Here is a 71619-nt window from a genome sequence, read left to right as displayed (position 1 = left end):
TGCAGCTATAAAGAAGGCAAGACAGTGGCCATATTTCATTAGGAGTTTGAAGAGATTTGGTTTGTCAACTAAAACACTCGAAAACTTCTACAAATGTACTGTGAAGAGCGTTCTTACTGGCTGCATCACTGTCTGGTATGGGGGGGGGGGATTGGCTACTGCACAAGGTTGAGATAAGTTACAGAAACTTGTAAAACTAGTCAGCTCTATCATGGGTACCAGCCCCTGTAGAATCCAAGACATCTTCAAGGAGTGGTGCCTTAAGAAGGCGGTGTCTATCATTAAGGACCCCCACCACCCAGGACATGCCCTCTTCACACTCTGTATCTCATCGGGAAGGAGGTACAGAAACCTCACTACTTTTTTATTTTGCACTACTGATTTTAACTTAGCTACTTAATATATACATACTTAATATAACAAATTTTTCTCTATATTTATTTATCATGTATTTCATGGTACTGCCGCCGTAAAGTTTCATGACATATGCCAGTGATCTTAAATGGGATTCTAACTCAATCAAGAACCTCCCATCCCCTTCACTTCAAAGAGAAAAGCCTGCTCGCTCAACCTTTTCTCATAAGATACGTTCTCTAATCCAATCAGCATCCTGATAAATCTCCTCTGCACCCTCTCTAAAGTTTTCACATCCTTCCTATAATGAGGTGACAAGAACTGAAGTCAAGTCAAGTCACTCTTTATTGTTATTTTGACCATAACTGCCGGTACAGTACACAGTAAAAACAAGACAATGTTTTTCAGGACCATGGTGCTACATGAAGCAATACAAAAACTACACTGAACTACGTAAAACAACACAAAACTACACTAGACTACAGACCTACCCAGGGCTGCATAAAGTGCACAAAACAGTGCAGGCATTACAATAAATAATAAACAGGACAGTAGGCACAGTGGAGGGCAGTAGGTTGGTGTCAGTCCAGGCTCTGGGTATTGAGGAGTCTGATGACTTGGGGGAGGAAACTGTTACATAGTCTGGACGTGAGAGCCCGAATACTTCGGTGCCTTTTGCCAGATGGCAGGAGGGAGAAGAGTTTGTATGAGGGGTGAGTGGGGTCCTTCATAATGCTGTTTGCTTTACAGATGCAGGGTGTGGTGTAAATGTCTCTAATGGCAGGGAGAGAGACCCCGATGATCTTCTCAGCTGACCTCACTATCCGCTGCAGGGTCTTGTGACCTTCCAAGTGTGGTCTAACCAGGGTTTTATAGAACTGCAACATTATCTTGCAGCTTTTGATCTCAGTTCCCTGACTAATGAAGGCCAGCACCCTAGATGTATTTTTCACCACCCTATCAACTTGTGCAGCAACTCTGAGGGATCTATGGATGTGCAGCCTAAGATCTCTCTGTTCCTCCACACTGCTGAGAACCCTGCCATTTACCCGGCACTTTTCCTTCAAGTTCAACCTTCCAAAGTGAATCACTTCACACATTTTCAGTTTAAACTTCATCTGCTTCTTCTCAGCCCAGCTCTGCATCCTACCAATGCACCATTATAACCTACGGCAATCTTCTACACTATCCACAACACCAACAACCTTCATGTCCTCTGCATACTTACTAAACCACACTTCCACTTCTCATTCAAGTCATGTATAAAAATCACAGAGAGTAGGGGTCCAAAACAGGTCCCTGCAGAATCCTTTGGTATAATTCCTGTGGCTAGTGAGGATTCACAGATCTTTGCTAATGTTGCAGCAATCTCACAGAATATTCCACCGGCCCAGCGGACTCATCTATCTTAAAGTTTTTCAGAAGTTCCAGCACCTCCTATTTCTTAATGCCAACATGTTCCGGCCTATCAGCCTGTTCCGTGCTGATCACACATTCATCAAGGTCTCTCTCAGTGGGAAAACTGAATCAAAGTGTTCATTATGGACCTCCCTTACCTCCTCTGACCCCAGGCTCACTCTCCTATCACAGCTCGGTCCTCCCCTCACACTCACCGACCTCCTGTTCTTCACGTACATGTAGAATGCTTTGGGATTTTCCTTAATCCCACTCATGTCCCTTCCTAGCTCTCCTAAATCCCTTCTTAAGCTCCTTCCCGACTACGTCATAACTCTCAAAACCTCTCTGGTCAACCATGGTCCCTTCACTTTACAATCTTCTCCCTGCCTCAGTGGGACCAATTTATCCAGAACTCCATGGAAGAATTCCCGAAACAACCTCCACATTTCCATTTAAAAACTCAAACACGAGGAATTCTGCAGGTGCTGGAAATTCAAGCAACACACATCAAAGTTGCTGGTGAACGCAGCAGGCCAGGCAGCATCTCTAGGAAGGGGTACAGTCGACGTTTCAGGCCGAGACCCTTCGTCAGGACTAACTGAAGGAAGAGTGAGTAAGAGATTTAAAAGTGGGAGGGGGAGGGGGAGATCCAAAATGATAGGAGAAGACAGGAGGGGGAGGGATGGAGCCAAGAGCTGGACAGGTGATTGGCAGAAGGAATATGAGAGGATCATGGGACAGGAGGCCCAGGGAGAAGGAAAGGGGGGGGGACCCAGAGGATGGGCAAGGGGTATAGTCAGAGGGACAGAGGGAGAAAAAGGAGAGAAATAGAAAGAATGTGAGTATATAATGAATAAATAACGGATGGGGTACAAGGGGGAGGTGGGGCACTAGCGGAAGTTAGAGAAGTCAATGTTCATGCCATCAGGTTGGCAGCTACCCAGACGGAATATAAGGTGTTGTTCCTCCATCCTGAGTGTGGCTTCATCTTTACAGTAGAGGAGGTCGTGGATAGACGTCAGAATGGGAATGGGATGTGGAATTAAAATGTGAACACCTACGCTCTGTCCACCAGAGAAAGCAGGATCTCCCAGTGGCCACACATTTTAATTCCACATCCCATTCCCATTCTGACATGTCTATCCACTGCCTCCTCTACTGTAGAGATGAAGCCACACTCAGGTTGGAGGAACAACACCTTATATTCCGTCTGGGTACCCTCCAACCTGATGGCATGAACATCGACTTCTCTAACTTCTGCTAATGCCCCACCTCCCCCTCGTACCCCATCTGTTATTTATTTTTATACACACATTCTTTCTCTCACTCTCCTTTTTCTCCCTCTGTCCCTCTGACTATACCCCTTGCCCATCCTCTGGGCTTCCCCCCCCTCCGCCTTTCCTTCTCCCTGGGCCTCCTGTCCCATGATCCTCTCATATCCCTTTTGCCAATCACCTGTCCAGCTCTTGGCTCCATCCCTCCCCCTCCTGTCTTCTCCTATCATTTTGGATCTCCCCCTCCCCCTCCCACTTTTAAATCCCTTACTAGCTCTTTCTTCAGTTAGTCCTGACGAAGGGTCTCGGCCTGAAACATCGACTGTACCTCTTCCTAGAGATGCTGCCTGGCCTGCTGCATTCACCAGCAACTTTGATGTGTGTTGCCCACATTTCCATTATGTATTTTCCTAAGAACATGGGTTCCCAGTTTACCTACCTAGTACCATCAAAGGTTCAATTTAATGTCAGAGAACTGTATACAATATACATCCTGAAATGCTTTTTCTTCACAAAATGCATCATGATTTCTTCAGATCATGATCTTTCCTGATTAAATACTTCCCCATACTGTCTGCTCCTATCCCTGTCCAATGGCTGCACTAAAGCTCAGGGACTGTAGTCACTGTCTCCAAAATGCTCACCCACTGAGAGATCTGATATCTGACCTGGTTCATTGTCTAGTAGCACATCCAGTACCAGACCCTCTACAGTTTGCCTACCAACCTCAGGTGGGAGAGGATGATGCCATCATCTACCTGTTGCAGGGAGCTCACTCTCATTTGGATGACGCTGGTGGCATTGTGAGAATCACGTTTTTTTGATTTCTCTAGTGCCTTCAATACAACCAGCCATTTCTTCTGAGAGTGAAGCTGCAAAGGATGGACGTAGATAAACCCACTAGTTCCTGGATTGCTGACTACCTGACAGATAGACCCCAATTTGTACGGCTGGGTAGTTGTCTGTCTGAGATGGAGGTGAGTGGCACTGGAGCCCCACAAGGGATTGTCCTGTCTCTGTTTCTGTTCATATGTACACCTCAGGCTTTCAGCACTAACCTGAGTCTAGTCACTTGCAGAAGTTCTCAGATGACTCTGCGGTGGTTGGGTATGTCAGAGATGGGCAAGAGTCGGAGTACAGAGGACTGGTGGACAAGTTGGTGGAGTGGTGCAGCCAAAACCTGAATGTGGCCAAAACCAGGGAGATGGTGATTGATAGAGGATCTCTATACGTTCTTGGAGAAGAAGTTACAGTGGTGGGAGAGTACAAATAATTGGATGTTTACCTCAACAACAGATTTATTATTATTAGTGGTAGTAGTAGTAATAGTAGAAGTAGCATTAATAGTAGTTGTAGTGGTAGTAGTAATAGTAGCAATAGTAGTGGTAATAATAGTAGTAGTAATAGTAGCAATAGTAGTAGTAGTAGTAATAATAGTAGTAGTAGTATGGTCTCATCTCTAGTCAGTCTGTCAGAAATCCTTCCTGGACACATCTTACAAGTTCTGCCCCATCTAAACCTCTTACACTATGAGGTGCCAATCAATAATGGGGAAGTTGAAATCACCTGTGACAACAATTCTGTTATTTTTGCCCCTTTCTGAAATGCGTCTCCCAATGTGTACCTTAGTGGTAAAAAACGAACTTTAGATTTCCCGGCCTATCTTGTGTGACCCCTTGCACTTCATTTGTCTATCTTCTCTGCAATTCCTCTGTTACTGTATCCACCACATTCTGCATTCTGTTTTCTTTTTACTGCTTCGATGTACGTACTGAAGTCTGGAATGATCTGACCGGCTAGCATGCAAGCAAACTACTTCACTGAATCGGTATCCAATATCCACGCAGGGACTTGAATGAGGATTTGCTTCTAGTCGGCCCATGGCAGTGCCTATACTTCATTAGGAGTCTGAGAAGACTAGGTTCCTCAGACTCCACAGCCTCTAGCAGAAGTCTACAGGTGTACCATGGAGAGCTTTCAGACTGGCTGCACCACTGTCTGGTAGCTGAGGTACCAGTGCACAGGTTCGGTAAAAGCTGCAAAGGGTCGTAATCTCATCCAGCTCCATCATGGGCACCAGCCTCCCCTGCATCAACACCATCTTCAGGAGGCAGTGCCACAAGAAACTGGCATCAGTCATGAAGGACTCCCACTACCCAGGACACACCCTCTTCTCATTGTTGCCTTCAAGGATGAGGTCCAGGAGCCTGAAGACGCACACTGAGCACTTTAGGAACATCCTCCCCTCCGCTCTCAGATTTATGAATGGTCCATGAACCCATGAACACTACCTCCTTATCTTGCCCCATTTTTGTCCTACCTATTTACCTATTGTTTATTTCTTATTGTAAATTATAGTGATTTTTACATTTTGCACTGTACTGCTGCTGCAAAACAACAGATTTCAGGTCACATCAGCGATAATAAACCTGATTCTGATTCTGATCCGATTTAAACGGATTTAACTCGGGCACCCCATGTCATAGTTTTCAAATCCTAACCACGTTCTGCCTTCTCCATTCTTATTACTGTCTCAGTGCTCTTACGTACAGCACTATGCAAAAGTCTTGGGAACGTATATATAGCTGGGGTGGCTGAGACTCTTGCACAGTGCTGTAGTGATTTTATGTATTGCTCTGTTCTGTTGCCACAAGAAAAAAACAAATTTCATGACACATGTAAGTGATGATAAACCTGATTCTGATGTGGGTCCGTATTGTGGACTGAGAGTGGGAAGGGGGCAGGGAGAGGGGAATCATGGTTGGGAAAAGGGGAAGGGAGAGGAGAGGGAGCGAGAAGCACCAGAGAGACATTCTGTAATGATCAATAAACCAATTGTTTGCAATCAGATAGCCTTGCCTGGTGTCTGCACCTGCACCACCACCCCCCTGGCCCTGGCACTCCATCTCTGCCAGCTACCCCTTAGTGCCCCACCCTCCCCATTCCCAACATCCTTTACTCCCGCCAGATTTACAAACTTGCTCTCCACTCCACAATGACAAATACAGTACTGTGCAAAAGTCTTAGGCACCATATTCATGTCCCTAAGAGTTTTGTCGCATGGCCAAGTGGTTAAGGCGTCGGTCTAGTGATCTGAAGGTCACTGTCCTTGAGCAAGGCACTTAACCACACATTGCTCTGTGACGACACCTGTGCCAAGCTGTATGGGTTCTAATGCCCTTCCCTTGGACAACATCGGTGGCGTGGAGAGGGGAGACTTGCAGCATGGGCAACTGCCAGTCTTCCATACAACCTTGCCCAGGCCTGCAAGCCTTCCAAGGCGCAAATCCATGGTCTCACGAGAGTAACGGATGCCCAAAAAGAGTTTTGCACAGTACTGTATGGCACAATCAGTCTGGATAGCACATAAACAAAGGCTGTTCATTGTGGTGTTGTACACTAATACTTAATACCCCTGTCTGTCACTAATCTATACTCAGTGGTCACTTTACTAGCTAGTCCTGTACACCTGCTCGTTAATGTAAATATCTAATCAGCCAATCAAGTGGCAGCAACTCAATGCATAAAAGCATGCTGACATGGTCAAGAAGTTCAAGTTAAGAGCCCAAGGTATTACAGGAAAGATACTAGCATGATAGAGCACTGGCTGATTGGCGGGAAGCAGGGTGGGAATAAAGGGTTGGCTGCTGGTAACTTGAGGTGTTCCAAAGGGGTCTGTGTTGGGACCAATACTATTTACATTATATTTCAATGATTTTGATGATGGAATTGATGGCTTTGTGGCCAAGTTTATGGTTGATATGAAGATAGGTGGGAGGGCATTTAGTTTAGAGGAAGCAGAGAGACTACAGGAGACAGATTAGGAGATTGGGCAAAGAAGTGGCAGATGGAATACAGTGTCGAGAAGTGTATGGTCATGTACTTTGGTAGAAGAAATGAAAGAGTTAGCTATTTCCTAAATGGAGTGAAAATTCAAAACCTGAGGCGCAAAGGGACCTTGGCGTCCTTGTGCAAGATTCACTAAAGGTAAATTTGTAGGTTTGTTGGGTGGAGAGGAAAGCAAATGCAATGCTAGCAGTCATTTCAGGAGGACTAGAATATAACAGCAAGGATGTAAGTCTTGAAGCACTGATGAGACCTCACTTGGACTATTGTTAGCAGTTTTTGGGCCTCTTATCTAAGAAAGGATGTGTTGACATTGGAGAAGGTTCAAAGGAGGTTCGTGAAAATGATTCCAGGATTGAGAAGCTTAACATATGAGGAGTGTTTGATGGCTCTGGGCCTGTATTCACTAGAATTCAGAAGAATGAGGGGTGACCTTATTGAAACCCATTGAATGTTGAAAGGGCTCAGTAGAGTGGAGGTAGAGAGCATGCTTCCTATGTTTCATGTGGTCTAAGACCAGAGGATACAGCCTCAGAATAGAGGGGTGTCCTTTTAGAATGGAGAGGAAGAGGAATTTGTTCAGCCAGAGAATGGCGAATCTGTGGAATTCGTTGCCACAGGCGGCTTTGGTGGACAAGTCATTGGGTATATTTAATGCAGAGGCTGATAGATTCTTGATTGGTCAGGGCATAAAGGGATATGGGGAGAAGGCAGGAGTTTGGGGCTGAGAGGGCAAATGGATCAACCACGATGAAATGGCGGAGCAGATTTGATGGGCCAAATGGCCTAATTCTGCTCCTATATCTTATGGTCTTATAGGTTCATTTGTTGTTCGGACCAAACCTTAGAATGGGGAAGAAATGTGATCAAAGTGCAGAATGATTGTTGATGGACTATCTCAGAAACTGCTGATTCCTGGAATTTTCACACACAACAGTCCGTAAAGTTTGCAGCAAATGGTGCAAAAAAACCAAAAAAAAACACCCAGTGAGTGGTAGTTCTGTGGGTGAAAACAGCTTGTTAATGAGAGAGGTCAGAGGAGAATACCTAATAAAGTGGCCTCTGAGTGTACGGCAGGCTCAGTTAGAAACCTCAGGAAGGAACACTCGTTCCTTGAGGAGATTTTTGATTCCCGAAAAATATTTCATGGAACTAAGTTTTATAAATTTGGGTGAAAGGTGTTCTGGCATTTATGTGAAGAGTTGGGAGCTTTGGTGAAAAAGTGTACATCAGAGACACATTACAGATAGTATTATAGTGAAAACTGATGAACAGAACGTTCTTAAATCAAGTATTTACTGTGTTGGTCACAGAATGGGCATGTGGTCATCAGATTGACTTCAGAGCTAGAAGCATTAAATTATGAGGACAGATTTCATATAATAAGCCAGTGTCCCCAGGGCATAGGAGGTTAAGAGATTATCTTGTTATGGTCTGATTAAAATGATTTAAATGGATGGATATAGAGAAATGATATTCTTAATTATGGAGAATTTTAAACAGGGTATTCTGGCATAATGCCAAAAGATTGAGTTACAAGAGATTGCAAATCTACCCCAGGGGGATGAAGTGTTGGAATCCGCTGCAAATATCAACAGTCTGTTTTGCACTTGGTGGCTTTATTAGGTTCAAGAGAGGAACCCGGTCATGGTCTTCTACTGCCGTAGCCCGTCCACTTCAAGGTTCAATGTGCGGTTCAGAGTGAATGTGTGGTTGTTTGAGATGTTGTCATTCTCCTGCCAGCTTGAACCTGTCTGGCCATTCTCCTCTGACCTCTCTCATTAACAAGGCCACAGGACTGCCAAGCGGCAGGTGATTTTTTTTTTGTTTGTTTTTCACACCACTTTCTGTAGACTCTAGAGACTGCTGTGCGTGAAAATCCCAGCAGATCAGCAGTTTCTGAGATACTCAAACCACCCCGTCTGGCACCAACAATCAATTCACGGTCAAAGTCACATTCCCTCCCCGTTCCATGTCTGCTCTGAACAACAACTGAACCTCTTGACCCTGTCCACATGTTTTTATGCTGCCAGATGATTGGCTGATTAACGAGCCGGTGTATTGAGGTACCTGATAAAGTGGCCATTGAGCGTAGCTCACTTTAACATCACTGTGATGGACAGCCGGGGTACATTGATCTGAAATCTGCCTTTCCAGGTACAGCCCCGAAGAACACAATTCCTGCTTAACATAACCTTTCCCCGCAGCTGCTTTTGTTTAAATTGTTTCCGACAGTGAAGCATGCTTTGGCAGTGCAGAGTGCCTGCTGGGAACACGTGTTGAGAATTTGTATGTGCGGTTCAGGCTGTGCTGAGAGGAGAGTCTTCCTTCAACATCGTACAGCTGCCAGGCCGCTGATCCCGGCAGAGCAGGAGAGACGGTCTCCATTGTGCACGGAGAGGGACAGCGCCACCCCATGGCCTGATGAGTAAATGGCCACAGCAGCAAGTGCTCATTCCCATCCTGTGCTGCGGTACATTGGTAAATCGGCTTATTATTGTCACAAGTTTTAATTTGATTTAGAGGTACAGGTTGGTAACAGGCCCTTCGAGTCCACCCATGTGACCTACTCGCCCGTACGTCTTTGGAATGTGGGAGGAAACCGGAGCACCCGGAGGAAATCCACCACAGGGAGGAACGCACAACCACCTTACTGACAGCAGCGGGAATTGAAACCAGGCTCCTGGCACTAAAACAGCTAACCGTGCCGATACCAAGGCTCGGTGAATAACTTCGTTTTGCTCATACAGATCGTTTCGTCACATCCGTGCATTGATGTAGCGCAGGGGGAAAACAAAACCAGAAAGCAGATCGAAGTGCTACAGCTACAGAGAAAGTCGAGCACAGGCAGCCAACAAGGTGCAAGGCCATAAAGACGTAGATTATGCAATCAAGGGAACATCTTATTGTTCAATTGTCTTTTCAAAGCTGAATGATTGCGTTATTTGTTTTTTTGCTCGTGGGAGGTTGATGTTCTTGATACCGCTTGCCCAATTTGTTTTTAGCACGTGGTGGGCATGGTTTGATGGTTTTTTTTCTGTGAGGGGGTTCCATGGTTTTCTTCATCTCATGGCTGTCTGTGGAGAAGGCTTGTATACTGCAAGCAAACTTTGATAATAAATGTACTTTGGCCTTTGATTGCATGTGTCTTCAGGTTTGTGTGAAGAGGGGAGAAGAGAGAATGTTGGGGATGGGTGTTGGCTGCTTTACTGAGGTAGAGAGAAGTGTAGACAGAGTCTGTGGAAGGGAGGTTGGTTTCTGCGATATGCTGAGCTGTGTCCACAACTCTGTGGTCTCTTACTATACCATGCCGTGATGCATCTAGATAGGACGCTTTCTGAGGTGTGTTGATAAAAATTGGTGATAGTCAGTGGGAACATGCCAAATTTCTGTAGCCTCCTGTGGTATGCTCTCAATGGTACCGCTGTACCAGGATACTGACGGACTTTTACCACTGTACCATTGAGAGCATACTCGCCAACTGCATCTCAGTGTGGTATGGCATTTGTCCCGTATCGGACCGCAAAGCACTCCAGCGTGTGGTGAAAACTGTCCAGTAGATTAACGGCACCCAATTGCCCACCATTGAGAATATCTACCGTAAACGCTGGTCCAGAAAACTGTCCAGTAGATTAACGGCACCCAATTGCCCACCATTGAGAATATCTACCGTAAACGCCCGGGCAGGGCGAAAAGCATTATCAGGGATGCATCTCACCCTAACGATGGACTTTTTACAGTCCTCCCATCCGGTAGGCGCTGCAGGAGCCTCCGTTCCCACACCAGCAGGCACAGGAAGAGCTTATTCCCTGAGGCTGTGACCCTGCTGAACCTCACATCACAGCGCTAAGCAGTTTTGCATCCATATTGTACTGTCTCAGTACTTTTATATTTGTGTGCTGTAGCACTTACTTTTTATTTGTTGTTATTTTGTAAATAACAGTATTCTTTGCATTTCTGGTCAGATGCTAACTGCATTTCATTGGCTTTGTTTCTGTACTCAGCACAATGACAATAAAGTTGAATCTAATCTAATCTAATCTAATTAGAGGCACTGGTGAGCTTTCTTGGCCGTTCTGTCTATGTGGTTGGATCAGGACACATCGAAACTTGAAGTTCTCAACAGCAGCCTTGATGTAAACAGGATTGTGCGCCCACAGTTAACAGAAGGGGTGGAGATGAGGAATAGTTTCAGTAGTTCAGGAGGAAAGAGAGGGAGGAAAATTACCCAGCATTCTCACTCTCATTACGTAAGTGTGATTGTGTGTGCGTGTGTAAGAAAGAGAGAGAGAGACTGTATGTGTATGTATGCATGTGACATGTGTATGTGCATGTATCCATGTCTGTTTATGTGTTCAAGGGCATTGAGGGCCTCCGTCATCAGCATTGACCACGGATATTGTGTTTTAGCTGTCTAGATACACAAGCCTGGGCAGTAGGATATGGAGATGAAGCTCCCCCTCTCCACACATCTGATAAGCCCAAAGGAACGTCAGAAACCGATACAGTTAGGTATCAGCAGCATTGCAGGAGCTGCCAGTCAACATCGAGCTGCTTTAGGGACTCCAGCTCTGGATTTTTCCCTCATGGTTTACTCCCAAAGCCTTTCCCATAAGTGGGTATAGCTGCAAGGCAGCAGAGGTTTGAGATCAGAGTTTTCCTTCTTCTAGATGAGCTACATGGCTGACGAGCCCCATCTGCCTGAAGTGACTGGTTTTAAGGTGCCAGTAACCCGCCTTTGTCCCCTCTCCTGTCAGTAGAAATGGTTCAACCAGGCTTAGTAGCTAAGCCACACGTGAAGGCCAGGAGCTGGACTTGGTTGTCAGAGGCTGTTTGAGGTGCACGCCATTAGGAACATTTAATAGGTCGTGGGAGCTTGTCCCCATTACCACCCCCGGCTATAACAACTTTAAGAACCTTTATGTGTGGGGTATGTGATATCAAGTCGAGTTTATTGTTATCTGTACAAGTACACGTATGCACAAGTGCAAAGAAAAACATACTTGACGTAGCATCACCAATACAGAGCATCAGATATGCAGCATTCACAAAAACATAATCTATAAATACATTTTGCAAGAAGGAAAATGATTAGAACAAAAGAAAGAAGTCTATTTTAATGCAAAGAGGTCATAGTGTTGCTAAACTGTGATCATTTACCACGGCCTGGCAGCACGGTAGTGTAGTGCCAGCACAGCAGTATGACAGCTCAGGGCACCAGAGTTTAGAATTCAATTCCAACGTCGTCTGTGCGCCCTCCCTGTGGAATACAGGAGTTTTCTCCAGACGCCTCGGTTTCCTCCCATAGCCCAAAGATGTACCGGTTAGTAGGTTAATTGATCATTGTAAATTGTCCTGTGATTAGGCTAGGGTTAAATCGGGAGTACCTGGACATTGCAGCTCGAGGGGCCAAAGGGCCTTGTGCACACTATGCCCCAATAAAGAAATAAATAGGGTTGTGCTTGTTGATTCAAAAACTGGATGGTTGAAGGGAAGGAGCTAGTCACATCACAGACACATCCTTCTCTACAGGAGGTGCTGCTTCGTGAAGGCAACATCCATCATCAAGATCCCCACCATCTGGGCCTTGCCATCTTTTCACAGCTCCCATCGGGCAGGAGTTACAGAAACCTGAAGTCCCACACCACCAGGTTCAAGAACAGACACAGCCCTTGAACGATCTGACACTTGTGTTCTTTCTTGTAGAAAGTGGGTATGGTTTAAGTTTAATTTGTTTCCCTTGTGAACTCTGCTTATCTGGCACTCTGTGACTACGATGCTGCTGCAAGTCAGTCTTTCACTGCACATTACGTGGACTTGTGCAGATGGTGATAAACTTCACTTTGATGGCTTCAGGCAGTGTCTCGTGTAGATATTTCTGAAGGGGAGGGATGTGCCTTTGATGTGCTGGGCAGAATCCACTATTCTTTGCAGCTTCTTACATTCTTGCGCATTCAAATTGCCGTACTAGGCCGCGACGCAACCCATCAGGACACTCTCAACAGTACTCTATAGAAGTCTGCTCGAGTGTCTGGTAACAAGTTGAACCTCCTTAATCGCCGAAGAAATTAGAGATACTGGTACGCCTTTGTTGTCGATGCATTCTGTGCGTCACTGTACATGTGATGTCTGTGTGTGACATATGAATAGTGTAGCATGTGATTTTGAGTCACGAAGCCTACTTGTTTTTGGGGGTATGTGTCATAGGACTGCCATAGGAGCAGACTAGGCCATTCGTCCCATCGAACCTGCTCTCCCATTGCATCATGGCTGATTAGTTTTTTTATTTATTGCGGAATAGGCTCTTCCGGCCCTTTGAACCGCGCCACCCAACAATCTCGATTTAACCCTAGCCTGATCATGGGACAATTCACAATGACCATTAACCTAGCAACCGGTATGGTTGGTAGGTTAATTGTGGGACTGTGGGAGGAAACTGAAGCACCTGGAGGAAACCCAAGCTGTCATGGGGGTATGTACAAACTCCTATTTATGATTCCTCTCAACCCTGTTTTCCTGCCTTCTCCCCTTAACAGTTGTGTATTTAATATTTCAATAATATTTGAGTAATCTTGTGTGTATATATAGTTTAAGCATTCTTGTTTGTTTAAATAATTAATTGCAGTTTATTTGTAAAAAATGCTTTAATTGCATGCGCCACCATGCCTTGCTTAAAGTAAACTAAAAGTTAGGTCCACATTTCGGACTCCTGTGTCATCCTTTGAATTAGTTTAATGTTCTGAAGTTACAAAACAGATCTTTGGCAATAAGGCATTTTTAAAATGACCCCGAGATATCTACCAAGCTGTTAGAATGCAGCAATATTTTCAGAATTTTAAAAAATGCAGCAAGGAAAGGTCAAGTTAAAAGCAGTGCAGTACATATTCTTTGGAAGGGAAGACAATAGAGTTTTTAAACAAGTCAATTAACAGAAGAATTCACGGGTTCATAAAGAATAAGTGTCGGGTGATAGTAATCATAAAAAAAGCAGAAATGGCTGGATACATCAGAAGGATTGACACATTTGATTACACAATAGGTAATTGGATTTTATATACTGAGCAAATTCAACATTATTTTGAAGCAAATGGAATAGCGAATGTGAAGTGAGTGCTAATTTTGCTGAGTGCATTGGTTGGTGCAACTGCAACGAACCCAATTTCCCTCGGGATCAATAAAGTATGACTATAACTATGACTAAAGGTATACAGTTTGTTTCAAGGTTTGGCTCCAACCAAACCAGCTGAAATGAGCTTTGCTGCTATTGTAAGAGTGGTGCAGGAACACTTAGAACTGAAACCATTGTTGATTGCAGAATGCTTTAATTTTCATGAGCAGAATAAAAAAAAATAGGGAAGTCCATTTCAGTGTACATGACTGAATTGAAGAGATTATCTGAGCATTGTCAGTTCAATAATGGTCATAATATTACTCTAAGAGGTTGTGCACGCCATGTGTGTTCTGTATGTCATTCCTGTGGTTATGTCTGCACACAGGCCGATTGGGCATACGTGTAAATGCCTGCGTGTACAGGCTCCATGTGTGTGGAAGTGCAGGCCTCCAAACTTTCACATGTATCTGTGTAAGTCTGTGTATGAGCCTGTGTTAATGGCATTGGGATTGAGTGCTGCTACGACGTCTTCCTCAGCCAAATAGTCTCGAATGGACGAATGGAATGCCTTCCAATGGGAATGACTCATGAGGCGGGAGCAAAGGATGCTGAGAGGGAGAGGGAGTGTCTGTGGTGGGAAATGGACAGTTAACATTTCAAGTCAATACCCTCTATCTAAATTGAAAAATAGAGGGGAGGTACCGTGAAGGGTGTCGTCTATCTCCTAACTTGATCCCTGATCTCTAAATTGAAAAGGATTAGCTTTACTTGTCCCATGTGCATTGGGAGACATAGAAACATAGAAACATAGAAAATAGGTGCAGGAGTAGGCCATTCGGCCCTTCGAGCCTGCACCGCCATTTATTATGATCATGGTTGATCATCCAACTCAGAACCCCACCCCAGCCTTCCCTCCATACCCCCTGATCCCCATAGCCACAAGGGCCATATCTAACTCCCTCTTAAATATAGCCAATGTACTGGCCTCAACTGCTTCCTGTGGCAGAGAATTCCACAGATTCACCACTCTCTGAGTGAAGAAGTTTTTCCTAATCTCGGTCCTAAAAGGCTTCCCCTTTATCCTCAAACTGTGACCCCTTGTTCTGGACTTCCCCAACATCGGGAACAATCTTCCTGCAACTAGCCTGTCCAGTCCCTTTAGGATTTTATACGTTTCAATCAGATCCCCCCTCAATCTTCTAAATTCCAACGAGTACAAGCCCAGTTCATCCAGTCTTTCTTCATATGAAAGTCCTGCCATCCCAGGAATCAATCTGGTGAACCTTCTTTGTACTCCCTCTACGGCAAGGATGTCTTTCCTCAGATTAGGGGACCAAAACTGCACACAATACTCCAGGTGTGGTCTCACCAAGGCCTTGTACAACTGCAGTAGTACCTCCCTGCTCCTGTACTCAAATCCTCTCGCTATAAATGCCAGCATACCATTCGCCTTTTTCACCGCCTGCTGTACCTGCATGCCCACTTTCAATGACTGGTGTATAATGACACCCAGGTCTCGTTGCATCTCCCCTTTTCCTAATCGGCCGCCATTCAGATAATAATCTGTTTTCCTATTTTTGCTACCAAAGTGGATAACTTCACATTTATCCACATTAAATTGCATCTGCCATGAATTTGCTCACTCACCCAACCTATCCAAGTCACTCTGCATCCTCTTAGCATCCTCCTCACAGCTAACACTGCCACCCAGCTTCGTGTCATCCGCAAACTTGGAGATGCTGCATTTAATTCCCTCATCTAAGTCATTAATATATATTGTAAACAACTGGGGTCCCAGCACTGAGCCTTGCGGTACCCCACTAGTCACCGCCTGCCATTCTGAAAAGGTCCCGTTTATTCCCACTCTTTGCTTCCTGTCTGCTAACCAATTCTCCATCCACATCAATACCTTACCCCCAGTACTGTGTGTTTTAAGTTTGCACACTAATCTCCTGTGTGGGATCTTGTCAAAAGCCTTTTGAAAATCCAAATATACCACATCCACTGGTTCTCCCCTATCCACTCTACTAGTTACATCCTCAAAAAATTCTGAGATTCGCCAGACATGATTTTCCTTTCACAAATCCATGTTGACTTTGTCCGATGATTTCACCGCTTTCCAAGTGTGCTGTTATCACATCTTTGATAACTGACTCCAGCAGTTTCCCCACCACCGACGTTAAGCTAACCGGTCTATAATTCCCCGGTTTCTCTCTCCCTCCTTTTTTAAAAAGTGGGGTTACATTAGCCACCCTCCAATCCTCAGGAGCTAGTCCAGAATCAGGAACTAGTCCTTTGCAGGATTCCCTAAAGGTTAACTTGCAGGCTGACTCAGTGGTAAGGGAGGCAAGTGCAATGTTAGCATTCATTTCAGGAGGACTAGAATATAAAAGCAAGGACGTAATGCTGAGGCTTTATAAGGCACTGCTGAGGTCTCACTTGGAGTGTCGTGAGCAGTTTTCAGCTCCTTGTTTAAGAACGGATGTGCTGACATTGGAGAGGGTTCAGAGGACGTTCACGAAAATGATTCCAGGAATGAAGGCATATCGTATGAGGAGTGATTGATGACTGTGGGCCTTTACTCATTAGGAGAATGAGGTAGGATCTCATTGGAACCTATTGAATCATGAAAAGCCTAGATAGAGTGGGTGTGGAGAGGATGTCTCCTGTAGATGGGGAGTCCAGGACAAGAGGGCACAGCCTCAGAATAGAGGGACATCACTTTAGAACAGAGATGAGGAGAAATTTCAGGGGGTGATTAACCTGTGGAATTTGTTGCCACAGGTGGCTGTGGAGGCCAGGTCACTGGGTGTATTTAAGGTGGAGGTTGATAGGTTCTTGGTTAGTCAGGGTGTGAGTGGTTACAGGGAAAAGGTGGGAGAATGAGGTTGAGAGGTCTTATGGAAACATACAGTTCTTTGTGTCAACACCCAACACAGTCTGAGGGTGTGCTGCCGGCAGTCTGGAAGTGTCACCGTGCTTCTGGCACCAACATAGCACGCCCACAACTCACTAACCCTAACCTGTAGCTCTTTGGAATGTGGGAGGAAATCAAAGCACTCTGAGGAAACCCATGTGGTCACAAGGAGAACGTATAAACTCCTTACAGACAGTGGTGGGAATTGAACCCTGATCAGTGATCGTTGTCACTGTAAAGCATTGCACTAACCACTACACTATTAGATTAGATTCAACTTTATTGTCATTGTGCCGAGTACAGATACAAAGCCAATGAAATGCATGTAGCATCTGACCAGAAATGCAAAGAATAGTATTATTTACAAAATAACTGCGAATAAAAAAAGTGCTACAGCACACAAATATAAAAGTACTGAGACAGTACAATATGGGTGCAATACTGGTTAGTGCTGTGATGAGAGGTTCAGCAGGGTCACAGCCTCACAGCCTCAGGGAAGGAGCTCTTCCTGTGCCTGCTGCTGTGGGAGCGGAGGCTCCTGTAGCGTCTACCGGATGGGAGGAGAGTAAAAAGTCCATGGTTAGGATGAGATGCATCCCTGATAATGCTTTTCGCCCTGCCCAGATGGTAGATGTTCACAATGGTGGGCAATTGGGTGCATATAATCCGCTGGGCAGTTCTCACCACACACTGGAGTGCTTTGCAGTCCGATACAGGACAATTGCCATACCACACTGAGATGCAGTTGGTGAGTATGCTCTCAATGGTACAGCGGTAAAAGTCCGTCAGTATCCTGGGACAGAGGTGAGCTTTCTTGATGCTCCGCAGGAAATAAAGGCTCTTGTGCTGCCCTTGTGAAAGATTACTAGTCAGTGCCCAGTACCAAACCCTGTGCAATATCTCCCTCTGCTAAACTCAACTGAAACAGACCTGCCTCACCGTAAGGGGAAAAAATTAGGGTTCAAAGGTCAATGTATATGCCACTATATAGAAACATAGAAACATAGAAAATAGGTGCAGGAGTAGGCCATTCGGCCCTTCGAGCCTGCACCACCATTTATTATGATCATGGCTGATCATCCAACTCAGAACCCCGCCCCAGCCTTCCCTCCATACCCCCTGACCCCCGTAGCCACAAGGGCCATATCCAACTCCCTCTTAAATATACCCAATGAACTGGCCTCAACTGTTTCCTGTGGCAGAGAATTCCACAGATTCACCACTCTCTGTGTGAAGAAGTTTTTCCTAATCTCGGTCCTAAAAGGCTTCCCCTCTATCCTCAAACTGTGGCCCCTCGTTCTGGACTTCCCCAACATCGGGAACAATCTTCCTGCATCTAGCCTGTCCAATCCCTTTAGGATCTTATACGTTTCAATCAGATCCCCCCTCAATCTTCTAAATTCCAACGAGTACAAGCCCAGTTCATCCAGTCTTTCTTCATATGAAAGTCCTGCCATCCCAGGAATCAATCTGGTGAACCTTCTTTGTACTCCCTCTACGGCAAGGATGTCTTTCCTCAGATTAGGGGACCAAAACTGCACACAATACTCCAGGTGTGGTCTCACCAAGGCCTTGTACAACTGCAGTAGTACCTCCCTGCTCCTGTACTCGAATCCTCTCGCTATAAGTGCCAGCATACCATTTGCCTTTTTCACCGCCTGCTGTACCTGCATGCCCACTTTCAATGACTGGTGTATGATGACACCCAGGTCTCGTTGCACCTCCCCTTTTCCTAAACGGCCACCATTCAGATAATAATCTGTTTTCCTATTTTTGCCACCAAAGTGGATAACTTCACATTTATCCACATTAAATTGCATCTGCCATGAATTTGCCCACTCACCTAACCTATCCAAGTCACCTTGCATCCTCTTAGCATCCTCCTCACAGCTAACACTGCCACCCAGCTTCGTGTCATCCGCAAACTTGGAGATGCTGCATTTAATTCCCTCATCCAAGTCATTAATATATATTGTAAACAACTGGGGTCCCAGCACTGAGCCTTGCGGTACCCCACTAGTCACCGCCTGCCATTCTGAAAAGGTCCCGTTTATTCCCACTCTTTGCTTCCTGTCTGCTAACCAATTCTCCATCCACATCAATACCTTACACCCAATACCGTGTGCTTTAAGTTTGCACACTAATCTCCTGTGTGGGACCTTGAGATACTAACTTGAGATTTATTTTCTTGCAGGCATTTACAAGAATTTTTTTTTAAAAATATACGAATAGCTATAAATGACAAAGACTGACCAACAACCAATCTGCAAAATAAGACACATCATGAAAATAATAAAAAAAGCTAAATAAATAATACTGAGACCATGAGTGTAATGTCCTGGTTAAGATCTGTACTGCTGTGCTGTGAGGTATTTATATTTTAGCAGTTTTTTGCAAACGCAGTGTGCCCTGCTAGTAGGCTTAATAGACTAGTGTTTTGGCTTTGGCTGAAGATAAGAAACCATTCGTCCAACCTGGAATGTTGTGTGTTTGCCTAGTGGGATGTCATGAAACATCCGAGAGAGCTGGGCAGGATCAGAATTCTGAAGGACAGTAGTCTGGTTTGGTGCCTTTTGCCACAGGATGCCACTCGAAGGAGAGACCCCATTGCAAGAAGCACTTCGTGCAGGTGAATGGCTCCAAGCAAGAAGAGCCAACACTCCTGAGAGAGCCAGTTCATTCAAGATGGTCCTTGAGGGAAGTTTAAACTGTGGCTAGTTTCTTTTGCGCAACGCGTGAGTAAAGCAATACAGCTAACTACTCCAGAAACGAGCTCCAACATTTATGTGCACATTGGACTGGTTTAAGTGTTTTGGGGTCAGAATCCATAGGACACTCAAAGCTGCTGTGCAGGTTGACTCTGTGGTTAAGAAGGCATGTGGTGCTTTTACCTTCATCGACCGTGGGATTGAGTTTAAGAGCCAAGAGGTAATGTTACAGCTATATAGGACCCTGGTGTCACATGTCCAGCAACAATGGATATGAAATTGAGTCAGGTTATATAAACAAACAACGATATTTATTAACCTCTGCTCAAAAGATCGAAAGGTAAACAAACGACTAACTTAACCAGAAGTTAACAGGCGACTATATCAAGCAAACAGTCAAACTTAAACTGTTCTTAAAGAGTTCTCATCCAGGCACAGACTTAAAGTGGTAAATTCAAAAGTTCATGTGATTTGTACAGTCATTAAGGAGTGACTTCCCCGAAACAACGATTTCTTCAAAGTAATGACAAATCTGTCGATCTCAGCCAAGAGATGCCTTGCCCAAAGGAATCACGAAGAAATAAAAGAACCGACCTTCTGACTGGAGGGTGGTCACTGCAGAAACCTTCCCGACCTTGCAGGGGTTTTACTCAAACGTGCATGCCACAATTCCCTAACGAAGATGAAAAACGCCAATCATTCCCAAGAAGCTGAACGACATTAACTCTACCCAATCCTTTGCTCGGATAACTGTGATAATGTCTTCACTCTCCGATTCTGGACTGTAAAGATAAACAAAAGTGCAAAAACAAAAACTGGCAGCAATTTTCAAAACTGCCGGCACAACGTTACACTAAAAATAAAAATGAGAACTGCAACACTGTGGCGGGCTTTCTCTTTTATACCATGCCATCATGTGACATCACTTGACCCCATTATCATAAGACCATTACATCAAGCTCACAAGATAATTACATCAAGCTCACAAGTTATGTAACACTGGTCAGACCCCAGTTGGAGTACTGTGCTCAGTTCTGGTCACCTCACTACAGGAAGGGTGTGGAAACCATAGAAAGGGTGCAGAGGAGATTTACAAGGATGTTGCCTGGATTGGGGAGCATGCCTGATGAGAATAATTGAGTGAACTCGGCCTTTTCTCCTTGGAGCAGCGGAGTATGAGAGGTGACCTGATAGAGGTGTATAAGATAATGAGAGGCATTGATCATGTGCATAGTCAGAGGCTTTTTCCCAGGGCTGAAATGGCTAGCATGAGAGGGCACAGGTTTAAGGTGCTTGGAAGCAGGCACAGAGGAGATGTCAGGGGTAAGTTTTTTACACACAGTGGTGAGTGTGTGGAATGGGCTGCCAGCAAACGGTGGTGGAGGCATATACAATAGGGTCTTTTAAGAGACTCCTGGATAGGTACATGGAGCTTATAAAACTAGAGGGCTATGGGTAACCCTAGATGATTTCTAAGTAAGTACATGTTTGGCACAGCATTGTGGGCCGAAGGGCCTGAATTGTGCTGTAGGTTTTCTATGTTTCTATGTTCTATTGGACTGGTTTAACTGTGATGGGCCCTTTTATTTTTCTTTTCTTTTTCTGTTAACTGTTTATTGAAGTTGAAATATTGGTAAATATATTTCCTTTGTAATTTTATGCTGGTGTACGATCTTTTAATTTTCTGGCCAATGATATCTTTGCATGGACAGTATCTACACAGCATTCATTACAATTCACGTCCCTCCCCAAAACATCCCAACTTCCTTGTTTGGTTGAACCCAAATCATACCAACCCTAGATGTGTGTTGCTTATGAAAGGTGGCTGAGTCACGTGGTTTTTTAGCAGAGTTAGTTAATGAGCTAAGTTTGTGGACGAGCCCCAGTAAGAGGGTTACATGAGTTGTGGAGCCCTTGAAAGTGAATTTATAGGTTGGGGAGACAGTTCAGCATTAATGTGAGTGCAGTTATCCGCACTGTATCAGGAGCCTGCTAATTGCAAGGTAATAACCATTCCTGAACCCAGTGGTGTGAAACCTAAGGCTCCTGTACCTCCTTCCTAATGTTAGCAGTGAGAAGGGAGCATGGCCTTGATGGTGGTTGTCTTTGATAACGGATGCCGCTTTCTTGTGGCAGCGCTCCTTGTAAATGTGGTATGGATTGTGAGCTTCTGAAGCTCACTTATTTACAGAAGAGTATTCCAAGCGCGTATGACTTCCAAGAGAAAAAAAGCACGTCATTTGTGTCTTAAATGCCAGGGCCTTATTTCGAACAGCAATCCCCGGACTGTGATTCTCCCACCTTCAGAATCAGCAGCAGTACATTGCAATACATAAAACATTACAGTAAGTTGCAATGAGAAATATACATAAACAAGCAGTGCGAAGGGAGAGCAAATGGTGAGATAGGGTTCATTGCCAGTTTAGAAACCTAATGGCAGAGGGGAAGAAGTTGTTCCTAAAGTGTTGAGTGTGGGTCTTCACCCTCCTGTACCTCCATCCTGAAAGTAGTAATGAGAAGGGAGGGCATGTCCTGGACTGGGAGGGTCCTTATTGATGGGTGCCACCTTTAGAAGGCATCACCTTTTGAAGATGCCCTTGATGGTGTGGAGGGTTGTGTCCATGATGGAGCTGGTTGAGTTAACAACACCCTGCATCTTTTGCCAATCCTTTTGGAAAGATTGTCCAAATTCGCCCCATCAAATCCCTCAGGATCTTATATGCTTCACACAAGCTTTCTTTCACTTTCTAAACTCCAATGCATATGGGTCCTTCCTTGTAAGATAATCCAACCCTTAAAGATATTCACCTAGTAAGCCTTCTCTGAATTGCCTTCAGTTCATTTACATCCTCCCTTGAATAAGGAGACCACTTGTGTACAGAGTTCACCCGTTGTGGGCTCACTACTGCCCCATATAACTGAACCATAACCTCTCACCTTCTGCATCCAGTCCAATAATACTCTTACCGCCACCAAGGCCTGACTAAACCTACCGTACTCACCCTCCACCAAATTCACCGTGTTCCCACCATCCCTGCATCTCACACACCAATCCCACCCATTCACTCCGCAGTCCCTCCAGGTTTATAATTTTAGACCATAAGATAGAGAAGCTGAATTAGGCCATTTGGCCCATCAAGTCTGCTCCACCAATTCATCATGGCTGTTATATTATTCTCTCTTAACCCTATCCTCCTGCCTTCACCCTGTAACCTTTGATACCTTTCGAATCAAGAACCTATCAATCTCTGCTTTAAATGTACCCAATGACCTGGCCTCCTTAGCCATCTGTGGCAAAGAATTCCACAGGTTAACCACCTTCTGGCTAAAGAAAGTCCTCCTTGTCTCAGTTCTAAATGAACACCCCTCTATTCTGAACTGTGCCCTCTGGTCTGTACGCAGTGTCTTCTTCAAGTTCAGGTTTGCTGCCATTCAATTGTACACATGTACACAGCTAAACAAAACACCTTTCTTCTGGGGCCAAGGTACACAACACAGTGTATATATCACATACAGCACATAAAGTAATATTAACAGATAAAAAACTATTCTGTAGTTATTCAAGTTGATTTAAAGTGCACATATGACATATGGCTAAATATACACCATTATTACTCTTACTGGCACTGTCATAAATAAAGTTTACTGAGTAACAAGGTGTTCGGAAGTCTCACAGCCCAGGGGAAGAAGCTGTTACCCAGCCCCACCGTCCTTGTCCTTATACTGTGGTATCTCCTGCCTGATGGTAGGAGGTCAAAGAGATTGAGGGACAGGTTAGAGGGTTCCCTGACCACACTGAGGTCTCTGCTCCTGCGGAGCTTTGGTGTATGTCCTGGGTGGAGGGCAAAAGAGACCCCAGTGATTCTCTCAGCACTCCTCACAGGGTCTTGTGGTCAGATGTCTTGAAATTTCCATACCAGGTGCTGGTCAGCACATTCTCAATGGCGCTCTGGTAGGATGTGGTTAGAATTGAGGTGGGGAGCCTCATTCACCTCAATCTCCTCAGGAGGTGGAGGTGCTGCTCTGCTTTCTTGACTATGGAAGTGGTGTAGAGGAACCAGGTGAGATCATCCATGATGTGCACTCTAAGATACTTGATGCTTCTGACTCTCACCGTGGAGGAACCATTGATCTGCAATAGGGAGAGGTCAACCTGCACCTTCCTGAAGTCCACAATCATCTCTTTAGTCTTGTCCATATTGAGACATATATTCTGACTTTGACACAAAATATTGGTTTGATTTCTCTGCAACTTCTTTACTTCCTGATATGATATCTCCTTCAACTGTAAGGGACAATCACTAACTTTTGCTAATCCATCAAACATTCCTCATATATTAACCCTTTCATCTGCAGAATCATTCTCATTAGCATCCTCCTCTGGAAACAATCCCACTGATTCCATTACAGGCGGTTCCTAATCACCCATACAGTGGGAAGCTCTCATTGACTTCCTTTATCATTTCTAAATTTATATCTCCATGAAAATAATTCCTGATGTCTTCACTGTTTCCCATGGCTTCTTCCCCTTCTGTACCTCACTTGCCTGTTTTCCAGCATTCTGAAAGCAGGAATCTAAGGGAAGGAGGGAAATAAAGGAGTGAATTGAGAGGAAGAGGAGGAGAGAGGAAGAGGGTGTAGGGTTAAGTGATGGGGGTAATGTAAGGAAGGGTAGGGCAGAGGGGAAGGTGAATAGACAGAGGGTAGTAGAGATGGTGGAGGTTGGAGGGAAAGGAGAAACAACAAGAGCTTAGAGGGCAAAACAGCAGTGGGAGACGTGGAAGGGTCACTCTGTCTGCCGCAAAAGGTGCCACCCATATCAATTCAACTTCCCTTTCTGACACACACATGCCCATCATGGCCTCCTCCACTGCCATGACGATGAAGCCAAACTCAATTTGGAGGAGCAACACCTCCTATTCCTTTTGGGTAGCCTCCAACCTGATGGCGTGAACATCAATTTCTCTAACTTCCAATAATTTCTCCCCTTTCCTCCTTCTCTCTTTTTCCATTCACCTTTCTGGTTCCTCCTTCACCCCTTTCCTTCTCCCTACCTGTCCATTACTTCCCTCTGGTGCCCCTCCTCCTTCCCTTTATTCCCTGGTCAACTCCTATCAGATTGCTCCTTCTTCTTCAGTCCTTTACCTTTTCCACTTATCACCTCCCTGCTTCCTACACCCACCTACCTTCCCCCTCACCTGTTCTCACCTATCTCAGGCCAGTTTGTACTCTTCCCCCTCTCACCACCTTCTTATTCTAGTTTCCTATCCAGTCCTGATGAAGGGTCTCAGCCTGAAACATCAACTGTTTATTCCTTGATTAGTTAAGAAAGTTCTCTCTCCTGCACAAAGATTGTGGACTTCAGGAAGGAGAAGTCAGAAGACACACACTAGCTCTCAGCAGTGGAAAGGATGAGAGCTTCAAGTCCCTGGGTGTCAAGATATCTGAAGATCTATCCTGGGCCCAACAATGATGCAATTACGAAGAAGACATGCCAGTGATTATATTTCATTAAGGGTTTAGGGAGATTTGGCATATCAACAAGGACACTAGCAAGTTTCTACAAATGTTCTATGGAGAGCATTCTGGCTGTTTGTATCATAGTCTGGTATGGAGGCTCCAATGCACGGGATTTGAAAAAGCTACAGAGGGTTGTAGACTCAGCTAGCTTCACTATGGGCATTAGCCTCCCAATTATTAAGGACATCTTCAAAAGGCAGTCCTTCAAGAGGTCAGCATCTATTATTAAGGACCCTCACCATCTGGGACATTGGCCGGCTGGTGGTGTAGTGGCATCAGCGCTGGACTTCAGAGCGAAGGCTCCCGAGTTCGAACCCAGCCAGCTCCCCAGGCACGCCTTCCATCCATGCTGGGTTGAGCGTCGAGCTAGCAACCCGGCCTCGTAAAAAAGAAATTGCCTGCTACAGCAGCATCAACAGCAATAAGTTGACGGCCTATGCTCTCTCATGAGGTTAAAAGGCAATTTCCTTCCTTTTTTTTTCCCATCTGGGACGTGCTCTCTTCTCATTAGGAGGTACCTGAAGACACCTACTCAATGTTTGAGGAACAGAATCTTCTCCGCTGCTATGGCGCAGTAGTGTAGTGGTTAGCACCACACTTTACAGTACCAGTGACTCGGGTTCAATTCCCACCGCTGCCTATAAGAAGTTTGTATGTTCTCCCCGTAAACACTTGGTTTGTTCCACTTTCCACCCATAGTCCAAAGATGTACCAGTTGGTAGGTTAATTGGTCATTGTAAATTGTCCTGTGATTAGGCTCGGGTTAACTTAGGGGTTGCTGGGTGCTGCACTGTATCTCAATACATAAATAAATAAGAGATTTCTGAATGACCCATGAATTCTACCTCACTATTTGTTATCTTTTTGCAGTACTTATACTTTATTTTATATATTTCCCATTTTAATTTATAGTAATTTTCCTACATCTTGCTCTGTACTGCTAAACAAATTTCACAATATATGTCGGTGATAATAGACCTGATTCTAAGCCGGAGTTTCAAGCCCACTGCATGCCCACTGCTCTTGAGGAGACAGCTGCTAGTCTAATCCTTGCTGGAGAGGATTAAACCAGCCTCTAACTCCCTGAGAACTGCGTGCTTCCTGAAGATCTGCACCAGGAAACTGTGATCCTCACCAAGTTTAGTCTAGGCAGCTCTGTAACTCTCTCTCTGGGATGTTCCATTTATGGGAATAATCCTGAGAATGAAAGGGTTCATGTATGAGCAACATTTGATGGTTCTGGTCCTGTACCTGCTGGAGTTTAGAAGAATCGGGCCAAATGTCGAAAAGCCCAGGCAGAGGAGACATGGAGCGGATGTTTCCAGTAGTGAGAGAGTCTAGAAACAGAGGGCAGAGCCTCAGAATAGAAGGAACAGAGATGAGGAGAAATTTCTCTAGCCCAAGGGTGGTGAATCTGTGGAATTCATTGCCTCAGATGGCTGTGGAAGCCAAGTCATTGGGTATAGTTAAAGCGAAGGTGATAGGTTCTTGATTAGTTAGGACATCAAATGTTATGGTGAGATGGTATGAGAAGGGTTTGAGAGGAAAATAAGTCAGCTATGATTGAGTATCAGAGCAGATTCAATGGGGCAATGGCCTAATTCTGCTCCTATGTCTTATAGTCTAAAGGTCTTCCCCAGGACACGTGCCGAGGCAGGTATTAAGAGTTGCTGGAGATTACCAACTCAGTGAAATGTGAGCTCTGGTCTGCCCGAAACCTGTTGGTCGTGCAGTGTAAGGAGACATCCGTAGGCGAACCAGCGAGCACACTCCAGGGTCCATTCAGAGAAATGCACTAAAACTCAGTGCAGCCAGTGTAAAGGCTCCTCGGGGAAGGACCACAGGCCCTGTCTAGGTCAACTTGCAGGTTCAGTTGGTGGTAAGGAGGGCAAATGCAATGTTAGCATTCATCATTCATTCCAAGAGGACTAGAACATAAAAGCAAGGATGTAATGCTGAGGCTTTATTAGACATTGTTCAGACCACACTTGGGAGTATTGTGTACAATTCTGGGCACCTTATCTAAGAAAGGATGTGCTGGCATTGGAGAGGTTCCAGACGAGGTTCATGAGAATGATTCCAGGAATGAAAGGGTTAACATATGAGGAGCATTTGATGGCTCCGAGCCTGTACTCACTTGACTTTAGAAAAATGGGGTTGGGGGCGGAATCTCGTTGCAACCTATCAAATATTGATAGGCCTAGATAGAATGGATGTGGAGAGGATGTTTCCTGTAGTGGGGAAGTCTCGGACCAGAGGGATCAGAAAAGAGGGACATCCATTTGGTACAGAGATGAGGAGGAATGTCTTTAGCCAAAGAGTGATGAATCTGTGGAATTAATTGCTGCAGGTGGCTGTGGATGATAAGTCATTGAGTATACTTAAAGCAGAGGTTGATAGGTTCTTGATTAGTCAGGGCATCAAAGTTTATGGGGAGAAGGCAGGAGAATGGGGTTGAGGGATAATGAATCAGCCATGATGGAATAGCAGAGCAGACTCGATGGACTGAATATCCTCATTCTGCCCCTATGCCGTATGTCTTATGGTCTAAGAGTACATCTTAATTCAAGGAAGAACAAGGAATGGTGTGGACATGTTGTAAGTATAGATTTGAAGTTACGATAAACATAGGACAAGGCATGTCACATTGTCCACTGAGTTCCTCCAGCTTTTTGCGTGTTGTTAACGATTACAATTACTGTGTATTTTAGGAATAAATATAATTTGATGAAAATTTATTAAAGTACAAGTTATAAACTTTGATTTCATGCAGTTTGTGTAAAGAAAATTCAAGTCACTGTGGTATTTAGGATACAGTTGGAAGTGATATGTGAATGCCATAGAGTCACAGAGCACAGAAACAGGCCCTTCAACCCATCTCATCCGTGCTGGCCAAGATGTTTATCCAAGATAATCCCATTTGCCTGTGTTTAGCCCATAACCCTCGAAACCGTTCCCATCCAGATGTCTTTTAATTGAAATACCCACCTCTGGCAGCGCATTCCATACACCCACCACCCTCTGTGTGAAAAAATTCCCTTTTAAATCTTTCCCTTCCCACCTTAAACCCGTGCACTCTGGTTTGACCCTCCACTACCCCGGGGGCGGTCAAAGAATGTGACCGTTCACCCTATCTCTGCCCCTCGCGGTTTTATAAAGTCGCCTGTCAGTCTTCTTCGCGCCAGTCCCAGCCTATCCAGCCTCTCATGATAACTCAAGCCCTCCAGTCCTGGTAGCATCCTCCTGAACTTCTACTGCACCCTTTGCCTGCTATCCTGAATGACACCCATTAAAATTTATTGAACCTCCATTAAAATTTATTTTGGGGAAAAAATAGAGAAGTGTCAATAAATTCCCATTGCTTTCCCAGCGTTAAGTGTGTAAATTGGTTGATACAGTAGAACTGCCGATTCGCAGCTACAGGTACCCTTGTTAGATCGCGACCGCTCTCGCTGTCCGTGTAGAGTTCGCATGTTCTCCCTTTGTGACCGCCTGGGGTTTCCCTCACAGCCCAAAGGCGCGCAGGTTGGTGGGTTAATGTTTGGTGGTTGGTCGAATAGGGAATGGGGAATGGGAAATGGGAAAGTGGAGATTAGTATGAATGATGTGTCTCGGCCCGAAACGTCGACTGTTTATTCCTCTCCATAGAGGCTGCCTGACCTGTTGAGTTCCTCCAGCATTGTGCGTGTGTTACGGTTAATGGTCAGGGCAGACTCTGAGCGAGAGAGACAGTTTCTGTGCCGAGCACCGTAACTAATGACAAAGATCGCTGTTAAACTTCGATTCTCTGTTTAATCTTGTTAAACATACAAACATATCAAACTCCTGACGTGACTGAACAGTTAGTACGAAGAGAATAAAACTTGTGGTATTTACATTTATTTACAACACGGGACGGACGGGACGGTGCCTAAAGCTGAGGTAAAGAAGGCTACCTTGGCTTAACTCCCGTATATTTCCGACCCCCTACACTCCCTCAAGGCAGTATGTGAGGACAATGCTCCTAGACACTGGAAGCAGGGACCCTCAGAACCCCGCGAACGGGCATCCCTGTGGGAGTGCGTGGTGTTCGATAGCCAGACGCACTGGTTTGGTAGTTCGAAGCAGGGCACTTTCTGTACAATACACTAAGAGATAATTAAGACTCATAAAACAAAACCAGAAGCTGACCCCACCCCCCACCCCCCACCCCCGCTTGGATTCTTAATGATACAAAACTCGTTTCCAAAACCCACCCACACCTCCCCTCAAGTTCCATGAATATACACAGCTACATCAAACATCCTGGTAGAGATATTTTTATGGATTTGATCCTTCGCTTCCACCCCCGGTCCCTCTGGATCCTTTCGCGTGTTTAATGCTTCTACTGCGGGTGTCTCCAGGAAGGAGACCCGCTGGCTCACCCCTCCCTCCGCGGCTCCAGAATGGACCGACCCTTTTGAGCAACTTAATGCCAACTTTGAATGTGTACACTGAACACTGTGAGACTCTTGCTCATTTTAAATCGACTCCCTACTGAGAGCTGGGGGCTAGGTGCTCGCTGCCCCTCCGAGATGTCACTTGCCCTCTAAATCTGCCCTGTGTTGACCAGGGAGGCCCCCATCGACCATGGACCCATATGATTAGGGCCGCCCTCAAATGGCTCCGCCCCTTTAACGATTCAAGATGTCCAATTGGACAGATGGAAGGCCGATTGATGGGGCGTTGACCAAAGGGAGTTTGGGGATCAGTTTTGCGTGATGGATGGGCAGGGCATGAGACCAATCGAATCAATCCGAGGCGGTGCTCAAATACTCTGTGACCGGCTTTAAGAAATCCAAATTTTAAAATTAAAATTTGGATTAAAATTAAAATTAAAAATTTTAAAACTGGCTTTTAAAATTAAAATCTGCTGACTTACTCAAAGTAGTCGCCCCGCACTTTGATGGATTACAAGGATTTTTTTTGCCTTCTGTGCGGACAGCAGTGGTATGGTGGGCATCAAAGATTACGGGGAGAAGGTAGAGGGAAATATCAGCCAATATGGAATGGCGGAACAGACTTGATGGGCCGAATGGCACAATTCTACTCCTATGTCTTCCAAGTCGTACCTGGTGGGTGCTGATAAATCTCTGGATTTCCAGCATATGCAGAATTTATGATAACCCTCTAGTCCTGGAGCGATCCGGATTCAGGTCGGGCCAGGATCAGAGAGAGAGGACGTCAGGAGAGGAAGGGGTTAGAGTATGGCGAGCCGCGGCTGATCGGAGCCCCAGCTCCAACACCTGCGCCCCCCACCCCACCGGTCTACCTCTGACAAAGCCCTGGCGAGTGGGGATTCAGACTCTAATGACTGGAAATCGCCAAACTGAGTTAACAACTTCTACTTTTGTTTTCCTGGGGGTTTGGGGCAGAAGCGTCACAATTTCACCTTCCTTCGCTGAAGGAAGTGCTTCCAAACTTCGCTCATTGCTTCAAGAGTACGCCCAGTTTCTCCCCCCTCGCTGAACTTCCAATCACTATTCCCCCTCCCTCCCCCACCCACTTAAACCCCCTACCCTATACAAATATGAAAAAAAACAGAAAATGCTGCAAATAGCAGGCGAGGCAGCCTCTGGAGAGAAAGAGCTAACAATTTTAAATTGATCACTTCTCATTGTATCTCGCATCTCAAGCACCCCAAAAGTTATTTCTATCTACCCCTGGGGGGGGGGTGGAGCTTCCCAATTTATTAAACAACCGCCTTTAACCTTCTGAGCAACGTGGCAGAACAAGGTCACTATAGCTTTACTCGGAGCGCTGCCCATGAACGCGGCCCATGAGCCTGGGAAAACAAGATGCCAATAATTTCAACAGCGCTCTCTTAAGACAAACTAACACATCGCAAAAGGGAACAAGGAAGTAAATGCTTTGTTAAAACCGGCGTTCTTGTCTCAATGAAATTTAGACTCTGTTCCAGCTCTCTCCGGGGACTCTAGGGCATGTAGCTGGCTTTACAGTCCACCTTTTTCTGGCCGAGCAACGTGCCGTCGAACTGGTAGGTTAACTTCTTCTTGATCTTGCGAATCTCGCCCGTCTTGCCGTAGTTCCTCAGTGCTCGGGCCATCTTCTGGTAGGTCATCTTCTTGCGATTGCCCTTCTGCATGCCCCAGCGGTGGGCCAGCATCTCCTTGTGCTTGGAGGAGAACTGGAAGGTGCCCTTTTCTCTGTCCACCCACCACACGCAGTCCCGCATGTCTCCGCTCTTCAGTAGCTCCAGCAGGAACTGGTAGAGACGGACTTTCTTCCGGGCACCTGAAAAGGGTAAGGCACAAGACCATAAGGCACAGAAGCGGTATTAGGCCATTCAGCCCATTGTATTCTGGCTGTCTCATCCCCCTCAAACCCCATTCTCACACCTTCTCCCCACAATCTCTGACGCCCTTTCTAATCAAGAACCTATCAACTTTAAATATACCAAATGACTTGGCCTCCACGTCTGTGGCAATGAATGCCACAGATTCATCACACGCTGGCTAAATAAATTCCCCCTCATCTCTGTTCTAAAGGGACATCCTTCTATTCTGAGGCTGGGCCCTGTTTGGACTTTCCCACTATTGGAAACATCGTCTCCACAGCCACTCTGTGAAGGCCTTTCAATAATCGATAGGTTTCAATGAGATCCCTCCTCACTCTAAACTTCAGGGCGTACAAGCCCAGAGCTATCGAGCGCTCTTCATACATTAACCCTTTCATATCTGGGATCGTTCTCGTGAACTTCTCCAAGGACAGCACGTCCTTTCTTAGAAAATAGTTGGAGGGAGAGATAGAGGGCAGAGGCTGAAGGTCAATTAGACTCAAAGAGACAAAGAGGTGGAATAGACACAAGAGAAAGCCCTTGGTGGAACCTGGAGCAACATGCAAAATGCTGGAGGACTCAGAGTCCCTCCCCACCATCAGTAGTATCAACAGGAGACACTGCTCCAAGCAGGCAACGTCCATCATCAAAAATGCCCACCACCCAGGCCATGCCATCTACAGAAGTCTGAATGAAGTCCCACACCTCAATTACCCCTCAACCACCAGACCCTTGAACCAAAGGGCATAACTTCACCCAACTTCACTCACCCCATCACTGAACTGTTCTCACAACCTATGGACTCACTTTCAAGGACCCTTTGTCTCATGTTCGCAATAATTTTTGCTTATTTATTTATTATTATTTCTTTATTTTTGTATTTGCGCAGGTTTTTGTCTTGTGCACAACGGTTGAAAGCCCAAGTTGGCACGTTCCTTCATGGATTCTATTATGGTTATTCTCTACTATGAATTTATTGAGTATACAAACAAGGAAATGAATCTCAAGGTTGAATATGCTGACTTAGATGTACTTTGATAATAAATTTACTTTGAACTTTGAATCTCCAGGTGCAGGAACAGTGACTTCCCTTCAATCATTCATTTCTTGAAGCAACAGACAAAAGCCTATCCACTACTTCAGAATATCAACATTATGACCAATTTAGCTTTTTTTGTTCTAATTGTGTTTTTTTGTGTAAATTTTGTATATTCTTCTTGTCAAATTTGTGCATGATGTGATGCTACTTATGTGCCTGTAATACTGCTCCAGGTAGGCTTCTCGTTGTCCCCGTGTGTGCGTGTACTAAGGGAAATGAAGAGTTGACATTTCAGGCCAAGACCCTTGATACAGACTGAAAGGTAGATGGGAGACAGTCAGTGTAAAGAGGTGATGGTGATAGGGAAGGGAGGAGCAAGAGTGAGCAGGTGATGGGTAGATCCAGCTGAGGAGGGGTAATGGGCAGACAGAGGAGAGGATGGTGGGAATAGCGACAGAGGCTCGAAGGTGAGAGGAGAGGTGACAAAGGGCTGAAGGTGATGGTACTTGAAAGGGGAGGGAGGTAGGGAGGGCAGATGGTAACTGTGGGGGGGGCGAAGGAGAAGGTGGAGGGGGGAAAGAAACAGTGATGAGGGCTGAGGTGGGTGCAGGACAGGGGCTCCCAACGTGGGGTCCATGGACAACTTGCATAATAAAAAAAGTTTGGGAACCCCTGGTGCAGGGGGAACTGGATAGGTGGGGGATAAGTGCTCTAGTGAGGAACAGCAAACGAGAACTTTACAACAAAGGGATGAGCTGGCAGGAGACTGGGCCAAGATCAGTCTACAGGTGAACAGACCCGTGGGAGTGAAACAGCAGTTAGTACTGCTAAGCAATAACCTCTAGCCTGAGTTCAATCCCGACCTCAGCCGCTCTCTGTGGGCAGAGTTTGCACGTTCCTCGTGAGTTTCATAGAACACAAAACTAAACAAGATGCAAGGCCAGAACAAGGTAGATTGTGAGGTCAGGAGTTCACCTTATCATCTGAGGGAGCCAGTCTTATAACAGGAGGGTAGAAGCTGCCCTTAAGTCTGGTGGCATATGCTTTTTTGTACCTTCTATCTGATGGAAGAGTGGAGAAGGGAGAATGCCCAGGGCAATTCTATACCTAAGAGGGCTGTGGAGGCCCGATGGCTGCATATAGTCAAGCCAGAGATTGAAAAACCTAGAACATAGAACACTACTGCCCAGCACAGGCCATTTGTCCCATGATGTTATGCTTACCTTTTAGCCTACTCCAAGATCAATCTAACCTTTCCCTCCCACATAGCCCTCCATTCCCCTTTCATCAATAGTTCCCCCGAGACCAACCAGTTTCCAATCACCTCCCAATGACGTGCAGGAGGAGGGGAGGAGAACAAGCTGGCAGGGGATAGGTGAGACCAGGTGAGGAAGGCAGGTGGGGGGATAGGGGAGAGGGTGATGATGGGAGAAGCTGGCAGGGGATAGGTGAGACCAGGTGAGGAAGGCAGGTGGGGGGATAGGGGAGAGGGTGATGATGGGAGAAGCTGGCAGGGGATAGGTGGAAGAGGTAAAGACCTGAAGAAAAAGGAATGTAATAGGAGAAGAGAGTGGACCATTGGAAAATGGGAAGGAAGGAGGGCACCAGAGGGAGGTGATAAGCAGATGAGGAGAAGAGAAGGGGTGAGAAGGGAGCCAGAATGGGGAATAGAAAGAGAAGGAGGTGAGGGGAAAAATTATTGTAGGTTGGAGAACTCGAAGTTTATGCCATCAGTTTGGAGGCTACCCGGATATGATATGACATGTTGCTCCTCCAACCTTGGGGTGGCCTCATTGCAGCAGTAGAGGAGGCCTTGGATTGACATGATGGGATGGGAAAGGGAAGTAGAATTAAGATGGTCAGGCACTGGGAAACCATGGTAGAGGGAGCAAAGGTAGTTTGAGATTGCAGAGAAGGTAATTGGTTTTGTTATCATCACATGAGATCCAGCGAAAAGCTTTGCTTGCATGCCATCAAGACAAACTATAAGTAGGATGGGATAGTCGAAGGGAAAAATAGAGTTACAGAGAGCGTGCAGTGCAGGCAATCAAGTAAAGTATAAGGGTCATAACAAGGTAGACTGAGACATCAAGTCGTTATCTTTATCGTACAAGAGGTTTATTCAGGAACAGCAGATTGAGCGGTGGAGCAGTAAATCAAGGGAGCAATCTTCAAAAGGGTGAGACCAAATGAATTTAGAAACATAGAAAACATAGAAAATAGGTGCAGGAGTAGGCCATTCGGCCCTTCGAGCCTGCACCGCCATTCAGTATGATCATGGCTGATCATCCAACTCAGAACCCTGTACCAGCCTTCCCTCCATACCCCCTGATCCCTTTACCACAAGGGCCATATCTAACTCCCTGTTAAATATAGCCAATGAACTGGCCTCAACTGTTTCCTGTGGCAGAGAATTCCACAGATTCACCACTCTCTGTGTGAAGAAGTTTTTCCTCATCTCGGTCCTAAAAGGCTTCCCCTTTATCCTCAAACTGTGACCCCTCGTTCTGTACTTCCCCAACATCGGGAACAATCTTCCTGCATCTAGCCTGTCCAATCCCTTTAGGATTTTATACGTTTCAATCAGATCCCCCCTCCATCTTCTAAATTCCAATGAGTATAAGCCTAGTTCATCCAGTCTTTCATCATATGAAAGTCCTGCCATCCCAGGAATCAATCTGGTGAACCTTCTTTGTACTCCCTCTATGGCAAGGATGTCTTTCCTCAGATTAGGGGACCAAAACTGCACACAATACTCCAGGTGTGGTCTCACCAAGGCCTTGTACAACTGCAGTAGTACCTCCCTGCTCCTGTACTCGAATCATCTCGCTATAAATGCCAGCATACCATTCGCCTTTTTCACCGCCTGCTGTACCTGCATGCCCACTTTCAATGACTGGTGTATAATGACACCCAGGTCTCGTTGCACCTCCCCTTTTCCTAATCGGCCACCATTCAGATAATAATCTGTTTTCCTGTTTTATTACGAGCCGATGGAGGGGGGGGTTCGTGAGACATACTTATTAAGTAAAAGAATATTAAAAATGTGTTGGTAGGGGGGGAATGAGTCAAAAATATGGCGGACAGAAATGTCTGGCTCTGTTGCAGATAAAAAAGAGTGAGTTGCCCAAAATCAGAAAATTTGATATTTTGTTAGATGAAGCAGCCATGTGTGACTAAACTACACACATGTGGTGAACAAGTGCAAGGTTTGGGTTCTTTTAATAACAACCCCCCCCCCCAGAGTCTGACATACTCACACCCGAAGCCCTAGGGAGCTTCTATGTATGCGGTGGAAACTTGTGCCTGTTTGAGTCACCCGCAAAGGAAAGGAGCAAAAAAAAACATCAAATCATGTTTACGATTAGCAAAGTTGTGAAGCCAAATAAGGAGACTGATCAGATGTGTGACACCGTCCGGTAGCATGATCTGTAATGGGTCTGACATCAGCCTCACATCTTTAACCAAAGAAAAATTTCTCACCAGTTCCTTTTTCTTGCCTATGTCCTTTGGGAACTAACTCAGCGGGCAGTCAAACACTAGGGTCCAGAATAAACCTTCACACCAAGCTGCAGTCAACAGAACGCACAGCACAGCATCAGCTTAGAACCAGGCCTTCCAGCCCAGCTAGCCCATGCCACCTATGCCAGTTCCATTTGCCCACGTTTGGACCACATCCCTCTAAACCAGGGGTTCCCAACCTTTTTTTATACCAATGCCATTAAACAAAGGGTCCATGGGCCCTAAGTTGAGAATACCTACTCTAAACCTTTCCTATCCATGTACCTATCCAAGTGACTTTTAAATGTTGTTATTTGCACCTGTCTCAACCAATTCCCATGGCAGCTCATTCCATATACGGACCACCCCCTAGGAGAAGAGGTTTCTCCTCAGCTCTCTCTTCTCACCTTAATCCTATGCCCTCTAGTTCTTGATTCACTAATCCTGGGGAAAAGACTGAGTGCATTCACCTTACTGATGCCCCCTCGTGATTTTATATACCTCTATATGGCCACTCCTCATTCTCCTATGTTCCAATGGGAAAAAAATCCTAACCTACTCAACCTTTCTCCATACCTCAGTCCCTCGAGTCCCAGCAAGATCCTTGTCAATCTTTTCTGTGTTGATGCTTTTCTTCCTATAGCAGGGTGACCAGAACTAAACAATATTCCAAATGCAGCCTTGCACATCTGCAACATAACATCCCAACTTCTATATTCAGTAATGAAGGCCAACAGGCCAAATGGCTTCTTCGCCACTGTCTACCTGTAACTCCACTTTAAAGGAGGCAAATAAATGGACTCCCAGGTCCCTCCGTTCTAACACACTCCCTCTGGCTAACTCCTGGCTCTACCACTCACGATGGAAATTCCTACGCTGATTTATCTTCCCGAAATGCAACCGCTCATGCTTATCCAAGTTAAACTCCATTTGGCATCCCTTGACCCATTTACCCAGCCGATTGAGATCATTCTGTAATTTCTGATAGCCATCTTCACAGTCTACGACACCACTTTTATGTGTGGCGAACACTTCCCTCCACCTCCCTCCCCACAGTAGCACTATCTATCCACCAGTAGCGCAGGAAAGGACATGGTGAGTGTTCCAAGTTAGTGGGTGTTGGCGTGTGGTATGGAAGGAACAGTTAGAGACAGAGAGATAATTATAGAGAGATAGCGATAGATAGAGACATAGGGAGACAGATAGGTAGAGATGGAGATAGATATGGGGGTGAATAATCTTAACGTTCCTCCACAAACATGTTTCCTCTCACGATTCTCTCATTCAAGGAGAAGCTGCCCAGCTTTTCCACTTTCCCTGCACAACAACTCCCCCATCTCGCACATGATCCGAGGAAATCCCATCCACAGCCACTCTCGGATCTGGTGCCCTCCCCAGATGTAGACCCGAAATGCCAGCCCCATCACCACATGCTCCAGCAGCCACTGGGAGGCTGGAATTGGTGTGGCTTCCACTGGTTGACACTGACCTCCATCGTGTGTTGAGGATTCCCTGGGAGGGATGTTCTCGTCAAATTCGCTGTCGGAAACCTCCAGCACGGGGCTGCCCACGTTGTAGTCATCATCTTCCGATACAGAGGGGCTGGAGGTGTCGGCGGACGTCTGGTATGAAGGGTACAGCATCGGGAACACCTGCAGGGTACAGGAAAGGACATGGTGACATGGTGAGGTTGAGATAGAGAAAGACAGGTAGCTAGATAGGGGCAGAGATAAAGAAACAGATAGGTGGAGATATAGATAAAGATACACAGCTCCATTGCCACGTTCAAGTTTGCTGATGACATCACTGCCATTGGCCAAATCAAATCAGCATACAGGAGGGCGACTGAAAATCTGGCCGAGTGGTGCCACAACAACAACCTCTCACTCAGTGTCAGCAAGACCAAGCAGCTGATTATTGATCTCAGGAGGAGGAATCCAGAGGTCCAAGAGCCAGTCCTCATCGGATGATCAGAGGCGGAAAGGGTCAGCAACTTCAAATTCCTCACTGTTACAATTTCAGAGGACCTGTCCTGGGCTCAATATGTAAATGCAATTATGAAGAAAGCACGACAGTGCCTCTGCTTCTTTAGAAGTTGGCAAAGATTCAGCATGACATCTAAAACTTCGACAAACTTCTATAGATGTGTGGTAGAGAGTATATTGACTGGCTGCATCACAGCCTGGTATGGAAACACCAAAGCCCTTGAACAGGAAATCCTACAGAAAGTAGTGGATATAGCCCAGTCCATTATGGGTAAAGCCCTCCCCTCCTTTGAGCATCTCTACACGAAGCATTGTCACAGGAAAGTAGCACCCATCACCAAGGTCATGCTCTCTTCTCGCTGCTGCCATCAGGAAGGTGGTACAGGAGCCTCAGCATTCACACCATCAGGTTCAGGAACATCCCTTCCATCCCAATGAGCCTGTGCAGCCTGATTACACCCATATGACCAGTTAATCTACCAACCCACACACCTTTGCGATGTAGGAGGAAACCAGAGCACCCAGAGAATCAGAATCTGAATCAGGTTTATTATCACCGGCATGTGATGTGAAATTTATTAACTTAGCAGCAGCAGTTCAATGCAATACATAATCTAGCAGAGAAAAATATAAATAAAATAAAACATAATAATAAATAAACAAGTAAATCAATTATGTGTATTGAATGGATTTTTTTAAAAACGTGCATAAGCAGAAATACTGTATATTTTAAAAAGTGAGGTAGTGTCCAAAAATTCAATGTCCCTTTAGGAATCAGATGGCAGAGGGGAAGAAGCTGTTCCTGAGTCATTGAGTGTGTGACTTCAGGCTTCTGTACCTCCTACCTGATGGTAACAGTGAGAGAAGGACATGCCCTGGGTGCTGGAGGTCCTTAATAATGGACGCTGCCTTTCTGAGACACCGCTTCCTGAAGATGCCCTGGGTACTTCGTAGGCAAGTACTCAAGATGGAGCTGACTAGATTTATAACCTTCTGCAGCTTCTTTCGGTCCTGAGCAGTAGCCCCTCCATACCAGACAGTGATGCTCTCTACGGTACAAATATAGAAGTTTTTGAGTGTATTGGTTGACATACCAAATCTCTTCAAACTTCTAATAAAGTATAGCCGCTGTCTTGCCTTCTTTATAACTACATCGATATGTTGTGACCAGGTTAGATTCTCAGAGATCTTGACACCCAGGAACTTGAAACTGCTCACCCTCATCACTTCTAATCCCTTTATGAGGATTGGCATGTGTTCCTTTGTCTTACCCTTCCTGAAGTCCACAATCAGCTCTTTTGTCTTACTGACGTTGAGTGCCAGGTTGTTGCTGTGGCACCATTCCACTAGTTGGCATATCTCACTCCTGTACGCTCTCTCATCACCACCTGAGATTCTATCAACAATGGATGTATTGTCAGCAGATTTATAGATGGTATTTGAGCTATGCCTAGCCACACAGTCATGTGTATATAGAGAGTAGAGCAGTGGGCTAAGCACACACCCCTGAGGTGCGCCAGTGTTGATCGTCAGCGAAGAGGAGATGTTATCACCAATCCACACAGACTGTGGTCCTCAGGTTAGGAAGTCGAGGATCCAATTGCAGATGGAGGTACAGAGGCCCAGGTTCTGCAGCTTCTCAATCAGGATTGTGGGAATGATGGTACTAAATGCTGAGCTATAGTCGATGAACAGCATCCTGACGTAGGTGTTTGTGTTGTCCAGGGGTGGTCTAAAGCCACGTGGAGAGTCATTGAGATTATGTCTGCCATTGACCTATTGTGGCAGTAGGCAAGTTGCAGCGGGTCCAGGTCCTTGCTGAGGCTGGAGTTCAGTCTAGTCATGACCAACCTCTCAAAGCATTTCATCACTGTCGATGTGAGTGCTACCGGGCAATAGTCGTTAAGGCAGCCCACATTATTCTTCTTAGGCACTGGTATAATTGTTGCCTTTTTGAAGCAAGTGGGAACTTCCGTCTGTAGCAGTGAGAGGTTGAAAACCCACACAGAGGAAACCCCCACCTTCGTGGGGAGATCATACAAACTCCTATCAGACAGCAGCAGGGATTGAACTTAGATTGGCAGTGCTGTATTAATGTATTAGCTAATCTCTACACCACCGCACTGCCTTTTCTTTTATAAACTCAAATAACAAATCCTCTTTATTTCTGTTTCAATGTTTCTCCAGGGAGAGAGAGAGAGAGAGAGATCATCATTTGCCCTTTGACCTTTCACTTCTCTGTCCCTACCTGCCAGCTATTGGTCACACAACAATCCAATCCCCATTGGGCATATCCCCATTAGTCCATTAGAGAGCCTTTTTCTCCTCTACTTCCCCCACTATTAATGAACCAAAGTGACACAACTGTCCTGCAATTCCCTTTCTTCACCTCTCAAACTGCAGGAGATTAACACTGACTTGGGGAGACCGGGGAAATCCCAGAGGGTTGTCCACTAAACCCAATGAAAATGGTTGTCATTCCCACCCCATTTATGGATGGCCATCCAGGAAGGACAGATGAGGATGTCCTAGTAAGTTTTCCCCTGGGGTTGGCAAAGATACTGTAGCTATCCATAGGGCAGTGAAGCGTCCCACCCAGGCGAACTGCCTGGCCAAGTTCCAGGGGTATGTCCATGCCCGGAATAACAGCAGAGAGGGAATACATGGTGTCAGAGGTTACCATGGAGGTGTTCCAGGGGATAAATGCCATCCTGACTGAAATGAGAACGTTAATTTAATTTGGCTTGTGTAGTAATAGTGTTACTCATTGTTAGAGTCCACGTGCTTGTAATATTTTGTAGTATTGTAACGTTAAAAGTAAACTTATCAAACCTGTCACCATATAAACCCTGAGATTAATTTCCTTGTGGGCATTCATAGTAAATACAAAGAACCACAATAGAATTGATGAAGAATTGCACACACAGACAACCAATATACAAAGGACAATGAAGTGTGCAAAAAGACCAAAAGATATAGGAGCCATTTGGCCCCTCGAGTCTGCTCCACTATTTCATCATGGCTGATCCAATTTCCCTCTCAGCCCCAATCTCCTGCCTTCTCCCCATATCCCTTCATGCCCTGACCAATCAGGAATTTGTCAACCTCTGCCTTAAACGTACGTAAACAGTTAGCCTCCACAGCTGCCTGTGGCAAAGAATTCCACAGATTCGCCACTCTCTGGCTAATGAAATACCTCCTCATCTGCCTTCTAAAAAGACGACCCTCTATTCTGAGGCTGTGTCCTCTGGTCTTAGACACTTCCCATCATTGGAAACATCCTCTCCACATTCCACCCTATCAAGGCCTTCCACCATTCTATAGGTTTCAATGAGGTCACCCCTCACTCTATCAGTTAAAAAAATGAATCGCTGATGTCCAATAACCAAAATAATAATAGTGGTGGCATGGTAGCGTAGAGGTTAGCACAACGCTTTACAGTACCAGCGACCTGGGTTCAATTCCCACCACGGCCTGTAAAGAGTTTGTACATTCTCCCTGTGACCGCATGGGTTTCCTCTGGGTGCTCCGGTTTCCTCCCACAGTCCAAAGACGTACAGGTCAGTAGCTTAACTGGTCATTGTAAATTGTTCGGTGATTAGGCTAGGATTAAATCAGGGGATTGCCGAGCGGCACAGCTCGTAAGGGCCTATTCCGCGCCGTATCTCAATAAATAAATAAAAATAAGTATTGGGAGTGTTGGCACGTGGCCAAGTGGTTAAGGCATTCATCCAGTGATCTGAAGGTCGCTAGTTCAAGCCTTGGCTGAGGCAACGCGTTGTGTCCTTGAGCAAGGCACTTAACCACACATTGCTCTGCGACAACACCGGTGCCAAGCTGTGTGGGTTCTAATGCCCTTCCCTTGGACAACATCGGTGTTGTGGAGAGTGGAGACTTGCTGCATGGGCAACTGCTGGTCTTCCATACAACCTTGCCCAGGCCTGCGTCCTGGAAACCTTCCAAGGTGCAAATCCATGGTCTCATGAGACTAACAGATACATAAAGTATTGGGAACATGAGGTGTAGAATCCTTGAAAGTGAGCCCATAGTTTGTGGGATGTGCTCAGGGCTGAGGTGAGTGAAGCTATCCCCTCTGGCTCAGGAGCCTGATGTAATAACTGGTGGGGTGGGACCCACGGCTCCTGTACCTTCTTCCTGATGGCAGCAGTGAGAAGAGAGCCTGGGCTGGACGGTAGCGGTCCATGATGATGGATGTAATTTGCAATAAAGGTATCTTCCTGTAAAAAGAGAGATGTACCTGGTTGTACTCCTCGTCCAAGGGGCAGGCGTTGTGGTTCGGCAGTGGAGGGTCCGGGTTACTCACCACCTCCAGAGGGAACTGCGGGTACAGGCTCTGAAGGTGGGAGACGGCCACGTTCTGAAGCTGTGTGAACTGCCCGCCGTCAAAGTGGTCGTAGCCAATGGCGTGGTGCTCCGTCCCAGTCCAGTAATGATCTGCGTGCAGACAGAGGCGGCCCGTTAGAGGGTGGTGGGCGGCCCGGACGGTACAGTGGCGTGACGCTTTACAGCACCAGCGATCGTGACTCAATTCCCGCCGCTGTCTGTGGGAAGAGTGCACGTTCCCCTCCACGACCGCGCGGCCTTCCTCCGGGGTGTTCCGGCTTCCTCCCACGCTCCCAGAACGTTACGGGAGAGCGAGGGGCAGATGAGGGAACGAGCACAAGCCTCCACCAGTGCGGGAGAGAGGCGGGGACGCCGTGGTCAAGCGCGACAGCTCCCGCTGCGTTTCAACAGCGGCACTGTTCTTTTGGAAGGGGCGGGGAAAGAGTGGACATTGACTGGATCAGGGACTTAAACCCGTGGGGAGACGCAGGCAGGGTTCCAAACGCTTCACCCCGAGGGGTCTGACACCCACCTGTAGGCTGTTCGGGATCGGCCACATAATACGAGTAGAGTGTGGCTGGGTGCTTGCAGTATGCGTCCGTTTCGTATGACACCGTGTCAGGGTACTGTAGGGAAGAAGCACAATTCCTAGCTTTACTCAATCACTCTTCATTGCCCGATGAACACAGAGCATAACCCCGTAACCCATAGGAGTGGCTATTCGGCCCATCGGGTCTGCTGTTCCACTCCATCACGGCTGATGTATCATCCCCCTCAACCCGATTCTCCTGCCTCCGTCCCGTAACCTTCGATGCCCTATCTATCAATCTCTGCTTGAAATAACTTGCCCTCCGCAGCCATCTGTGGCAATGATTTCAGAGATTACCTGCCCCCTGGTTAGGGTAATTCCTCCCCATCTCTGTTCTTACCGGACGTCCCTCCTTTCCAGGTCTTCCCAACCTTTTTGATGCCATGGACCAATACCATTAAGCTAGGGTTCCGTGGTCCCCAGGGTGGCCACCCCTGCTGTATTCTGAGGCTGTATCCCCTGCTCCGAGGCTCCCCCACTGCTGGAAACATCCTCTCCACATCCACTCTAGCTTGGCTTTCCAGTATTCGGTGCGTTTAAGTTGAGATTCCCCTCCCCAGCCATTCTTCTAAACTCCAGAAAGTACAGACCCAGGGCCATTTAAATGCTCCTCACACTTTAACCCTTTCATTCCCAGGCTCATATTCATAAACCTCCTCTGGATCCTCCCCAGTGCCAGCGCCTACTTTCTCAGATACAGGGCCTAAAGCTGCTTATTATGCCCCAGATGTGGTCTGCCCAATGCCTAATTAAGCCTCAGCATTACATCCTTGCTTTGACAGTACAGCTCACATCCAGGCCCTTCAGCCCACAATGTCTGTACTGAGCATGACGCTAAATTGAACTAAATATCTTCTGATCCGTATCTCTATTCCCTGTGTCTGTCTAAACTCCTCTTAATGCCACTTTACAGTATCCCCTTCCACCCGTACCTCGGACGAAAACTTGCCCGCAACAGCATCACAGGCCCATCGGTACATACAGCACAGAGAAAGAACATAAATTATATGAGCTCAACGTAGATTGGAAGACCGCTTTGCCGAGCATCTGTGCTCTGTCCATCAGAAGAAGCAGGATCTCCCAGTGGCCACCCATTTTAATACCACTTCCCATTCCCATTCCGATATGTCCATCCATGGTCTCCTCCACTGTCGTGATGAGGCCACACTCAGGTTGGAGGAACAACACCTTATATTCCATTTGGGTAGCCTCCAACCTGATGGCATGAACATCGATTTCTCAAACTCCCAGTAATGCCTCCCCAAACTTTCCCCCTTCTCCATTTCCCGTCCCCCTTTCCCTCTCTCACCTTATCTCCTTGCCTGCCCATCACCTCCCTCTGGTGCTCCTTCCCCCTTTTTCTTTCTTCCATGGCCTTCTGTCTCTTTCCCTATCAACTTCCCAGCTCTTTACTTCATCCCTCCCCCTCCCGGTTTCACCTGTCACCTTGTGCTTTTTCTCCTCCCCCTCACCTTTTCAAATCTACTCCTCAGCCTTTTTTCTCCAGTCCTGCTGAAGGGTTTCGGCCCAAAATGGCGATTGTACTTTTTTTCCATAGATGCTGCCTGGCCTGCTGAGATCCTCCAGCATTTTGTGTGTGTTACTTAGTGGAGAATCTGATATTTACTGTGGTTTAGCAACTGGCTTGGCACAGACAGGAACCCTTCTTGTGGATTTAATTTTTGTGCCAACGGAAGGTGGGGGGGGGGGGGGGAAGTGTTTCTATTTAGTCCCTACCTTCAGAACTGGAGTATTCTGTCCACACTGCACGCGAGTGTTGGCCAAGCAGCAAGGCAAGAACACCACGAGGAATTAAAGCATTCTCCGATAAAACCACCACTCAGTTCAAGCTCCTGTACGCAAGGCTGGCAGCCGGCCATTGGATTTGAATGTTTCCCCAACAGACGTTGGTGTGCTGTTTTGCTCTGAGCTCGAGCACACCAGACATCTTGGCTGCCAATTTCTGCATTGGGCTCAGGTGGACAGTAAACCCACGCTCCCATCTGTTTCCTCTTCGCATCTCTGTGACACTCTTATCTATGTTGCCAGTGCTCTCAGTGGGGACAGGAGCTGGGTGAGATTGCCTAATGGAGTGTGCAAATAATTTGAATGGGCGGATGCCCCTGCCCTCGCTGACCGCGACCTGCCTCCCTCAGTCTCTGTGGTGCCGAGTGTTAGCTCGTAACCAAGCAGTCTAGCTCCTGCCTACCTAGGCCTCAACTGTTTGGCCCTTCTGCCAATGGCTGGAGGGACCGCATTCAATGTCAGCGTGTCAACGATGGGTTTGGGGAATGGAGTTCTGTACAGACAGGAGGCACGAGGGCCAGTGAACCCCCACCACCCCCGTGCCCCCCCGCCAGCAAGGTACACAGATCAGTGAGACTGGAGTTTGAGGCCTAATGTTCAGGGTCCCATCACTGGAGAATCTAGAGTTCACGGTCTGGAGTTTGGGTTCTCATCCAGGGCCCGAATCCATCGTCATCGGCAGATTCAGGGGTCGATACCGAAGGTTGATCAGAAGTCTGGAAGTCGAGGCCTCGATGGCCACGTTCCCGAGTCTGTCAATCTCAGCGAGTCCTCAGGGGAGGTCCAAGGCCCAATGCCCGCCAATGCCCGATCTGCTGGAGGCCGGAGGCTGGAGGCTGAAGACGGCGGGTCCTGGGGTTGGATTTCTGTGTCTGTGAGCACGTGGAGGGAAGAAGGCGGCTTGTTTTGCTGTTGTTGTTTTGTCTCTGTTGTGGACACGCTACGTTGCTGACGTAATGTGAGGTGACACTTGCAGACCGCCCCGGCACACCCATGGGTGTGGTGGTTGTTAATGCAAACGATGCATTTCACTTTTTATTTCAACGTACATGTGATAAGTAAATCTGATACAATCGTGGAGAGGCAGGTCATAAAAATGGCAGGGTTTGGGCTCTCCAATAAATCTCAAGCGTGCCCTGTCCCTGGATATTTTAACGCAGATCTGTGCTGGCAGCATCTCCCTTGGAGGCAGCGGATTGAGCAATGGGCTTCAGCTTAATACATACCTCCTGACGGAAAGTCACATGCTCCGCTGCCCACCGGAAAACTGATCGACAAGATCATTGAGAAAGAGTCAGAAGGGGAAATGAGAGACTTTTTCTTTCAGTTTTGTTATGGACACATTCCTTGAAACAGGGTGCGGTAAAGCTAAGCAGTTCACTGAAAAACACAGGATATTGGATAAGCAGATGGATGGGAAGATTTTAGAGCTGGGGGGGTCCCCAATCTTTTTTTATGCCTTGGACCCCACCATTAACCAAAGCCATTATGTGAGAGGAGCCCGCTGTCAGTGCTGATGTGACCCCTGCCCTCTCCCCCCCCGCCCGAATATCAGCTGTGGCTTGGCTCTGCTCTGCACTGGAGTTGTGCTGGGGCTGGACTGGTTGTGCTGGGAGTGCTGGGGCTGGGCTGGGCTCTGTGCTGGGGCTGGGCTGTATGTGCTGGAACAGCGCTGGCCCTTGCTTCTGCTCTGTGCTGACACTGTGCTGGAGCTGGACTGGTTGTGCTGGAGCTGTGCTTGGAGTTCTGGAATCTGATGGGTCTGCTGGAGATAGGCTGGACTCTGTGCTGGGTGCATTGGGGCTGTGATGGAGTACACCACATGACCCAAGAATAAGCAGGCTTTGGCCTCCAGGACACAAGTTCAATATTAACTTCCCCAATTTTAACTCTCTAAGGAAATCAGACAAATACTCAGAAAGCAAAAACTTTGAAAGACAAGATTGTAAGATGAATGTACCAATGATGTTCCTGGTTTCCTTTAATAATCTTCAGTACAGTTTCTGGAACCTTTGAAATATAGTGGGCTCCTGCCTGCGCCTGACAGTACAAACCACAGCACTGAAGCACCAATATACAGGGAACAAGACTGACTGCAGTAAACTCCTGCAGACATCTGCAACACCCGCCTGCTCTTGGGTCCATCGGTATATCAGTAGCCCAAGCTGACAGTCAAGACAGAGGGATGCCCACCGCAAGCAATCTCCATTCGGGTCTGATACCGCCTCTGACTCTCTCATGGGCTTTGGGGTGTCCAGTGCAAAAGCTACCAGGTTTGCCCGCTCCTGTGGGGTGGGTATGGCTACTGAGGGCACAGTAACGCAGCAGTTCGTTGAACGTTTTACAGTGCCAGCGATCGAGGTTCAGTTCTCAGCTCTGTCTGTGAGGACCTGGTACGTTCTCCACACCCGCTTCGGTTTCCTTCTCCAACCCAAAGACATACAGGTTAGGGGTTTTGTGAGTTGTGGGCACGCTACGTTGGAGCCAGAAAGGTGGCAACACTTGCGGGCTGCCCCCAGGACGTCCTCGGACTGTGTCGGTTGTTAATGCAAAGCGACGCATTTCACTGTACGTTTCGAGGTGCATCTGACAAATCAGGCTAATGAAGAAAAGCTGCCCTGGGTCCCCCTAATTCTTTTACTCATCGAGTACGTTGTTAGTTTTATACGCAATCTTTCAGCCAATATCTTCAAGGCAATGATACTGGGACAACACTCTAAAGGGCCTGGAGATGCAAGTACATAAATTCTGTAGTGGTTGTGAACCGTGGCTCATGGCGTAGGACTGGGCCTGGTCTTTTAACCACATAAGATACAGGAGCAGAATTAGGCCATTTGGCCAATTTGTTCAGCCTTCTCCCTATAACCCCTCACTAATCAAGAACATATCAACCTCCACTTTCTATATACAATGATTTGACCCCCACAGCCATCTGTGACAATGAATTCCGCTGATCCACCACACTCTAGCTAAAGAAATTTCTCCTCATTTCTGTTCTAAAGGGACATCCCTCTATTCTGAGGCTGTGCCCTCTGATCCTAGACTCTCCCACCAGTGGAAACATCCTCTCCGCGTCCACCCTATCTCGGCCTTTCGATCTTCTGTAGCATTCAATGAGATCCCCCTCATTCTTCTAAACTCCAGTGAGTACAGGCCCAGAGCCTACAAATGCTCAAACTGTCGCCGTGACAGTCAAAAAAATCAGGTAATGTGGGGAAAAGAAGGAATGAAGTAACGGAATGCTGGAGGAACTCGGCAGGTCAGGCAGCATCTATGGAGAGGAATAAACAGTCATTGTTTTGGGCCGAGACCCTTTATCAGGACTGGAAAGAAGGCAGAATGAGGAGGTGAGGGTTTAGAGAGCAAAGGACTCCATGTGGATGCCATTCAGATGTGTACCAGAGTCACAGATTCTGGGTTCCAGAACACAGAACATCACAACACAGACAAGAGAAAACCTGCAGATTCTTAGAATATTACAGTTCAGTACAGGCTCTTTGGCCCACAACATTGTGCTGACCCTTTAACCCACTCTCAATCAATCTACCCTTCCCTCCTGTAGAACACACAGCATCGTATTATGAAGCAAATCTTACTGCAGCATTAGAATGAGACAGAAGGACATTCAGCCCATTGAGGCCATGCCAGTGTCTGGCAGAGCAATCCCAGCAGTCTTGCTCCCGTGACCCTCAGGTGGCTCCCACTAGTTCCTTAAGAGGAGTATGGATAGGTTCATGGATGAGAGGGGTATGGAAGGCCATGGTCCAGTCGCAGGTGGATGGAGCTAGCAGGAAGACGTACAGTACAGGCCCTTCGGCCCCGCAATGTTGTGCTGACCTTTTAACCTACTCCAAGATCAATCTAACCCTTCCCTCCCGCATAGCCCTCCATTTCCCATCATCCGCGTGCCTATCTCTTAAACGCCCCTAATGTATCTGCCTCTACCACCACTCCAGCATGGCGTTCCACACACCCACCCCTCTGTGTTTAAAAAACAAGATCAAACCCATCATAAGGCAAAACTGTACACTCATTTGCAAACTGTATTTAGTAAGTTTGATAAAGTGTTTCATACTTACTATAGAAATCTGTGACGGTTCAATCCTAGAGAAAAAGCAAAAATAAAAGAATATTAGGAGTGTTAACACATCACCTAGCATCACCATATGTACATTCAGCCAGTCTGTGTATATAACAGTTACTTTTACATTCTGTTTTATATGACTGCTTTTATATTTATGCTTATTGTGTTTTTTTTTGTAATCTTTATGCTTATTGTGTTTTTTTTTTGCTGCATCAGATCGGAGTAACAGTAATTCCCGTTCTCCTTTACACTTCTGTACTGAAGAACAACAGTAAACATTCTTGAATCTTGAACTAAACACCAGCAGAAAAGTACGAGACCCCTCCCACTCCCCACTGTTCCAGTGCTGACATAATCCTCAGGGGTACAGATGCCAACAAGTGTGGAACGGTTCCGTTCTGGGAGTACCCTGTTCCAAAACCAGATCAACTCCCCCGATGGGGCAGTGGGAGGTGTCAGTGAGAGGGGCTTCCACAGTGGCTGGTGCATTCCCCTTATTTAAAGCTTTAAACTGCACTGCAGCCGCAAAACAAACAAATTTCATGCCACATGTCAGTGCTAGTAAATCTGTCAAAAGTCAAAGTAAATTTATTACCCAAGCAACCGTATCCTAACGTGATTCATTTTCTTGCAGGTACTTACAGAGAAATAAAAAATACAATAGAATTTATGAAACTATGCGTAAACAAAGACTGACAAACAACCAATGTTCGAAAGAAGACAGATCGTGCAGATAAGAAATAAATAAATAAGACTGAGAATTTAAGTTGTAGATCATGAGTTGTAGAGTCCTTGAAAGTGAGTCTGTAGGTTGTGGAACTAGCTCAGAGTTGTGGTGAGTAAAGTTATCCACGCCAGTTCAGGAGCCGGAAGGTTGTAGGGTAATAACGGTACCTGAACCTGGTGGTGTGAGACCAAAGGCTCTCGTACTTCCAGCCTGATGGTTATAACCTGAAGAGAGCTTGGCCTGGATGGTGGGGGTCCTTGATGGAATGCTGCTTTCTTGCGACAGCACTCCTAGTAGATGTGCTTATTGGTGGGGAGGGCTTTGCCTGTGATGGACTGAGTCTTATCCACCTCTTTCTATAGACTTTTCCATTTCTAGGCATTGGTGTTTCCACACCAGGCCATGATGTAACCAGTCAGGATACTCTCCACCAAAGTTCCCTCCAAGGTGTGCACGCACACATCTTTTGCTACCAGCACGCAGAGGAATTTAAACTGCGCACAAAAGGTTGTCACCTTCTACCCCATTGGCACGTTAAGTATATTTCATGATCATACACAATCACATTTTCCGGTTTCTGATGAAGACTGTGTTGACAACATGTGTTTGCGATGATTTGTTTGCAGATTTTAGAACTGGGCTTATTTATACTGTTTTTGTTCAGAAATTACTGATTCACTATGTCGAATTCCAAAGAAACAAAGGGTATGAAGTGCTAAAGAACTGCTAGTTCAATTAAAGTGGAATGGCTTAATGAAACAATAGAAACTGCTACACTGACAGCTCATGAGATCAGGAACATGCAGCTAAGAGAAATATTTATGTACAGTACAGAAACTGGTGTTACCAATACAGAAAGTGGAGTGATACTTGGAAACTTGACTTTTTAAAGCGTCATTTGGCAAGCAAATCACATATGGACTAAGCAATATTGCATCCGTATTGTACTGTCTCAGTATTTTTATATTTGTGTGTTGTAGCACTTTTTTTATTCGCAGTTATTTTGTAAATAACACTATTCCTTGCATTTCTGGTCAGATGCTAAATGTATTTCATTGGCTTTGTATCTGTACTCGGCACAATGACAATAAAGTTGAATCTAATCTAATCTAATATGGACGGTGTGCAAAAGCTGTGGCGAGAAAATCCTTCATTACCCGCTACAGGCCTGCTAGGTATGTTTTATGAGAGCGCAGATGAACGAGAGCAAAAACAATAAACCCAGAGGAGATCAAAGACCTTATTGACAGTTTTTTGCTGGCTGGTAAGATGAATACCTCTATATATAAAATTCACTGAGCAAAAAATTTGCACAGCACAAGATTTTTGTGCACTCTGGCCATTACAAATTAGAGGGAACACTGCTCTCCACTGTGCATCTATAGAAGTTCGCTAAAGTTTTAGGTGACATGCCAACTCTTTGCAAACTTCTAAGGAAGTAGTGGAAGATTCTGATTCCTTCTTTAACTGGGCACATTCAGGCACTGCCTTACACTTTTGACCAGACTACCAAGATCTCAGGTTTCTAGTCACTCCAGCCTCAATTGCAAATAAGCAAATACAACATGGAACAGCACAGGAACAGGCCCTTCAGCCCACAATCTCTGTGCTGTCCACGATGCCAAACTAAACTGCACACCTCCCTGCACATGGACTACACCCCTCTATTCCCTGCCTGAACAAGAGTCTGTCCAAATGCCTTTAAACAGCTTCTACATTTAAATAGAAAATAAAAACAAGCAGACTCTAGAACTGAAACGAAAACAGTTTCTCTTTTCACAGATGCTGAACCATAGAGAGTTTCCAGCACTTTCTGCATTTAAGCAGTATCTCCCACTGCAGGTCATCTCAAAATACACTCAGTGGCCTCTTTATTAGGTACAACTGTACACCTGCTCGTTAATGCAAATAGTTAATCAGCCAATCATGTGGCAGCAACTCAATGTACAAACGCATGCAGACTTGGTCAAGTTGTTGTCCAGACCAAACATCAGAATGTGACCTAAGTGACTTTGACCATGGAATTATTGTTGGCGCCAGGCAAGGTGGGTGGTTTGAGTATCTCACAAACTGCTGATCTCCTGGGATTTTCGAGAATTTACAGAGAATGGTGCGATAGACAAAAAAAACATCCGGTGAGTGGCAGTTCTATGGGTGAAAACACTTTGTTTATGAAAGAGGTCAGAGGAGAATGGCCAGAAAGTTTCATGCTGACAGGAAGGCAATAGTAACTCATATAACCATAGGTTCTACACTAGGTCATGACGAAACCAGTCAAGGTACTCTATATCTACAGAAGTTTTTAGAAACTATAGAAGTTTGTCAGTTTTAGATAAGATTTCGAATCTATGCAAACTTCTAAGAAAGTAAAGTTGCTGCCATGCCATATTTGTGAAATGACTACAGTCACTACAACATATGACAAGGTGCTCTGTTCAGTTCCCCTCTGATTCTACAAGCACTGACCGCCAGCCAGAGGAATCCCATTCACCCTGCAGCCTCAATCCAAGTGCTTCCCGTACTTAAACGCTGCTACTCAAGCTGGCTGACCGCTCTGATGTCTTCAAGGGATCTGGTGTGTTACACACTCACCGTGCAAGATCATCACTAAATGCCATCCCCAGGTTACAAGTTTACAGACGTCCAGAAGTCAGTTTTACATTGAACATGGAAACTATAGCACAGTACAAGCACTATGTTCTGTCAAACCTTTAATAGACTCCAAGATTCATGTAACCCGCCCCCCCCCGTATCGTCCTCCATTTTTCTATCATCCATGTGCCTTTCTAAGAGTCTCTTAAAGGCTCCTAATGTATTTGCCTCTAGCGCCACCCCTGACCAGGTGTTTCCTGCCCCCACCACTCTCTGTGTAAAAAAAAATCACACAATCATAAAGCAAAAATATGCAGTATATATATTTGCAAAATTTATCTAGTAAGTTTGATAAAGTGTTTCATACTTACTATAGAAATCTGCGATGGTTCTGACCTCACCCCTGTGCTTTCCCCCAAACACTCTAAAATTATCCCAAAATGTCTCAGCCCAAAACGTCGACTGTTTATTCATTTCCATAGATGCTGCCTGGCCTGCTGAGTTCCTCCAGCATTTTGTGTGCGTTGCTTTGGATTTCCAGCGTCTGCAGACTTCCTCGCGTCCACCTTAAAATTATGCCCCCTCATATTAGCCAATTCCACCTTGGGAAAAAGTCTTTGGCTGTCCACTCGATCTATGCTTCTTATCATCTTGTAAACCTCTAACAAGTCACCTCTCAACCTCCTTCGCTCCAAGGAGAAAAGCCCGAGCTCGCTCAACCTATCCTCATTAGACATGCTCTCTGATCCAGGGAGCTTCCTGGTAAATCTCTCTGTACCCTCCAGGCAGACCTCCCCGGCTTCACCTAAAGGAAGGGGATGCTGCCTGTGTGATCTTCCAGCATGGTAGCACAGCGGTTGACGTAATGCTTTACAACGGCAGCTGAAAGATCGTGATTTGATTCCAGCCACAGTCTATAAGGAGTTTGACCGTTCTCACCAAGACCGTGTGGGTTTCCTCCGGGTGCTTCAGTTTCCTCCCAAACTCCAAAGACGTACAGGTTAGGATGAGTAAGTTGGGGGCATGCTGTAGTGCAGGAAACTTTACGGGCTGTCCCCAACACATACTCTGACTGTGAATGACGTATCTCACTGTATGTTTCAATGTTTTGACGTACATGTGACAAATAAAGCTAATCTTTAATCATTAATATTTCCCTGACAAGTGTACATGGTCATTGCAAACTGAGTGGGTAGTTGGAGATACCAGACGGTTGCCGTGGGAACTGGCCTGAAGGACTGAATGGTCTCCATGTTCCTACAATCAGTACAGGCTGTCCTGAAATGAGTCGGGAGTCATTCTAGGTGGTGCAGCCTAGTCCTGTTCATTTTCTTGCTTGTTCTCATAGAGCTGTAGCACAGAAACAGGCCCTTCAGCCCATCTAGTCCCTGCCAAACTGTTGTTCTGCCTAGTCCCATCTGGACTGTAGCCCTCCATGCCACTCCCATCCAAGTATTCATCCAAATTTCTCTTAAATGTTGAAATCAAACCCACATCCACCACTTCTGCAGGCAAAATCTAAATATTCTCCTATTTTAAAAGTAGTTATAAAGAAGCCACTCGTTCCATCAAGTCTAGGCCATCTCTCAGAGCAATGCCATTCCGTCTCCATTTCCCTGTAACCTGCTCTCTCAATGATCATCGACTCCCTTGACTTTCCTGCTAACTGCTTAAACCAGCAGTGATTTAACTGTAACCTGTCTCTACTTGGGATGGGGGAGGAAACCGGAGAGCCAGGGGGAGACACACAGGGAGAACAAATAATCTCCCCACAGTCCCGGAGGTCAGGATTAAACCTGGGTCTCTGGAGCCGAGAGGCAGCAGCACTATCCATTATGTCCCCCAGTACAAAGTGTCCTTCATTGGACTCCGGGTGAGGTAGGACGCAGGCTCGAAACAGGTACGACGAGCAAGAGGAGGATTTATTGAAATATTTTGTGTATGCAAATATGCTCCCTCCAGAATATCCTGTTTCCACATTCCTTCATTCAAGAGGATGGTATTAGGAGTCTTTCAGATTCTTCCTCTGAAGCTTTTAACAGCAGCACAAACTTGCGAGGTAATCGAAGTTGAAAGTTGAAAGTTAAAAGTAACTTTATTATCAAAGTACATATATGTATTGCTGATGTACTCAATAAATCCAAAATAGAATAATAACCATAATAGTGAAAGACCGCACCCCTGGGGTATTCAACCTGTGTGCAAAAACAACAAACTGTGCAAACACAAAAAGGAAGATATAATAATAAACAGCTAAGCAATAAATATCGAGAACATGAGACGAAGAGTCCTTGAAAGTGAGTTAATAGGTTGTGGGAACATTTCAGTGATGGGGCAAGTGATGTTATCCCTTCTGGTTCAAGAGCCTGATGGTTGAGGGGTAATAACTGTCCCTGAACCTGGTGGTGTGAGTCCTGGGGCCCCTGTACCACCTTCCTGATGGCAGGAGTAAGAAGCGAGCACGACCTGGGTGGTGGGGGTCCCTGATGATGGATGTTGCTTTCCTGCGACACTGTTTCATGTAGATGTGCTCTGTGGTGGGGAGGGCTTTACCCGTGATGGGCTGGGCTGCATCAGCTACTTTTTGCAGGATTTTCTGTTCAAGGGCGTTGGTGTTTCCGTACCAGACCATGAGGCAGTTCGTCAATATACTCTCCACCACACACCTGAAGAAGATTGTCAAACTTTTAGATGTCATGTCTTTTGTCTTGCTCACTAATGCATTGGTGAGAGAGTGAGAGAGAGAGAGAGAGAGAGAGGGAGAAGAAGGATGTGGAGAGACCAGATCATCTGTGACTGTTCTCCTCAGCGCAAGGAGATCAGATTGAGCTCTACAAAATCTTGAAGGGTATTAGTTGGGTAACTAATGAGAATCTGCTCCCATTGTTAAGGACATTGAGTAGCACAAATAAACAGACCTCCAAAAAACTGGCAAAAGAAGTTGACTGGAGATGAACCTTCTCGTTCACCCTGCTTCTATTGACAAGTCTATCGGCCAGTGGGTTGGATGGGCGGGGTGGGAAATATGAGTGGGTTTGTTTGTCAAACATACGTCAGAACAAACAGTGAAATGCTTTGCTTTGCATCAATGATTATGGTCCAAAGATTATGCTGGACAGGCCACAAGTGTCGCCACGCTTCGGGTACCGACACCGCACGCCCACATTTACCGACACTGACCTGTATGTCTTTGGAACGGGTGAGGACACTGGGGAGCCCAGAGGAAACCCACGCGGCCATGGGAAGGATGTAGGAACTCCTTACAGATAGTGGCAGGAATTGAACCCCCGATCGCGCATTACTGGCCTGTAAAGCGTTGCGTTAACCACTATGCCACCATGCAGTATCACATTGCAAGTAACCAAATACACAGAGACAGGAGGATCTTGGACTATTTCCTTCCGGATGCTGCCTGACCCCATTGAGTTCCTCCAGCATTTTGTGTGTGCTATTCAAATATACAATGGCAGCCATCAATTAATCAGGAACCAGAGCAATAAGCAGAGGAAATTAACCACAATGGAAAGTGCACCAACTTCTCCCAGACGAAGCTGGTTACTTCTGTCAGAAGTGCAGAGAGTGGAGGATGGGTACACTGATACATGGAGGGACCATTCAGCCCGTCAGCAGCAGCAACTCAGCTGACAAGAATGATTGACAGCAAGGTCAATCAATCACGGCCGCTCTCCAGTGAGGGAGGGTTTTTCCACAGCTGACATACACACCAAGAGCCCATTGTGAAGGGGAGCAGCCTTCGAAAGGAAGCTCCAAGCTTGAAAAGGAGAATGTGGAAGCAGCGAGACTAAGTGGGATCACGGGAAACTTGGCTGCATGGATTCAGAATTGGCTTGCCCACGCAACCTGAAGGCAGAATACAGGGTTAATGGCAGGACTCTTAACAGTGTGGAGGAACAAGGCATTCTTGAGTTTCATTTCTACCGATCCCTCAAGGCTTCTGCGCAGTAGATAGCGTGCTTAAGAAGGTGTGTGGCATGCTGGCTTTCGTCAGTTGGGCATTGAGTTCAAGAGCTGCGAGGTAATATCACAGCTCTGTAAAACTTTGGTCAGACCACACTTGGAATGACGTGTTCATTTCTAGTCACCTCACTATAGGAAGGATGTGAAAGCTTCACAGAGATGATGGAGGGCTACGTGAGAAGGGAAGGTTGGATTGATCTTTGGGTAGGTTAAATGGTCAGCACAACATCGTGGGCTGAAGGGCCCGTACTGTGCTGTAATGTTCTATGTTCGAAGCGTAGTAGATCTATCGAATAAATGCAGTGTGGATGAGAGAGGCCTACATTAGGGGGCAACAAATGCAGAAATTCCAGCGGAGAACTCTAGATGTGAAAACTGCAAATGAAACTCGTTGAGGTTAACAACAAGGGGAAGTCAGAGATGCAGAAGGAAAAGCAGTATTTGAAAGGGTTAAGTGATTAGCGATGGGTCACATGCTATCATGGACGGAATGGGCTGAATAGCCTCTCTCTTTGTTCTAAGTACCGCAGAACACCATTTTGGAAATGTTAATTCACAACAGAAAGTTAAGTTAAGTGTCTTTACCCGGAGCGTAGCAGAAGGTGTATCTTGCCATACTGCTTTATATTTTCTCTCCTTCATCACCTTCCTTGTGTTTCCCCTCCTCCTCCCTTTCTCCCCTCCCCTTCTTTATTTTACATTTCCTATTCTTGTTGCCCTTTCACCCCTTCTCCTCCTCACTTGCCCATCACCTCCCTCTGATTCCCTTCATCCTTCCCCTTTTCCCATCGTCTACTCTCTTCTCCTATTAGATTCCTTCTTCTTCCTGCCTTTACATCTTCCACCTATCCCCTCCCAGCTTTTTACTTAATCATCCCTTCCCCATCCATCCACCTTCCCCCTGACTTGGTCCCACCTATCACCTGCTGACTTTTACTTCATCCCTTCCCCACCTACTTATTCTGGCCTCTTCCCCTTTCCTTTCCTATTCTGATGAAGGGTCTCGGCCCGAAATGTCGACTGTTTATCCCTCTCCACAGACGCTGACTTCCTCCGGCATTGTGTGTGTGTGTTGCTCTGCTTTATATTCGTTAGACAGTTCAGTCGTTACAGGACTTGTGAAGCAAGATAACAAGATGGAGACAGAGGTCAAGGGGTTGGCCATCCCCGCTGACCACAGAGCATCCTTTCCATGGCCCTAAGGGGTCTTGACCAATGGTCGCAAGGCGTTTAGTTGACTCAAGATCATGTTACAGAAGTCTCCACTTCTGCAAGTCACACTGTCACCAAACCACAAAAACAAGCACGATCATCAGAACACAGAGTTTGTCTTGATAAGTCAGCTTCTGGCTGCCAGGAAGGCACGAACAAGTTAGTACGTAGAACCCCGAACTGTACAGCGGAGTTCAGGCCTTTCGGCCCACAGTGTTGTGCCAACCATTTAACCAACTCCAAGATCAATCTAACCCTTCCCTCCCACATACCCCTCCATTATTCTATCTAAGTCTCTCTTTAATGGCCCTAATATATCTGCCTCCATCACAACCCCTGGCAGTGGGTTCCACACACCCACTGCTCTCTGTGTAACAAAGTTACATCTGACGTGCCCCCTATACTTTCCTCCAATCACCTCCAAGTATTGCTCCCCTTGTACGAGCTATTTCCATCCTGAGAAAAAGCCTCTGGCTGTCCATTCAACCTATGCCTCTGATTATCTTGTACACCTCTATCAAATCACCCCTCAGCCTCCTTCGCTCCAAGAGAAAAGCCCCAGCTCGCTCAGCCTATCTTCGTTAGACACGCTCTCCAATCCAGGCAGCATCCTGGTAAATCTCTTCTGAAGCTTCCATATCGGAAGGACTTTGGCTGGTCTCCACATTCTTTCTAGTCAGTGGGGTCGAGGTGCTGGTTAGTGCTGCACCCTATCCAGACGAAACCAGCACCCCCCTCTCAAAATGGTTGCAGGATTCCAGGGTGGGACAAGAAGCAAGTTTCACACAGAATTTCACAGATGTTCACATAGCACCAACCTCAAAGAGAGGGATGGTATTCCAGATGTGAGAAACATGGTCTGATTGTCACTAAGATTACCAACATGGAGAATATAACACCATAGGGTGAGAAAGGGGAAGGAGCGTTTAACCCTGCGTATGGCCCCAAGGGTTGAAAAATAGAAACATTTGGAAGAAAAATCGTAAACACAGGGGATCCTGTAAATGCTGGAAATCCAGAGCAACCTACTCAAAGTGCTGGAGGAACTCAGCAGGTCAGGCAGCATCCATGGAGAGGAATAAACAGTCAACGCTTAGGGCCAATACGCATTATCAAGACCCATCCTGATGAAGGATCCCCGCAAAGAAAAAAAGTCTGTAGCTCTGCCCACCACAGGAGGGATAAGGAGGCTTTGGAGAGGGTGAAGAAGAGGTCCTCCAAGATGCCGTAAGGAGGAATTGGACGAACATGGGTTGTATTCTCTGGTGATATTCTGGTTACAGTAAAGGTGTTTAAACAGAGGCCGTCACTGCAAAAGCCAATGGTAACATTTGTGTTCCTACCAAAACCTGCAGCAGCCTGGTGGTTAGGTTACTGAAGTGACACCTGGAACCCTAGCGCTCAGTCCAAAGGTCATAGGGGCAGAAGAGAGTCCGTAAGTCATAGAATTAGTTCAGAGTCGAGCTGAGTGAAGTTAGCCACACTGGTTCAGAAGCCTGGTGGTTGAAGGGTGAAAACAATTCCCGAACTTATTTTTTTAAGTACTACAACACAAGTAACAGGCCCTTTGGTCCCTCAAGTCGGAGTCGAACTATTATTCTGCCTGGTCCCATCGACCTGCACCTGGAACTGAAATTAAACATGACCATCATGATTGTCAAGGTGTGGATTCAAGTCCAGTCACAGTACCTTGGGTGCTTAAAATTAAATGAAATAATAGAACATAGAACAGTACAGCACACAGACAGGCCCTTCAGCCCACAGTGTCATGCCAAGCCAATTAAAGTAGTAATCAGATAGCTAATTAAACTAGTCTCTCCTACCAATATAAGGTCCGTATCCCTCCACTTCCCTCACATTCATGTGCCTATCTAACCTCAGAAGTCCCTGATGTATCCACCTCTACCACCAGCCCAGGCAGCGCATTCCACGCACCCACCACTCCCCGTGTGAAAAACATACCCCTCACATCTCCTTTGAAATTACCCCCTCTCACCGTAAACACATGCACTCTGGTGTTAGACATTTCAGCCCCGTCTGTCTACTCCATCTGTGCCTCTCACAGCTTTATGAATCTCAATCAGATCTCCCCTCAGCCTCTGGCACTCCAGAGAAAACAACCCAAGTTTGTCCAGCCTCCCTTTGTAGCTCACACTCTCTAATCCAGGCAGCATCCTGGTGAACCTCTCCTGCACCCTCTCCAAAGCCTTGACATCCTTCCTGTAGTGGGACGACCAGAAATGCACGCAATACTCCAGATGTGGCCTGACCAGAGTTTCATAAAGTTGCAACATAACTTCCTGACTTTTGAACTCCATGCCTCAACTAATGAAAACAAGCATGCATAAGCCTTCTTAACTGCCTTATCAACCTGTGTAGCCATTTTCAGGGAGTTATGAACTTGGCCCATGAGTCTTCTACACTATCCACGACACCATCTACAGATTGCTAATACATCCGTTACATTTTCATCCAGGTCATTCATATACATCGCCAACAGCAGAGGTCCCAGTACAGATTCTAGTCACAGACCGCCAGCCAAAATAAGTCCCTTCGATTTCTTCTCTGTCCTCTTGAGACAAACCCATTCTGAATTCAGACAGCCAATTTGCCGTGGTTCCTATGCATCTTAATCTTCTGGATGAGCCTCCCATGAGGTACCTTGTCAAATGCTTTACTAAAGTCCACGTAGACAACATCCACAGCCCTACTTCCATCAACTACCTTTGTCACATTAAAAAATGCAAGTTAGTAAGACACAACTTGCCCCACACAGAGATATGATGGCTTTCTCTAATTAGATTATTAGATTCTCCCTAAGAATTCACTCCAGTAACTTTCCTACCATTGACGTGAGACTCACTGGTCTATAGTTTCCAGGATTATCCCCGGGTTCCTTCTTGAATAATGGAACATCATAAGCTACTTGCCAGTCCTCTGGGACCTTGTCTGTGGCTACAGAGGACAACACAAAGATATTGATTAGGGCTCTAGCAATCTCTTTTCTTGTCTTTCTCAATAACCTGGGGTATATCCCACTAGACTCTAGTTACTTATCCACCTTAAAGCTCCTTAAAAGACCTAACACCACCACCTCCTTTACCTCAAAATGCCCTAGCAGATCAATACACTCAACACTGATCTCCCTATCCTCCATGTCCTTCTCCTAGGTAATACTGCTGTAAAGTAGTCATTAAGGCCCTCACCCAAATCCTTCACATCTGAGCAAATGTTTCCCTCTTTATCCCTGAGTGGTCCTACCCTCTCCCTAGTTATCCTCCTGCTCTTGATGTATAAAATTCCTCGGGATTCTCTTTAATCCTACTTACCAAGGACTTTCATGGCCCCTCCTCACGTTCCTAATTCCCTTCTTGAGTTCTTTTTCCAGCTTCTTTATAATCCTCAAGGGCTCTGTTTGATTTCTAGCTTCCTAAAAGGAAGATACTTCTCCTTTTCCTTCTTGACTAAGTTCATCATCCCTCTCAACATCCTCACTTCTCCTACATTGGCATCCTCATTCTTCCTTCTGACTGGAACATACCCATCCTGTACTCTGCACAGTTAATCTTTAAGCACCCTCCACAAGTCAGATGTGAACTTGCCCAAAAGCAGCTGGTCCCAATTAACTCTCCCAAGTTTCTACCTCATGCTCTCCTAATTTGCCCACCTACAATTTAAGACTGTCCCGCAAGGTTCATGATCCTTAGAACGTCCTGATCTATAGCTAACTTAAAACTTAAGGAGTTGTGGTTAATGTTCCCTAACTGTTCACCCACTGAAAGGTCTGTCACCTAGCCAGGCGCATTACCAAACACCAGGTCCAGTACAGCTCCTCCCCTTGCTGGTGATCGTAAAGCCACCGGATAGTTGTAAGTAACCTCTGCCTCACTGGTATCCCTCCTGGGAAGGGAATCCGGCTACCGGACCTCAATCAGTCAGTCAACCACTGCCACAAGAAAGCAGCATCCATCATCAAGGACCCCCACCATCCAGCCCATGCTCTCTTCTCACTGCTACCATCAGGAAGGAGGTACAGGAGCCTCAGACCCTACACCACCAGGTTCAAAAACAGTTATTGCCTCTCAGCCATCAGACTCCTGAACCAGTGTGCATAATTTCACACATCTCAACTCTAGAGTGGTTCCAACCTATGGATTTTCATTCAGGAACCCTACAACGTACGTTCTCAGTATTATTTATTTCTTGATTTTTATATTCGCATAGTTTGTTGCTTATTGGTTATTTGTCAGTCTCTGTGTATAGTTTTTCATGAATTATATTGCATTTCTTTGTTCTACTGTGAACGCCTGCAAGAATATGAATCTCAAGATAGAATATGGTGACATACACATACTTGATAATAAATTTACTTTGAAACTTCTGAAACTCTGGCCAACACATGAATCTGGTATGATCAACGCCAGCCCAGGTCCCGGTTAATTAATAATCAGATGTTTCATTCCCAAGAACATCTCAATTGAGGTGTGTCAACATATCATCTGACCATTACTGAGACAGAATGCCGGAAACATCAGCTGGTCAGTTGGCATCTTTGGAAAGAGAAACTACTTCAGATTTCAAGCAGAAATTTTCATTTGCTGACGAATGCAGAACCTTCTGACACCACAGGGCTGTATACCACTGTCTCAGGCGCCTTTCTCAGGACTCCACATCAGAGTGTTTGGTGTTTAACTACACAATGTGAGGTGAGAACCCAGAGTAACGCTGATGGTGTTAGCATCTGATAAACACGGTTGATACGCTGCTGATCGGAAACATTTAGCTGGTTCCCATAGATCCAAAGATAACAGTGAACATTAACGAGATACGCCAACCAACATTCCTCTTTAGAGTTGCACTTATTGGCGTTCCCTGCATTCCCCGAGACATTTCCTCAACCTCAATTTCACTCAAGGAGAAGCGTGATTACCACCCCTACCTGATACCATTTTTGTTCAAAAACACAAGAGATCCTGCAGATGCTGGAAATCCAGAGCAACACGGCACAAAATCCTGGAGGAACTCAGCAGGTCTGGTAGCATCCATGGAGGGGAATAAACAGTCACCAGTTTCAACCTAAGATATCAACCGTTTATTCCTCTCCATAGATGCTGCCCGGCCTGCTGAGTTCATCCAGCATTCAGATTCATTTATTTGTCACACGTACATCGAAACATACAGTGAAATATGTCGTTTGCATCAACAACCAGCACAGCCTGAGGATGTGCTGGAGGCAGCCCGCGAGTGTCGCCACATCTTCCAGTACCAACATGGCCTACCCACGATGCTTAGCAGAACAAATCAAGCAACAACAACAGGAAAACACACACACAGGTTGCCTCTCGGCCTCCAACCGCCAGTACCCCCCTCACCCCCCCAGACTTGCAGACACCAGGCCTTCAACCTCCAGTTCTTGGCCCCATCTCACAGATCTGCAGACTCTCCTTCTGCCTCCCTCTCTTCACCAGGTTGACTCCAGCGGTGGCTCTGATTTCACCTCCCCGTTACCCAGAGCCCTCTGCTCCACACACTCATCCATCACACCACCAACTGCCATGTGCTAGGATGTGTTGGTATTTAAAAACATAAAGTCAACGTTCCACTCACTTGATCGGCCCCGGTTCTTTGCTACTGCTTGTCCTAAAGGAGTTGTCAGGGTCTACTATCCAAACCTGGTTCGCCCAAGGAGGTTGCTGGTCATCAGCCTCTCGCCTGAGTTTGATGGCAGGCCCCACAGTTACGCTGCTCATTGTGAGCGACCGTAATTTAAGATGGAACAGTGCTATAAACTACCACTGTAGATCGGAGAAATGGCTCGTGCTTTTTTTTTCTGAAGTCAGTTTCACATTGTTTGCAATGTTGACTAATTCCAGACTTCCTGGCTTTTTTAGAGAAGTGACCTTGCACTGGAACACAACATCGAATCCTCTAACTTCTGGTAATTTATACCCATCCCCCTTCTCTCTTTTTCCAGTCCCCATTCTGGTTACCCCCTTACCCCTTCTCTTCTCGCCTGCCCATCACCTCTTTCCGGCGCCCTTCCTCCATCCCTCTATCCCACGGTCCACTCTCCTCTCCTATCAGATTCATTCTTCAGACCTTCACCACTTCCACCTATCAGCTCCCAGCTTCTTACTTCATATCCTCCCGCCACCCCCTGTCACCCACTCACCTGGTTTCGCCTATCATCTGCCAGCTTGTCCTCCTTCCCCTCCCCCCCCACCTTCTTATCTGAACTCTGCTCTCTTCCTTTCCGTTCCTGATGAAGTCTCGGCCTTTGCGTGGCCCAGCACTTGTGACCTTACGTTGGAATGGCCACACCCACGGAGCGTGCGGCAGAAGCCAAAAACAGGCTTTTGTCGTTTACTTGCACTTTCCATTTGATGACCACCCGCCCTCTGCTGCCTGCTCAAGCATGGCAGACGTTGGTTAATGCCAACACAGAACGGGTTGCATCAAATCGGTAGAACTTTCTACGGATGTTCCGCAGAGAGAATTCTGACTGCTAGCGTCACCGTCCGGTTTGGAAGCACCGATGCACAGGATCGGAAAAAGCTGCAGAAAGTTGTAAACTCAGCCAGCTCCATCATGGGCACCATCCTCCCCGTTACTGAGGACATCTTTGAAAGCCGACACCTCAAGTGGCTGGCATCCATCGTGATTGACCCTCACCACCCAGCACAGGCCCTCTTCTCATTACTACCACCAGGGAGGAGGTACAGCAGCCTGAAGACACACACTCAACACCTTAGGGATGGCTTCTTCCCATCCATCATTAGGCTTCTGAACAGTCCATGAATTGATGAATGCTACCTCATTATTTTGTACTCTTTTTCCTCTATCTATCTATCTATTCATTTATCCATCTATCCATCTAATTATCCATCTATCTAACCATCTATCTATCCTTCTTTCTATATATCCATTTGTATGTATATTCTTATTGTCATTTATAGTCATTTGTATGTATTACACTGCACTGCTGCTGAGAAAGAACAAATTTCACAACTTACAATATGGGTGGTGGAGTGGAGATACATCTCCACCAAAGGAGGTGTAAGGCTCTCCTTCTCTCCACCAGCCTGCAGGTCACCCTTGGGGAAGGTGTAGCACCTGCAGGCTAGAGGGGGGAAGGAGCACCTTACACCTGCAGGGTCATGTGAAGCCATGGGAGTGGATGATGGATGGTCGTATGAGCAGCTGGTGCACATCACAAGTCCTGGTTATGGGACCACTGACACCAGGCAGACAATCTCTGAAGAGCATTGATAATTGCTGGGGTCATCCGTCTTGTAAAGACACCAGAAGAAGGCAATGGCAATCCATTTTTGTAGAAAAATTTGCCAGAGACAATCATGGACATGGAAAGACCATGTTTGCCCACGTCATATGACACAACACATAACAAACAAATGAACAATATGTCAGTGATGATAAACCAATGTCATCCATACCCCTGAGAGGTGATCTTCAAAGGAAGGCTCCAGCTGGAAACTTGGAACTCTTAAATACATTGCTATGGATTTATGGGGTGAGAAAAATGATGCTCCATCTTTGTCATTGACCCAAACTGCTCCAAGACATTTAGGAAGGCCAAGGAACTTCCTCAAAGGAGCTACCCTGCTGATGATGGCCCCTTGTGGCCGGTTGGGTTTATTAATATTGGAGGTTTGGGAGGAAGTTGTTGGTTAGAGTACATTTTGAGGCTAGGTGAAGAGGAGAAATTAAACTAAAGGAGGGGGGGGATAATTCTGTGCACACAAAATGCTGAAGGAACTCAGCAAGTCATGCAGCGTCTATGGAGGGGAATAAAGGGTTGACATTTTGGGCCGTGTTGCTTCATCAAGGACCGGAAAGGAAGGGGGCAGAACCCAGAATAAGAAAGTTGGGGGAGGAGAAAGAGTTCAAGCTGATGGGTGATAGGTGAGACCAGGTGAGGGGGAAGATGGGTGGGTAGAGGAGGGAGGAGGGAAGAAGTAGGAAGCTAGGAAGTGATGGGCAGAAAACTAAAGGGCGAAGAAGAAGGAAGCTGAGAGGAGAGGGAAAGAGAAGGAGTGAGAGGGGAGCCAGAATGGGGTACGGGAAAAGGGAGAAGGGGAAGGGGGAGAACTTGCAGGAAATTGGAGAAACTGATATTCATGCCATCAGGTTGGAGGGTCCCAGATGGAATATGAAGCCTTGGTGCTTGTCTCACATTCACCCTGGAAGTCATCTGAAACAACGCTGAGTGCACTCTGCTGTTAAGGTTTTAAAACAGCCTATCCCCAACTGCATTCAGAGACATCTGTCATTCTGTTTTCTTCAAGGACTGCGAACAAATGTATTGTTGGTACTGCTGAAAGTCAACAGGACATACTACAACAACAACAGCCTGCATTTATGTACACTTTTACCATCATCAATGTCCCAAGGGTTTCATTTGGAGGGGTATGTAAGGCTATGATCCAGTTGCGTGTTGATGGGACTAGGCAGGGTAGTTCAACACACACTAGATGGGCTGAAGGGCCTGTTTTGTGCGGTAGTGCCCTATGGGGGGCACACTAGCGTAACACTTTACAGTGTCAGTGATTTGGGGTTCGATACCCATCACTGTCTGTGAGGAGTCGGTACGATCTCCCAATGGGTTTCCCCCAGCTGCTCCAGTACCCTCCCACACTCCAAAGACATACGGGTTTGGGTTAATACATTGCAGGCATGCTATGTTGGCGCAGGAAGCATGGTGACCCCCCAACACATCCTTGGACTGTGTCAGCCATTGGTGAAGACGAAGTATTTCACTGCATGTTTTGATGTTTTGATGTACACGTGACAAATAAAGCTAATCTTAATCTGACTATGAAAGGATTATTGGAGAAGGGGCTCTATAGTTGAAGGCACTGCTATCAATGGTGGGGTGAAGGAAGGTGAGTGAACATTGGAAACCAGCACTGGGTGAACCAAAGGAGGCCTATACAATCAGTAGCCACTTTATTAGGTACACTTGTACAGTCAGTCAGTGGGTGCCATCCCGAATCCAGGGTTGGTGGCTATGCACCTCCATCTTCTTCGATCTTGCGACAGCACCGAGTACAGCCTCTCCTCCAGTTTGTTCTCGCTGGCTGCCTTGGCACCACCCACCACCGCCCCCGCTGAACTCGAGCCCGAGGCCGCGTCGGCCACCAGCCGCGGCCGCTTCTTCGACCTCAGCCCTTCCTTAGACGGAGGCCTTGGGCAGGTCCAGGCACACGGAGCAGCGCCCGAGTTCATCACGTCTCTTCTAACTAGGGGCATAGCTTACGATTCGTAGATACGTGGTGAGGCTTTAATCTCTTCCACGGAAGATGGCCGTTGGCTCACAAGGAGCTCATCCACCCTTTGTCAGGTCTTGTTTTTTTTTAGTCCTACTGGGTGTCCTCACACCCTCCTCAACAGACTAAGTCCGGTGGGGGAGCCGGCCCAAGTCGCCGACCACTCAACCACGGCTCCTGGCCGAGCGCTGGGCGCCCGCCCCCCACCAAATCTCTCCGAGCGTCTGGCACCTGACCAAAAACCATGGTCGAAAACCTGTACACCTGCTCATTAATATTAGTATCAAATCAGCCAATCAGCTTAATACATAAGAGTATGCAGACATGGTCAAGAGGTTCAGTTGTTGTTCAGACCAAACATCAGATTGGGAAAGAAACGTGACTTGATCGTTAGTGCCAGATGGGGTGACTTGAGCATCTCAGAAACTGCTGATCTCCTGGGACATTCACGCACAACAGCCTCTGGAGATTACTGAGAATGGTGCAAGAAACAAAAAAACAAAACATCCAATGGGCAGCAGTTGTGTGGGCAAAAACGCCTTGCTCAAGCAAGAGGTCGGGGGAGAATGGCCAGAGTGGTTCAAGCTGGCAGGAAGGCAACGGTAACTCAAAAACACACAGCTCGTCAAACCTTGAAGTGGACGGGCTACAGCAGCAAAGGACGGTGAACAAGCTCAGAGTGGCCATTTTATTAGGTACAGGAGGTATTCGGTTACAAAGTCAGGGAGTGACCAGAGATTTGTTGAAGATAAAGAAAATAAAATTTGAATAACCTCAACACACAGAGGATAAAATAAGTACAACATATACAATTGCAAGCACTGTTTCTGTTAACGAAATATTCCAGCTTTTGTTGGGGGATTTAGCAGCCTGGTATTGACATACTGCTGGGAGAGAAACAAGTCACATCTGTATAAGCCCAACTACACTGCATCGATAGTTCAAAACAGATGCTGCGACTGTACAGCTGGTTGTATGAGACTGGTGGGCACATGTAGACGGGCAGGTTTCTTACACGGACGCAAAACTTCAAGAGAATACTTGTAGCTGTAAAGCGCATGAGGATATTTTGAGATTCTAAAGGGGCATGCTGTAAAAGGAAGCAGTTTCTTTGTACGCAACTTTTGGGTTATATGTTGCCAATCCATTTTGGAAACATATTTAATCTCTGGAACGGGCAGTCTAAAATTTAAACCTGGGCTGCCTCATTAACCAAAGAACATATAACAGAGCATACAGCACGGTTCAGACCCTTCACCCCGTGTCACTGTGTGGACCTTTTAACCTACTTTAAGATCAATCTGACCCTTCCCTTCCACATAGTCCTCCATTTTCTATCACCATTTCAGAGTCTCTTAAGTGCCCTTAACGCAGGGGTTCCCCACCTTTTTAAGCCATGGACTCCTACGTTAACTGAGAGATCCATGGACCCCAGTTTTGGGACCTCTGCCCTAATGTATCCGCCTGTACCACCATTTGTGGCAGTGCATTCCATACACCGACCACTCTCTGTGTAAAAGCCCTACTCTCTTAAATTCAACCACCCTACAATTATATCAATTCCCCTGAGACTCTCCAATTGTTGTTTCAGGTCAACAGCCCCTCTGATTCAGAGCCCGAGACCTGAAGTGATATCTCTCCACAGATGCTGCCTGACCTGCTGGGTCTTCGCTGACTTTTTTTTTTAGCTCAGCTTTCCAGCTTTGGCGGTGTTTAGGTTCTCCACCCCACAAGATCTTGAACCCCTGACCCCACCACCACCCTGTCTGTAGACACTCCCTCACGTTGCCTCCAAGCAGTCATGCTCTGGAGGTGAGTCTCAACGGGCTGTGACGCATTCCTTCCATCAATCCATAAACATTTTCCATTGCTCAGCATAGCGAACATCAGCTTAAGTCCCGGCTGCACGGAGCCAAAGGGAGCAACTTTAAGAATGGCTCTCTGAGGCTGAGGCTCAGAGCCACAGTGGGTGATAGGCATCTCCGTTTCCTTATCAAATGAAGAATATTCATGGAACAGAGACAAGTACTGCAAAGTACAGGCCCTTCAGTCCACCATGTTAAGCCATTTCTTTAACCTACTCCAAGTTTAATCTAACCCTTCCCTCCCACCTAACCCTCTGTTTTTCTATCACCCATGTGCCTATCAAAGAGTTTCTTAAATGTCCATAATATATAGAGGATAACTGTGCTCTACATAAGACAAATGTGCTGCTCCAAAGAGCGCTATATGAGGTCATTCTTACCCTCGGCCATTGGGTTCTATAATGAGTCAACCTATAGCTGGGGAAGTGATGACCCTCTCCTGAGATAATTTACTTTTATTCTTCCTACTTCTAATATGTGCTCTTGTAATGCTACTGTGACACTCTAATTTCCTTTGGGATCAATAAAGTATCTATCTATCTATCTGCCTGTACCACCACCCCTGGCAGGGTATTCCACACACTCACCATTCTCTTACTTCTGATATCCCCCTATACTTCCCCCCAATCACCTTAAAACTATGCCCTCTTGTAGTAGCCTCCTCGGCCCTGGGGGAAAAAAGTCTCTGGCTGTCCACATTTTCTGTGCCTCTTATCATCTGGTGCCCCTCTATCAAATCAACTCTTTCTCTCCAAGAAGAAAACTCCTAGCCCACTCAACCTTTCCTGTAAGGCACGCTCTCTAATCCAAATGAAAAGTCCCGATAAAGGGTCTCGGCTCTGCATTTCTTTCCATAGATGCTAATACCTGACCAGTTGAGTTCCTCAAGTATTTTGTCTGTGTACTGTACTCTCTAATCCAGGTAGCATCCTGGTCAATCTCCTCCGCGCCTTCTCTCTAAGTGCAAACATTAAACAAATTTTTCTTTGAAACATTGGGACGGGCCAACAAGTGGCCAAGCTGCAAATGAGAAACACGACAGATTCTGCAGTCGCTGCAAGTGCTGAGGAACACACACACACACACACACACACACACGCACACACACACACACACACACACACACACGCACACACACACGCACACACACACACACACACACACACACACACACGCACACACACGCACACACACACACACACACACACACACACGCACACACACGCACACACACGCACACACACACACACACACACACACACGCACACACACACACACACACACACACACACACGAAATGCTGGAGGAACTCTGCAGGTCGGGCCGCATCTGCACAAAGCGCCGAGATCCTCCAGCAGATTTCTGTGCGTATTAAATTATCGAGCTTCCTTCTGCCAAACAGACAGAAGGAGGGCACAATCTTCGTTTGTGAACAGAAGTTGCCGCAAAAGACAAAAGAGTATGCAAATAAGCTGTCTATTTATGTTAGCAAGCACCAATAATAAATAACGTTTTCAGAGAGCAGAGATGTGCCCAGCCAACATTCCCAGCCCCCAACAACATGGGCCAGAAGTGGAATAACTAACCACCTTTACAGTGGAAAGTTGCCGGTATCAAATACCAACCACTTTTCCCTTCCCTGAAGCTCCTCACTCAGTTCTTGGAATTTCTACCCCCTCGTATGAGCCAATTCCACCTTGGGAAAAAGACTCTGTCTGTCCACTCAGTCTACACATGTGCTACCAGCATCATCACGCACATAAATAAAGGCAGCAAGTTATAGCCAATCTTTGCTGCAACACCAATCTTTGACAACTTTAGAAATGCGGCTACTCGCTGGAGTTTAGAAGAATTGGGGGGGGGGGGGTGGATATCATTGAAATCTATCAAATATTGAAAGGCCGAGATAGAGTGGATGGGGAGAGGATGTTTCCTCTAGTGGGGGAGTCTAGGACCAAAGGGCACAGCCTCAGAATAGAGGGACGTCCATTTAGATGAGGAGGAATTTCTTTAGCCAGAGGGTGGTGAATCTGTGGAATTCATTGCCACAGACGGCTGTGAAGGGCAAGTTATTGGGTATATTTAAAGCAGAGGTTGATAAGTTATTGATTAGTCACGGCGTCGAAGGATGGGGGTGAAGGCAGGAGATTGGGTTGAGAGGAAAAATAAATCAGCCGTGATCAAATGGCGGAACAAACGACGGGCTGAATGGCTTGATTGTGCTCCTATGCCTTATGATCTTATGGTCTCAATTATTTTTACATATTTGTGTTTTAAATAAATTTCAGATTAACTACCGCGAGTTTTTTTTAAATTAGCTTGTCAAAACACTTCCAAACGTCACAATACTCAGCCAATGGCACTGACACATTGTACATATTATAATCATAATTCGGGGTGATTTTTAACTCCAAACCTTACAGCCAAAAAGGCAATATCACAGACATGCACACTAAAAAAAACAAGGTCGTTGTCAAGAAGTATAACCGAAACATAACGTCAATTGCTTTAAAACAATTCACTGTCAAAGCTAAGTTCGATTCATTTTCTTTACAGCCATTCCTATTGACGCCGTTAAAATTGTCAGCCCGATCGAATACCAACGTAGAAGTGCTTGTCCCAAAAAGTTTTCAAACTATTAAGCGACTCCAGTGAAAGGAGGAAACCGCGACTGAAGGTGCTCAAAGGGGAGGCTTTATTGTCACATTGCATAATCAGGCAACTCTTTAAAAAAGTTCTGAGTTTTGTTGCTGGCTTGTTTGTATGGGACGAGGCGTACGGCGGCGTTGGCAGTGAGGGTCCCTCTGGTAGCTCAATGGCTGTAGTGGGTCATACTTACTGCGGCGTCTCCAGAGTGTGCATGGCGAACACAGAAGAGGCGTGAAGTCAAGTCTTCAGTCTTGTTTCTTTTGAGAGCAAGCTCGTGTCCCTGCAAGCTTTTAAAAAATCTGAATTTTAGGGTGGGAGGAGCCTAATGTTCTGACTGCAAAAAAATCCCCTCAAGTTGCACAATCGATATCGCAGGGAGCTGTTTAGATCCTGTGTGCGAATGTTTTTTTGGCCGCGCGTGTGTGGCGGTGCAGCGCAGGGCAAAAAAGCATCTTATTTCAGTGAAAATGACTCAGTGAACCCATTCTCTCACACAACCGTGGGATAAGTGGAAGAG

At 46.2% G+C, this 71619-nt stretch overlaps 1 protein-coding gene across 1 annotated transcript; it reads right to left on the bottom strand.

Moving 5' to 3' along the window:
- Positions 1-28900: 28900 nt before the first annotated feature.
- On the bottom strand, positions 28901-71388 carry LOC140204930 (transcription factor Spi-B-like). Its single transcript, XM_072271909.1, has 6 exons — positions 71293-71388; positions 48788-48812; positions 42846-42939; positions 42228-42424; positions 37474-37636; positions 28901-31401 (listed from the first exon to the last, which is right to left on the bottom strand). Exons 1-6 carry the CDS (start codon positions 71313-71315, stop codon positions 31082-31084), a joined length of 822 nt encoding a protein of 273 aa, XP_072128010.1. The 5' UTR covers positions 71316-71388; the 3' UTR covers positions 28901-31081.
- Between the last annotated feature and the right edge of the window lie 231 nt (positions 71389-71619).

The sequence above is a fragment of the Mobula birostris genome, chromosome 11 (genome assembly GCF_030028105.1).
Source record: "Mobula birostris isolate sMobBir1 chromosome 11, sMobBir1.hap1, whole genome shotgun sequence".
Taxonomy (NCBI): domain Eukaryota; kingdom Metazoa; phylum Chordata; class Chondrichthyes; order Myliobatiformes; family Myliobatidae; genus Mobula; species Mobula birostris.
This window is presented reverse-complemented; position numbering and strand designations above follow the sequence as displayed.

Bases quoted from the DNA above. Each gene is read 5' to 3' on its own strand.
- LOC140204930 (XM_072271909.1), bottom strand. From the start codon at position 71,315: ATGCACACTCTGGAGACGCCGCA. The intron at 42,425-42,845 runs GTGGGTGTCAGA...GTCTGCACGCAG, and splicing joins CGATCCCGAACAGCCTACAG to ATCATTACTGGACTGGGACG. The intron at 37,637-42,227 runs GTACATCTCTCT...TGTACCCTGCAG, and splicing joins TGGACGAGGAGTACAACCAG to GTGTTCCCGATGCTGTACCC.